The 70,903-nt window shown below is 47.6% G+C and overlaps 2 protein-coding genes across 8 annotated transcripts; one reads left to right on the top strand and one right to left on the bottom strand.

The window, feature by feature from the left end:
- Positions 1-17,611: 17,611 nt before the first annotated feature.
- Positions 17,612-24,402, bottom strand: COPS7A (COP9 signalosome subunit 7A). Its single transcript, XM_084632234.1, has 8 exons — positions 24,284-24,402; positions 23,935-24,121; positions 23,217-23,292; positions 21,440-21,528; positions 21,160-21,362; positions 20,296-20,401; positions 19,244-19,395; positions 17,612-18,928 (listed from the first exon to the last, which is right to left on the bottom strand). The coding sequence occupies exons 2-8, from the start codon at positions 24,094-24,096 to the stop codon at positions 18,889-18,891; spliced, it is 828 nt and encodes a 275-aa protein (XP_084488360.1). The 5' UTR covers positions 24,097-24,121; positions 24,284-24,402; the 3' UTR covers positions 17,612-18,888.
- Positions 24,403-26,033: 1,631 nt separating this feature from the next.
- On the top strand, positions 26,034-65,598 carry PIANP (PILR alpha associated neural protein). 7 transcript variants are annotated; one of them, XM_084620698.1, is made up of 8 exons: positions 26,034-26,115; positions 27,409-27,537; positions 42,590-42,714; positions 57,529-57,597; positions 57,810-58,375; positions 58,560-58,641; positions 58,972-59,199; positions 59,575-65,598. In XM_084620698.1, the coding sequence occupies exons 4-8, from the start codon at positions 57,581-57,583 to the stop codon at positions 59,594-59,596; spliced, it is 915 nt and encodes a 304-aa protein (XP_084476824.1). In that variant the 5' UTR covers positions 26,034-26,115; positions 27,409-27,537; positions 42,590-42,714; positions 57,529-57,580; the 3' UTR covers positions 59,597-65,598. The 7 variants fall into 7 exon arrangements, with proteins under 7 accessions (XP_084476824.1, XP_084476823.1, XP_084476827.1 ...); XM_084620697.1 differs by lacking the exon at positions 26,034-26,115 and having other exon boundaries at positions 26,928-27,537; XM_084620700.1 differs by lacking the exons at positions 26,034-26,115; positions 27,409-27,537 and adding an exon at positions 41,926-42,008.
- The last annotated feature ends 5,305 nt before the right edge of the window (positions 65,599-70,903 follow it).

Here is a 70,903-nt window from a genome sequence, read left to right as displayed (position 1 = left end):
TAATTCGGGTATGGATGCGTAATAACCTCGTCATAGGATGAAACTCCATGCCATATCTCCAAAGGTGACTTCAAAAGGGGTGTCTTCGTTGATAGTGTTCCAGTTGTGCGGGCATTGTATTTCCACTAACCCCACCTCCCAGGCGCCCTGGAGATCCAAGGGCTTAATTAGCCATATTGTAAAGTTCGAGCTGGTGTTTTGGGGAAAAACTGCAGAGCTGGCGTTGCTGGGCAAAGTAATGTAAAACCCGCCGTCGCTCATCTTCTCTGTCTTTTCGGGGAGGAATAACTTTTGTTTGTTTGTGTCTAAATGTCACAGAGTTGAGAAGCTTTCACCCAGCTGTTAAACTTATCAGGCCACCCCAACCATTTTACCAGTAGTTGCTTTTTTCTCCCTTTTCCTTTCTCCGCTAGAACTTCTTCAATCCTGTAAATCCTGTCTCGTTTGGGGTTTACTTTTTGTAATTCTTCAGGGTAAAAAGATTCAGTAACTGTCTCACCCTCATAGTCTTTTAATCGGTATACAGGTCTCTGACCTCTGGTTAAGGCTTCATCCACTATAAATATCTCATCAGTAAACATCTGTTCATAACCTTTTTCAAATGCTCCTTTGGTTTTAGATAGTCTCACATGGCCGCCTTTTCGAAAAGGGGCAACAACCGGTTTTATTTTAAAACCATCTCCATAAACCATTTTCCATACCTTCAGAGAATTTGAAGGGTTAACATCAGCGGGTCTGGTATGTATAGTTCTGTGAAAGCTCCAGTTGTAACTCTTTATAAAGTCAGGTAACACATCAATGTAGCGAAAGGTGTTATTGGCTGTAAAATATCTCCACATCCTAGTTTTTAAAGTTCTGTTAAATCACTCCACCCCTGCTTTGACTTTATTAGTAGTAACAAAATGGTGAACGCCGTGCCGCTTTAACAATCTGCTTAAGGGTTTGTTTAAAAATTCTTTCCCCTGATCGGTTTGTAATTTTTGAGGCACGCGCCCTTCGCTAAAAATAGCTTTAAAGGCCTTGGTTACCTCCCCGCTTGTCTTGTCCCTTAGACCTAAGGCCCAGGCATATTTGGATAGAATGTCTACCACTGTTAAGATGTACTTAAAACTGCTGTTGTGTTTGGAGAACCGGTGCATATCCACCAAATCTGCCTGCCATTGCGCATCCACATCCAAAACAATGGTCTTGTTTCTTTTAAAACGTATTCGAGCCGGTTTGTGTAAAGTATAAGCATCCTGGTCTGAAAGCCAAGCTGTTACTTGTCTTCTATTTAAAGTTTTACTATGCTTTTTGGCCACTTGAAAAAGAGGGTTCACCCCACCAAAGCTCCCAACTTCCCCGGGGGTGTAATATATTTTTTTTAACAGAACTGCCTGTGGAGACATGACTGTTACTGGTACCATCTTTTACTAACACAAGTGTGGGTGGGGGACAACATTCATATTAACACATTTAAATAAGTTTTATTAATCGCCTGGTTTAACACAACCTTTTACAACCACCTGTAAAAATGGACTCCATGACTCCTAACATGAGGGTGTCTGTGCTGGTTCATTCTTCCATTTTGTCGTTTTCCTCTTGAGATCTGCGTCTCACACTTGAGCAAAAACAGCTGATGCATGATACATTTACTCCCACAGGGCTACCGATGTGTATGTTCTCAAAGGCCTCTAGAAAGGCATCATCGAGCTGTCGAGAGATTTTTTCAAAAAAGAAACAGCGTAAGCACCCCACTGCTTGGTTTTTGATTTTCACAATCCCTGGTTCCTAGCCCCATTACACCCCCAACCTCGACCGTCACTTCTTAAACATTCTGAGCCACATCTTTTTCATTCACCTTGTCCGCCCGCAACTCCCCCAAGCCATGATCACCTTCCACCTCTAAGGGGGTGGACAACAAGAGACCATCACGCTCATCGCGGTGCCTCACAAGCAGCCGGGTTTTGGGGTCGGTTTCCGGTGTGTCCATCAACGGCTGGGCCAAAGGGTCCTCCTCAGAACTCTCGCTGATGTAGCCCTTTCTCCACACAAGTCCAAAGGCCCTCGGGGCTAAAACAAAGTCTGAAGTTCTCACAGGGGTGGTGAAGAAGTCCATGTTTCCACGATTTCTAAAACACACGCTCTTGGTAAAAGACAGCCTCTTCTGCCCGACGCTGGGACTTATGGGGTGATGGTGCTGCACTCTGATTGGCAGAGGGGTCACACGCCCCTCTTCTGGGTGGTTCACCCCATCCCAGAACCTGCCCTATTTTGGTCAAATCTGCTCTTGGGGCGGCCTGATTGGTAGAAGTTGGTGGGAGGAGTTGTTAGAGGGGTCACACGAATCATTTCCGGACGGGTCACCCCTGCCCCGGAATTCATCCTGATTGGTCAAATCTCCTCTTGGGGAGGTTCTACAGGGGCGAAACCGCTCTTGATTGGTAGAGGGTTGGGGGCGGAGTCGTTAGAGGGGTCACAAGACCCACTTCTGGACGGGTCACCCCTGCCCTGGAACTCATCCTGATTGGTTAAATCTCCTCTCTGGGTGGTCCTACAGGTGCGAAATCCATCCTGATTGGTAAAGGAAGTGGGAGGAGTTGTTAGAGGGGTCACATTGCTTCCGGTCATGTGGCAGCCTTGACCCCAGAAGTAATACCCCCATGGGACGGGACTTCCGGTGAAGCGGGGCAGGGGTCAAGGGGTGGGGCTAAGGGGCGGGGTTGGGGGGGTCACATGACACACCTTGCTTCCGGTCATGTGGCAGTCTTGACCCCGGAAGTAATACCCCAGATGGGGGCGGGACTTCCGGTCAAGGGGTGGGGTCAAGGGGTCGGGTTAGGGTTTGATTGATGGTAGGGCCCCCTTGAGCTGGGGGCAGGGCTAAGGGGTCAAGAGGCAGGGTCAAGGGGCGGGGTTAGGCTTTGATTGACGATAGGGCCCTTATACTACTGGTGGTTGAGCATTCCAAGTCTGGTAGCATGATCTGATGTAGTCAAAGATCCACTTGGAGAGTCGTTGCTTAGATATAGCATCACCCTTTGATCTCTTGGTAGTGGAGACAAATAGCCTAGGGGATTTATGAAATGGCTTAGTTCTGTTAAGACAGAATGTAATTGCCCTTCGGACATCGAGGGTTAAGACAGAATGTAATTGCCCTTCGGACATCGAGGGTATGTAATGCCGCTTCCTGTGGAGTCTTATGAGGTTTGGGATAGAATGCAGGTAAGGGTATTGGCTGGTTAAGGTGGAAGGTAGACACCACCTTTAGGGAGGAATTTGGGGTGGGGCCACATTGTAACCTTGTCTTTAGAGAAAATTGTGTAGGCAGGGTAGGCCATCAGGGCGCTTATTTCACCGACCCTTGTCGCTGACATTATGGCAAACAAGAAAGCTACTTTCATAGACGTGGAGCAGGGATGAGGTAGCTAGGGGCTTGAAGGGAGGTTTCATGAGACCTCGGAGAACTAGGTTGAGGTTCCAGGAGGGTGCTGGTGGATGAATCTCAGGGTAGAGATTTTGCAAGCCTGTGAGGAAGTGTTTTATGGTGGGGTGGGCAAAAAGTGAATATCTGTCCAGCGGGTCATGGAAGGTGGTGAGGGCCATGAAGTGTACTCTGATAGAACTCAGTGAGAGCCCATCCTGTTTTAGTTTCAAAGGTAGTCTAAGACTACCTTTGAAGGTAGGGAGGGTTGCGGTCTGGGGTGTCAAGCATCTGTGGAAGCACCATACGGAGAAGCGTTTCCACTTTTGCAGGTAAGTCTTACAAGTGGCGTCCCTTCTACTGTGCAGGAGGATGTGCTGGACCTGCTCCGAACAGGCTAATTCATGGGTTTGAAACCATGAAGGAACCACACTGTCAGATGGAGTTACTGGAGCTGCAGGTGGAGAAGCTGACTGTTGTCCTGGGAGAACAGATCTGGTCTGTTGGAGAGAGTCCTTGGAGGATGGATGGACATGCGCAACAGGTAAGGGTACCATGTCTGTCTGGGCCAAGCTGGGGCAATAAGTATGACCCTGGCCTTGTGTGACATTATTGACATGAACTGGGATTGTATAGACAAAGTCCTGTAGTGGCACCAAAAATCTTATATAAAGAGGGTCAAATAAGGTGTCTAAGACAAGGTTATGGTTTGCTGGTTATGATTATGCTATCTGTATGCATGTATCATTTTTGTATTTATAGATTTAAGTATTGGCTCCATACTGTCTGTATTTTAGACTTGTGCTATGATTCTGGGTGACACCCCAGACAAGTTGGTGTCAGCCCTGCCTAGCTTGCTGGATGGCCCATTAAGGACCATCAGCTATACAACTGACCCATTGAGTCACACCTTGTGACTCAGCAAGACACATGCCTATGGACAGAACTCTGAGGTTTTTCCATGCCATGTGATGGACATCTTGTCTTTGGGACAAAGAAAGCAGAGACCCCATGACCAGAGACTATAAAAAGCTGCTGCAGCTCCTCCATCTTGTCTTCAGTCCTGCTTCTTACGTATGGAGGGATTTTGCTATAAAAGGAAGCTCTCTACACAAAGGACTGATGACTGATCCCAGCTGTGGATGTACTCCAGAGGCTAGATTTGAACCTGCAGTTTATTCCATCTCTGCTACAAGCCTGAACCAAGAACTTTGCCATTACTGTATGTAATTGATTCCATTTAACCAATTCTTGCTCTCATCTATGTCTTTTTCCTTTTATGAATAACCCTTTAGATTTTAGATTCTAAAGGATTGGCAACAGCGTGATTTGTGGGTAAGATCTAACTTGTAAATTGACCTTGGTCTGGGGCTTGGTCCTTTGGGATCGAGAGAACCTTTTTTCTTTTATTGGGGTATTGGTTTTCATAACCATTTGTCCCCATAACAAGTGGCACTGGTGGTGATACTGGGAAACTGGAGTGTCTAAGTGAAATGCTTGTGTGACTTGTGGTTAGCCAGTGGGGTAAAACCAAAGTCCTCTCTGTCTGGCTGGTTTGGTTTGCCTTAGAGGTGGAAAAACCCCAGCCTTGGGCTGTAATTGCCCTGCTTTAAGCAATTTGTCCTGCATTGGCACTCTCATTTGGGTCCCGCCAGAACCAGCATCATTACACCTTGTCCTCTCTGATCTTGCGTAGAACCCTGTGTATCAGTGGCATTGGTGGAAAAGCGTACATGAGGGATTTGTTCCACGGAATGAGGAATGCATCCCCTAGAGATGCGGTCCTGAGACCTGCTCTGGAGCAAACTATATGGCATTTGCGGTTCTGAGATGTGGCAAACAGGTCTATCGCTGGGGTGCTCCAGTGGGAGAAGAGCTGTTGGACTATAGTGGGATGCAATTCCCATTCGTATTCCTCAGAGAGGTGTCTGCTGAGTGTGTTGGCGGTAGTGTTGTGACACCCAGGCAGGTAGGAAGTGGTGATTTGTATGTGATGTTATATGCACCAGTTCCATAATCGGATGGCTTCTGTGCATAGGGAGTGCGATCATGCTCCCCCCTGCCTGTTGATGTAGAACATACATGCTATATTGTCAGTCAGGACCCAAATGGATTTGTTCCTTATGATGAGGAGAAAGTGAAGGCAGGCGTACCTGACTACTCTGAGCTCTAGAAGATTTATGTGCAGATGCGTCTCTGATAGGGACCAGCAGCACTGTGCTGTGTGGTCCTCTAAGTGTGCTCCCCAACCTATGAGGGAAGTGTCCGTGGTGAGCATGAGAACTGGGGAGTGTGGATGGAAGGGGATGCCCGTGCATAGGTTCTCTGGTTTTGTCCACCATTGTAGGGAGGCCAATACGTTGGCTGGAGGAGTAAGCGTCATGCAGAAGCTGTGTCTTCTGGGTTTGTAGTTGGAGTTGAGCCAACCCTGAAGGCATCTCATGTGCAGCCTGGAATATTTGACCACGAAGGTGGTGGCTGCCATGTGACCAAGAAGCTGTAGGCAGGTCTGTGCCTATGTTCTGGGGCGAATGGAGAGCCTGCGTATGAGATGTGTAATAGTGAGGAATCTGTTGTATGGGAATGAGGCTGTGGTCCAAATTGAGTCTAGGTGAGCGCCGATGAACTCTATCTGCTGTGTGGGTATCAAGGTGGATTTGGAAGTTTATTTGCAGGCCTAGACTGTGGAAGAGGGAGATGGTAAAACGCGTCGCTTTTAATGTCTCATCATATGAGCCGCCTTTGATAAGGCAGTCATCTAAGTAGGGGAAAAGTATAATTCCGTGTTTGTGGAGGTGGGCCACAACTACGGCTAGGATCTTGGAGAATACTCTTGGTACTGTGGAGAGTCTGAATATATTGAAGCACTCTATATTGGAAGTGGCCATGTCTGAGTGTGAATGGCAGGAAGAGTCTGTGTGCTGGATGAATGGATATGTGAAAATAGGCATCTTGTAGGTCGAGGGCTGTGAACCAGGACCCTCGTACCAGCGCAGGTATTATTGTGCTCAATGTGACCATCTTAAATTTCTGTACACGCACAAACTTGTTCAGTTGGCGTAGGTCCAGTATAGGCCTCCATCCCCTGCCTTTCTTTTGGGTGAGAAAGTAGTGGGAGTAAAACCCTTTTCCCCAATGTTGTGTTGGTGCGGGTTCCACTGCACCTAGCTGGAGAAGATGAGCCACTTCTATGCGAAGTAGGTGCTCGTGAGAGGGGTCCCTGAAGAGGGACGGGAAAGGGGGAAGTGTGGGCGAGCAGGATATGAAAGGGATGGAGTAACCTGACTGAACTATTTCCAGGACACAGACATGGTGGAAAACCTGGAGGCGGTGGCCAAATGGGCAAATAGGCGGTGGAGTCAAGGGGGGAGTCTAGCAGACTCCAGACCAGCACTTCAAAATTGTTGTTTGTTTCCCAATGGATGGGAGGTAGCTGGTTGTGCATGTCTGTGCCTAGGAGGTCTGTTGCGGTTTCTCCCAATATCATACGGTTTGGGCTGGGGCTGGTGATATTGTTGTGCGCAGGGCCTCTGATAAGGTTGATACCATTGTCTCCTGGGAAGGGACAGGTATATGCCCAGTGTGCACAGGGTGGCCCTAGAGTCTTTCATAGTCGATTTTTAGAAAAAAGTTGATCTTTGTCAAAGGGAAGGTCTTTGACTTTGGTCTGCAGATCTTTGGGGATACCGGATGCAGACAGCCAGGAGGAGAGCAGTTGCCCGCCATGTCCTGGACACCAATTGACCTTTGACAAGGACTGACTTAAAGTCTTCTCTCCTGTCCTCTGGGATATCGGAGGCAAAATCAAAGCACTTGTTGTAGTTGTCCTAGTTATAGTTTGCGAGGAGGGTGGAATAATTTGCAATTTGCAATTCTAAATTGTAGAGTGGAGGACGAATAAACCTTGCGGCCCAGGAGGTCAAGGTGTTTGAAGTCCTTGTCTTGTGGAGTGGGCCGATATTGTGGCTGTTTTGTTCTGTGCGTCGCTGCATCCACAAGAGAGTTGGGCTGTGGGTGGAAAAATAAGAAATCTATGTCCTTAGCGGGAACACAATATTTATGTTCAGCCTTCTTGCATGTTGGTAGGATGGAGGCAGGGGTCTGCCAGAAGGTATCAGCTGGTTCTAGGAGGGCTTCGTTGATGGGTAGCATGATCTTTGAGGGCACAGAGGGTTGGAGGATTTTGAGGAGTCTGTGTTGTGTCTCCTGGACTTCCTCCAAAGGGATGTCCTGGCTGAGTGCCACCCTCTTGAAAAGGTCCTGGAATTGCTTAATGTTGTCTGCATTTTGCGGAGGCATGAGGGCTTCATCTGCGGCTGATGGAGAGGCAGTAGCTGGTAAATCCGGGAAGGGTTCATAGCCCACATCTTCAAGAGGGGGCTCAGGAGCTCTAGATCAGTGGTCACCAAAGTGGGGTGCGTGGCAGGAGGAGTGCCGCCGAAGAAGCACCACCGGCACAGCAGCAGCAGCGCTCCTGGACCTTTGATTCTTTGGCGGCATGCCAACGGCACACCGGCGGCAGCTCGGCTCTCCCAGCTCCATCTTCGGCAGCACACCGGCAGCAGCTCGGCTCTCCCAGCTCCATCTTCTTTGCTTCCCTAGAGCTAGCCCTGGGGGTGCGCGATCCAAAAAGTTTGGAGACCACTGCTCTAGATGTTGATGGAGCTGGAGATAGAGGTGCAGAGCAGGTTTGTGGTCTGGTGGAAGGGGCACAAGGAGGAGTGGTGGCAAGAGCCGACCAAGAGTACCACTGAGGCCAGGGCACAGGGTAGGAAAAGTGGGGCCCCGCCCATGCGGGGACAAAGTAGGGAAACTGAGGCTGGTTCTTGTGTGATGCTGTGCCTTGAGGCACATATGGCTCCGGTGGAGGAGGAGAATCAGGCGGGGAGAACTCCGCCTGCTGCTGCATATTGTTCTTGCTGTCATTGAAGGTAGCCAGGTCGGGTGGCGAGAGCGGTTGTTCAAACAGTGAGCGCTCTGTGTTCAGGAGAGGAGAGTCAGGCTCAGGGGCCACGGAGATATCATCCTGATGCAGAAATTGTTGCTGGTCCCTGGGCTGCAGCGCTGAGGAGCGCTGAGTGTGAGCGGCAGCCCGCAGTGACTTTTGTTTAGCTTTAGCAGGAGCTGCAGGACACTTGTAGGCGTCCTGCAGGGGTTCCACGTCTGCTGCGGGGGTAATGAGCAGGCTCGGTACCGATGTTCTTGTTGGCACCAGGGTGGAACGCGCTGCTGGCACCGGGTCCATCGTTGGTGCCGGTGGGACTGGTGCCGAGGAGAGCTTCCTGCTGTGGGAAGTCATGTCCCTGCTCTTGCACCCTGCATGAACCATGGCTGAGGTGCTGGGGCGGTCAGAGGTGCCTGCTCTTGGCGCTGTCAACACTGAGGGTAAAGATCTTGCAGGACACACTTTACCCTTTTGAAGGTCTCTGTGTGGAGACATTGGGGCTTCCTGTCTCTTCGCCTGAGAGGGTGAAGCCGTGCTCCCGGTTGGTTCCGACTTGGCAGGGGAGCGTGAGAGAGAGAGTTTACTGCCCATCTCCAAAGGCAGCTGCAGAGCTTTCTCCATTCGGATCATTTTTAGCGCAAGTCTCTGTCATGACGAGCCCTAGTTTTCAAGTTTGTGCAGTGGAGACACTTGGCAGGGACGTGTGTCTTGCCGAGGCATTTCACACAGAGCGAGTGCCCATCGGACCGTGGCATAGGATCCTTGCAGGAGGCTGCATTTCTTAAAGCCCGGGGACCTCAGCATCATGGAAGTAGGATTGCCCCGGGGGAAGTTTCAAAGGGAGACGAACGTGAGAGAAAAGGGTTTTTTTGTTTTAAACTAACAACTATTCTGAAGGAAGGGAGAGAACTATCTAGCTAACTATTTCTATTTCTTTCTACTTATTTCCTTCAATGACCAGGGAGGAGGTTAGCACTGCCCCTAGTCCCATCTTCAGCTGAGGACGGTTGAGAAGGAACTGAGGGGGATGCGGGGCGCGCGCACGCGCTCAGGCAGACTCTAACAATGGGTGCGTGTGTCCCGACCAGGCACTGCTACCAAAGATCTCCGAACAATGGCGCCGGGACACACCATCACCTGGAGTGGAGCACCCACAGAGACAGCACTTGAAGAAGTAAACTTCTGTTTCACCAAACTGGCTAACAACAAGTCATAAAAGCAGTTTCCTTAGGCATTCCTAAGGATGTGGATAAATTGGAGAGAGTCCAGCGAAGGGCAACAAAAATGATTAGGGGTCTAGAACACATGACTTATGAGGAGAGGCTGAGGGAGCTGGGATTGTTTAGCCTGCAGAAGAGAAGAATGAGGGGGGACTTGATAGCTGCTTTCAACTACCTGAAAGGGGGTTCCAAAGAGGATGGCTCTAGACTGTTCTCAATGGTAGCAGATGACAGAACGAGGAGTAATGGTCTCAAGTTGCAGTGGGGGAGGTTTAGGTTGGATATTAGGAAAAACTTTTTCACTAAGAGGGTGGTGAAACACTGGAATGCGTTACCTAGGGAGGTGGTAGAATCTCCTTCCTTAGAGGTTTTTAAGGTCAGGCTTGACAAAGCCCTGGCTGGGATGATTTAACTGGGAATTGGTCCTGCTTCGAGCAGGGTGTTGGACTAGATGACCTTCTGGGGTCCCTTCCAACCCTGATATTCTATGATTCTATGATTCCAGTTCTTATGTCACCACCAAAAACACTGGATTTAGAGATGAGTGGTTCTTTAAAATCAATTTCTTCAAATAAAATGTTCTTCTGATCCCAAAGACCAGCCACACACCCAGGTCAATGTATAACTTAGATCTTACCCAAAGTCACGCTGATGCCAATCCTTTAGTATCTAAAATCTAAAAGTTTATTTATAAAAAGAACGAAAGGTGAGAGTTAAAATTGGTTAAAGGAATTAAATACATACAACAAATGCAAAGTTCTTGGAATGATGGAGTAAACTGCTGGCTTAAATCAAGTGTCTGGCTGCTTCCAAATAATTGGAAGGTCCTCAGTCCATTGGTTAAAATGCTCCCATTAGTATAGGTTTGGGCAGGAAAGAGGCTGGAGCAGGATAGAGGCAAAATGGAGGTGTTTCCAGGGCCTTTTATATCTTCTGCCACATGGAGAGAATCCCACTGTTCTTACTGTGGAAATGTACAGTAACAAGATGGTGGTTGGAGTCACATGGACAAGTTACATGTCCGATTTTGCGTAGTCATTGCAAGAAACCATTATCTATACTTCAGACAGCATGTTTGCAGGACAGTCCATTCAGTGTAAATGGGTGTCTTCCATGGTCCATTGTGAGTTAAGTGTCCTTTTGATGGGCCACTCAATTTGAATAGTCCCTCCAAGATGTGCTGGCTAACTACCTTGTGGGTGTTACCCCAGGAGCAAACATATTTGAAATACAGATATGGAGCCAATGCTCATAACTTCAAATACAAAAATGATGCATGCACACAAATAGCATAATCATATTCAGCAAATCATAACCTTTTCAGACATCTTACATGTCATGTTTTGTCCAAGAGTTGTTGCAAATATATAATAATGGTTGCAACAATGATCTATATGGTCATATTTTAATCAGATAACATCACACCATGTTTGTGGTCCTGCTCCAGAAATGGCTGTCAGCAGAGAGGGGTTCCACAACTTAGCAGTATAGAATCTCTTTTCCTGGTTTGTCTACTCTGGGTTCCCACACCTGGGTGCCTGGACCTATAGAAACTCTGTAGTGAAACCTAGATGTCTTAAGAGCCTATGTAGTAGTCCTTAAACCTGTGCACCACCTAAGATCATGAGTTCAAGTGCTTTTCTTGGCAGAATTCTGAGAACAGTTGGTGTATGCATTCTTATTCTCAGGTGGAGGGGCTGTTTTTGCATGTTTTTCACCAAGTAAAGGTAGTATTATTGTTCTTATTCAGTGGTGGGCAAACTACAGCCCGGGGGCCACATCCGGCCCTTGAGCTCCCGCTGGGAAGTGGGGTCCGGGGCTTGCGCTGCTGTGGCGCTCCAGCTGGGGAGCAGGGTCAGCCCCACTCCACATGGCTCCCGGAAGCAGCGGCATGTCCCCCCCTCCGGCTCCTATGCATAGGGGCAGCCAGAAGGCTCCACACGCTGCCCCTGCCCCAAGCGCTGCCTCCACAGCTCCCATTGGCCGGGAACTGCAAATAATGGGAGCTGCAGGGGCGGCGCCTGTGGGCAGGGCAGCACGCAGAGCCACCTGGCCGCACCTTCACGTAGGAGCCAGAGGGGGGGCATGCCGCTGTTTCTGGGAGCTGATTGAGGTAAGCGCCGCCTGGAGCCTGCCCCCCTGAACTCCTCCCACACTCCAAACCCCTGCCCCAGCCCTGATTCCCCTCCTGCCCTCTGAACCCTTCGGTCCCAGCCTGGAGCACCCTCCTGCACCTCCAATCCCTTGCCAGCCCCACCCCCGAGCCCACACCCCCAGCAGGAGCCCTTCTGCCCTCCAACCCCCAATTCCATGAGCATTTATGGCCCACCATACAATTTCCATACCCAGATGTGGCCCTCGCGCCAAAAAGGTTGCCCACCCCATTCTTATTAGTGAACCATTTTAAATGTTGAGCAGAGCTTTTTGTTTAAGAGCTGAAATTTCAAAATACTCTCTAAATTCTACACACTTATTCAGATTGTTTTGAAAATTGCTTTGCCTCACCAGGGTTAGGTGCAGAGTTAGTGATGCAAATTTGAAGACAATTGGTCCAGGGAGGGTCCTGAGATTCAGGTCTCCAAAAAGAAACTGCTTTTAATAATCAAATTGCTTTGAAACCCACATGCATAAGGAAATTGTCTTGAAAGCATGTGCATCACAACAAGGGTGAGGCAAACTTTGTGGTGCATGTGTAATGTCATTTGGTCAAGGTTTCATAGAATCACAGGACTGGAAGGGGCTTCAAGAGGTATTCTAGTCCAGTCCCCTGCATTCAAAGGCAGGACTAACTGTTATCCAGACCATCCCTGACAGGTACTTGTCTAACCTGCTCTTAAAAATCTACAATGACAGAGATTCCACAACCTCCCTAAGTGATTTATTCCAGTGCTTAACCACCGTGACAGTTAGGAATTTGTTTCTAATGTCCAGCCTAAACCTCCCTTGCTGCAATTTAAGCCCATTGCTTCTTGTCCTATCATCAGAGGTTAAAGAGAACAATTTTTCTCCCTCCTCCATTTAATAACCTTTTATATACTTGAAAACTGTTATGTCCCCCCTCAGTCTTCTCTTCTCCAGCCTAAACAAACCCGATTTTCTCAATCTTCCCTCACAGGTCATGTTTTCTAGACCTTTAATCTTTTTTGTTGCTCTTCTCTGGACTTTCTCTGAAATGTGGCATCCAGAACTGGTCACACTACTCCATTTGAAGCCGAATCAGTATGGAGTAGCGCAGAAAAGTTACTTCTTGCATCTTGCTTACAACACTCCTGCTAATACATCCCAGAATGATTTTCCCTTTTTTTGCAATAGTGTTACGCTGTTGACTCATATTTAGCTGTGATCCACTATGACCCCCTAAGATCCCTTTCTGCAGTACTCCTTCCTAGACAGTCATTTACCATTTTGTACGTGTGCAACTGATTGTTCCTTCCTAAGTGGAGGACTTTGCATTTGTACTTACTGAATTCCATCCTATTTACTTCAGACCATTGCTCCAGTTTCTTATATATCCCCAGAGTGAGATGCTTTTCAAATTTTCACATTCTTACAACTCTTTTGCACAGAGCAAAGGGAAAAGTATGGCTCTGACCCTCATAAAATTTATATCACTGGATGGCCTGGAGCTCAGCTATTCAGTGGTACCAAGCTCAAGTTTGGAAACCCAGTATTTCAATATTTTTTTGCACTACAAATGATTTAGCACCTCTTCCCAGTTCTACGGACAACTCCCAAACTCTTTTATGTATGACACATCAAGGAGTTGGCTATGCAAGGTAATTCACCGGCACAGCTATTCTGGAATCCATGTGGATAGTCTATTCTGAAATAAAAGTGATTTGGGGAAGTGGAGTAGTTATTCCAGAATAAAATCATATTCTTCCAGAATAGTGTCCCCACACAAGGGAGTTATTCTTGGATAGTTAATTTATACTGTAAGAGCTTCAATGGAATAGTTTATTTCAGAAAAGCTATATCAGTCAATTTTCCCCCATTCCCCCTACTGTGCATTACTGTAGACAAGGCCTCAGTAATGCACTTGCCTGGTGGTTTAGGGGAGCAGGCATTCCAAGTCTAAGGACCAGGAATTTGAATTATTTTCTTGGGAGATTTCTGTGCTATGCCTCACATTTGGTATCCGGGGCCACCAAGGAGTTCTTCTGGGAATGTGATGTGGGTGGGTACAATTTTGAGGAAGTTTGGCACCCCACAAGGTTACCCTTAATGCCACCTACTTGTCTGCCAGAGTCCCTTCCTGCAACAATTTGGTCCATAGTATTGTGACCAGAACATCTGGTACAGTGGTGTGGGGCTAGGCTAATATGGACTTGACTTATTGCTATACTGAAAATGACACAGGAGAGGCTAGTGCATGAGTCCCAGGAAGGACAAATCAGTTCTGTGCTGGGGCAGATTCGCTGAACTGCTGGACAGCACTAGGCATGACAGACTGGGTCTGAGCAAACATGCTGCATGCATCCAACAAGAATACCGCAGTGTGGGGGTGTGGAGAGGTGAACACCCATTGAGATGAATGGGGTAGTTCACTCCTCTGAGGGTACGCTTGCCTGCAGAGATGGCCAGGGTGATTAGCACCTGGTTAGCCTGTCCTGGATATGAGAAGCCACACTGCAAATCCCTACCTGAACTACTGCATCCTGACTGGTGCTGCACTCACTTGCTTGTGATAAGGGACATAATAGCCCAAGGCTCTTTGTGTTGAGATGCTCTCATAGGTACTGACTCTGTGAGTGCTCCAGGGCTGGAGCACCCATGGGGAAAAATTGGTGAGTGCTCTGCACCCACCGGCAGCCAAGCTCCCTGCCCTGCCTCCCCCACCCCAGCTCACCTCTGCCTCTGCCCCTGAGCATGCCACATCCGCACTTCTCCTCCCAGAGCTTGCTGCCGCGAAACAGATGTTTCATAGCTCAACAAGCTGTAGGAGGGAGGGGGGAGGAGTGGTAACAGTGTGCTCAGGGGAGGAGGTGAGGAGGAGGCAGGGCCAGGGTGGGGATTTGGGGAAGAAGTCCAATAGGGGCAGGGAGGGGGCAGAGTTGGGGTGGGGACTTGGGGGGGGGATGTTGGAATGGGGGCAGTGCAGAGGTGGAGTCAGGGCAGGGCCAGGGTGGAGTCGAGCACCCACCAGCACCAGGAAAAGTTGGCACCTATGGATGCTCTATGACTCCTTCCCCGTTAATTGGAGGCTGACTTGTTCGTCCTTAGGAAGAATTAGATTCAAGTCAGTTAACCTGTGTGTTCTCACTGCCATGCGCGTGGGTTCCAGACCAAATTAAATCAAAGTCCGGGCACTAACTCACAACCCCAGCTAAAGCACCTCCAAATCTGTGAAAAAGGTTTTTGGTATAGGGCAGCAGAGGATTAAAACCAGGGTAAGAGCCCAGATTAACTTGTCAGCATAGATATACCCTCAGAGATGGCGTTGGTGAATTCTTCATCACTTATCTTGAAATCACAAGATGGGATGGCTTTCTAAAAAATTATTGGGGAGCCACATTGCTACAGTTTTAAGCTTACAAGTCATGTAACCATTTGAAAGAGGACTTTTCTAAGTACTGTAAAATTGACACATTGAATCAGATTACAAGGGTGCAGGATAAGGCTAGCTGTCCTAATTTGGGGACATCTGAGAAAAGGGTTCCTGTAATACAGCCCCCCGCCCCCCCAACTGTGTTTACAAAAATCACCTGGTTCTTCTAACTTTTTTTGTACACAACTCTGGCTCAAGCTGTATCTCTAATCCTTCCTCTCAAAACTGATAAATCCCCAGCAGGTGCAATCTCAGCTAGTGCAAGGTCCCTGTTGCTCCTTTGGAGAAGTAACATTGAAAAGGTTATTGAGGATTAACTTGGGAGCTTCAGGTTGGCTTGAGATAAATTGGCATGCAGTTTGTGCAGCAAGACGTGGGTTGAGTGGAAAGTCAGAAGGTTTGTACAGAGATTGTTTTCATACTAACTGGGGGGCACAAGGTGATGTGCTGTGGCTGTTGAATCTGAACTACACCCATGTACTATGACTCCAGGCTTTCAAAGAATGTGTTCTGTACATGTTCCTTGCTGCCTGCCTGCCTCCTGCAGGGGCTCCTATTGGAAGATTTGCTCCAAGACCAACATTGTTGGTTTAAGAGAAATATTTCGAAGTGCTCTACTGCACATATGCATATTTTACTTGGGAAGTATTGTCATTAACGACAAGGAAGAAGGAACTGGTTAGGGTAAAGTAATCATGACTCATCTTCTGAACAAGGGAACTCAGTGTGATCAAAAGGATGCAAGTTGGTGGGTCATTGGGTCAAGCAGTTCCTGATACAGAGACCTCCACTTCAATGAGCTGCTCATATTTTCAGATTCTTATAGCTTCCTTTGGTGCAGCACTAGGGTACACGAAGGGAAGCAGGTGATGGAAAGGTGAGGGAATAGATGAGCTTTGCCCCCTTTCCATGCTAGGGTACAGCCCTAGTACAGGGCCAGCATACTCCTTTTAGCAAAAAGGATCAAAATCCCACAACTGAGAAAATATGCTTTAGCCAAACGTAAGTTATTTGACTAACTAGAGGGGTAACTGGGTAAAATCCTATGGCCTGTGATCTACAGGTCAGATCAGATGATCCAAGGGTCCCTGCTGGCCTTGGAATCTATAAATCATCCACACACAATAATCAAAATCCAGTTTGATGATGACTGGTTAGATGAAGAACTGAGTTTCTTAGTTTTTTCCTAAGTTCTCACCAAATAAGAGATAATCCTCAAAAGGGACCTTTGCTCCCTGAGAGCTCAGAAGTGCTGACAGAGCAAAACTGTGGGAGGAAAGGGGGAAGCAGTTGAGTACCTTCCCCTGCAGTGACCAGTGAAAGAACCCAGCCCTGCTCTCCACACCAGGCTCACCCTTCGCCTTGCTGCTGCTGCTGCTTCTAGGGGGAAAGGGGAGGTCAGAACAGTGCAGGTGGGATCATGTGTGGGTGGGTGGGGTTCAGTGCCCCTCCCCCCCAATCCATATCTCCCTGTTTCTGTCCCTCTTCAAAACATGCTCCCCCTGACTCCATGTTAATCCCTGCATCCTCTGTCTGGCTCCCCAAACTTTGGGGAGGAAGGCTGAGCTGGGAGGACCAGGTTGTGCTGAGCACGCAGAGATGGGAGACTAGGATACGATGCTGGGGCAGTGACAAGACTAATGTGCACCCAGTACTTTCTACAGCTGGATTACTCATTACTAGGGAGCCAGAAGCAGTGGAGGGGGAGAGCAGAGTTGTGGTACACAGGGTGCTGACAAATGAAGCAAACCAAAACCCAAGGAAATTCACTGCTGTACAACTTCATTAATGCAGAGTTAAGATTGCCTGCTTATGTCTCGCACGCTTCCAAAACATGGAGTTTGGCTACACTCAAACCTCTGAAAGCCAGGAAACAATCTTAACTGTGCTGTTCTTGTTGGCATGTTGGGGCATCCTTCAATGCACATACTGCCACACTGTCTAGTTTTCTGTAAGGGCACTTTGAGAACAGAGCATGTGGCACTGTAGGAAAACGTCTAACATCTTCTGTTTGCTAAGGCAAAGCTCAGGTTTAGGCCAGGCAGAGCAAACAGGAGCTACCTACCCCTGGCCTACACTCAAACATTGAGCCTACTCCACACAAACCACCCAAGACTTGATAAAAGTTACCAGCTCTTCACCCTTATCCCAAGGACTCCTGAGACATTGCCTTCACTTTCCCCTGTCTAAGGCCTGGAGACCACAGTCATGTAGGGCCATCAGGCCACTGACAATCTCCATGGCAAGTAGGTCCCTGCACATCACTGCTGACAACCTGCAGAACTCAGTGCTGAAATGAGAAATACCTGACCTCTCAAGCCTCATGTAGCACCTCTCCTCATATCACAGTGACAGCTCTGCCAGCGTGCTCCAACTAATCCCTCTGTTATTCAATATGGCTACACCTGGCACAGTAAAGTCAGTTTGTGTACATACAGCTAAATGATGGAGTTCAGGCCATTAGAACACAACATAAACAATGGCACCTTCTCATAGTCCTTCATGGCTGTTTATTATGATACAGGCACACACGCACACACCCTTTCTGAAATATTCCCAGTGGCTATTGCCAGCTCTGCGGCGGGGATAGATATCAGGGACGGTTGCGGAGATGAAGAGTTAAGATACACACTATTTCCTGGTTTTCAAAGGTACGATATGGCTCGACTAGACATTCGGGAAGGGCATATGAGACTGCTGGGAAACTTCAACTGTATGTTAAAGTTTTGGTGAAGTTAATATGGTTTAGCTCCACCAGAAGTTACCGACTTGATGCAGGAATCCTATTTCCTGTTATGCAGGTGAGAATAAATTACTAATCTATTAATCCTTCCCTGTTTCCAAGGTCAGTCTATGGCATCCATGAAAGAGAATGTTCTCTTCCTCATCCTCAGTTATATCTGCAGAAACAGGAGCACTGCTGATTTTACAGCTATGGATGAGTGTGACTCTCACACCCTGCTGAATAAGTGCACTGCACCCTCAGCTGTGGAACAAGAGGCAAGGGCCTCTCTGACACCCTATCCCCACCGCATATCCCCCAAGGCTTTCTAGCCTCTCTCCTTTTCTTGCACTGGATGGAAAACAAATTCCAGTTGGGTCCCTTGACCACCTCCTATTGGCAGAGATGGGGTCTCTCCACTACCATTGGCTGCTTTGGGATTTCAGGCATCTGCATCAAACTTCCCCCAACATCGTGAGACAACACCTCAGGAGGAAAAGTTTATATAGATATGTGCACAGATCTACCTTTTATTGTTTTTTTTTTTATATATATTTTATATTTTATATATAAGATTTATATTTTTAAACAATCCCCCACAAAAACACCGATCCCCACCCAGCAAAACAAAGAACAAAATCAGGATGGCAGCTAAACTTTGGAGCAAAATTGTTCCAGGATCCCACAGAGCCAAAATGGCTGCTGAGCACCAGTGCAAGTTCCTTCCAGGCTTCCATGATATTCTGGCGCTAAGGTGACTGAAACGGAGTTAGTCCTATGGCTCTTTAAATTTACCTGTCAAAGGACAGGGGCAAGAGAGACGAGAAACAGAAGAGCTGAGGTGGTAAGAGATGGCAATGGAGGAGTGGGAGAGATTGCTAGGGGATGGAGGAGAGAGAGATGCACAGAGCAGATGGGAAAGAACAAACGTGCAGAAGAACTAGCTGGACAGACAGATGCTGGGGATGAGCAGAGAAGTGTCACACTCAGGACACCTGCTTTTTAACCCTGCTTTCTCCCTCTCACCCTCCCAGGAGTTCAGAGATCCAGCTAGTTTGATTTAGACCAGATCTTTGCGCTGCCCCGGAGCCTGCAGAGAAAGAAACAAAGTCTCAGAACGGAGCAAGAGGCCCATGGACTCACCCCCACCTCCTTGCCCAAGGCACATGAGAAGTGGCTGTGATTCTCAGCTGGGGATGGGTGCCACCACAAAGGAGGTGTATTGCCTCCAATCGAGGATCTCAGAGATTCACTCCGGATGACTGGGGTGCAGAGCTCCGCTGGCACTAAGCCTGCCATAGTATGCGTGTGAAGGAAGAGTTATCGCCCTGAAACAAAGGCCCCAGAGACTCCCCCCCCAAATACACATGGAGAGGGGTCATGCTCAGCTGCGGCTGCTCCTCACCCTTTGGCCTTAGAAGCTTTCTTGCTGGCCTGGCGCTGGTTGGTGCCAGGAGCTGGCTCCCTAAGCTCTGTCAGATGCTGCTCTGGATCCTGGGATGTGGCTGCTGCAGCTGCTGCTGTCGTCACTTTAATTGTCTTCTTCAGATTTGCCACCTGCCAGGGTTGGAAAGCGAGAACAAAGGACATTCTCAAAGAAAAAGCCATGTTAAACTAGAGTTAAGTTTGCAATACAGGTCAATCTAAAGAGAAATATCATAGCATCCCTTGAGAGCTTTGTATTATGGGGTGGCGTCTCGCTGCACAATGACCCTCCTCAGGCCTGAACTTCCAGAGAGTCCTGATGAAGAGTAAGGCTATGTTTTAGTCACTGGTATTTTTAGTAAAAAAGTCACGGACAGATCACGGGCAGTAAGCAAAAATTCATGGCCTGTGACCTGTCCAAAACTTTTACTATATACCCCGGACTAACACTTCGGGGGTAGGGGTGGGGGGGTGTGCCTAGGGGCACCGTGGGAGGGCGGCCCAGGTGCTAGGAGGTGGGTGGCAGCGAGTGGCCCAGGACCCCTGCTGGCCAATGGGAGCTGCGGGGCAGTGCCTGCAGGAGGAGGTAGCACACAGAGCTGCCTGGCCACTCCTCCACCTAGCAGCAGAGTGAGGGGGATGTCGCTGCTTCCAGGAAGCCCAGGAGGTAAGCACCACCCAGAGCCTGCCTCACCCTGTCCTGTGCCCCAACCCCCTGCCTCCTCCCACACCCAAACTCTGCTACTGCTTGGGTGGGGTGGGGAGGGGGAAGGGTGCAGTGGCCTGAGACTGCCCCAGCAGTGGCCGATGTGACTGCCTGAGCTGCCCCCTGAGCCAGGCACACTGGCAACTGCAGAAGTCACGGAGGTCACAGAAACCGTGACTTCCATGACAAACTTGCAGCCTTAATGAAGGGGTATGGCAGATCAGGGCTGGCTCAGATATGGAATATAAGGCCTTTCATCTGTGAGGCACTGACTCCAATCCAGCCCCAGATCAGGGGAACTGGCTGTTCTGCATCGGCACACTCACCTCACTCTCTATTTGCTGCTTTAGGCCCAGCTGTTGCTCTTTGTGTTGGTTGGCTCGGCTAACCTGCTCCTCAATCCCCGACAGGACAACCTCACAGCCCAGGCACCTGTGGAGGAGAGACCAAGCTGAGCAGGCTGGACAGTTGCATACAAAGGCACTGCAGTGGGGAAATAGGGGGCGGCACAGGTACTCTGCCCCCATGTAGCTACACCTTGGGGACATCAACAAGTGTCTGGGAAGAGATGAATGCACCCACTAAGGAAGGGCATAGGAGCAGTAAGCTCCCAGTAAGGAAAACTGGAGGGAGGAAGGCAGGCTGCAGTGGGAATGATGGCAGGGCTAGGAGGGTTGACAGAATCACTGAAGGGATGTGGGGAGCTCAGGGTTCGAGGGCAGATTTAGCCCAGTAAATTTCAAAGTAAACTGGGAGGAACCTCTTGTCACCAACAGGGGCTTTGAGAAGGTTACAGCCCCCCTGCGCTCTTCCAGCAGCACACAGGAGAACCTGGAAGATTCTCCCCCATATCTGAAGAGGTCTCCTCACTACCTGCGGAAATCAGATATTTTGTGGGCTGCCTGAGACTGTGGTTGTCAGAATTCCTGCAGCATGTGGGCAATGAGGGGTGTTGCAGTGACTCCAGGCGTTTGAAATCTCTTCACTCCTGCAACATGGGGGGGTGTGAGCATCTCATCTGTAACACGTGGGGGGGTTAGAAGATGTTTCCTCATCACTCCTTCAGTGTGTCAGGGTGTGCACCTGCTCACCACTCCGACATCATGCAGAGGGCTTAGGAGAGGCTCATCACCACTCCTATAGTCGGGGGGGGGTATGGAGGGGGCTGGCCTTGGGGGCTTCCTCCTCACCACTCCTGCAATGTGCGGGTGATGGTGCTTAGCTCTTCCCTGCGGATGTCTCGCCCGATGCTGTAATCGACCTCAAGACGCTGATTACGCTGGTCCAGGCTCCCACGCAGCACGTCTGCATACACAGCCTCAATCACCAAGTCCTCCAGCTGCCGCACATTCTTCAGCTGCAACTGTTCCAGCAGCACTGCATAGGGGATGCACTGTGGGGAAAGCACAGGTAGTTAGTATGGGGTGATCCCAACAGGAAGGGGTGTGTATGGGGGAACGAAGCCATTACCTTGATCTTGGCAGCCAGAGTGACCACCGACAGGTGCCTCAGCTTGTTCTTCTGAGCCTTGCTCAATGGCGGGAGGTTTCCAGCTTCGGCTGCTCTCAGGGAAAAGAGCATGATGTTAGAGCTGGAGATGTCCCATCTCACCCTGGCCCAAGGTCCTTTGCCCGACATCCATTCCTCAAAGCTTCTAATGTACCCTTTTCTTGGCAAGGCATCTCCTAAAGTGCTCACACCCCTCAGCATGGAGGAAGTGTTCCTGAACTCCTTCCCCTTGCCTTAGTCCTGCTCCTTACTCCTCTGGTGATCCCTAAATAATCCCCTCTCCTCCACAAGGTCCACACCCCAAACCACCAGCAGATGGTTCTCATAACCACCCCACACACACCCCCACCGCTCCTCACCTCACCACAGCCAGGAAGTCAAATGCAAGGATTGAACTCTTGGAATCTCTGCCCAGAACTCAACCCTGTGTTATTTGTATTCCAGTAGCATCTAGAACCCCGAACAAGATAGGCTCGCATTGTGCGAGCCACTACACACAAACATAGTAAGAGACAGTTTCTGTCACAATGAACTTCCAGTCTAGATAAAGAAGATAAATAAAGAGTAGGAATGGACACAACACAGGAAGAGTGACTTGCCTGAGGTCACACAGCAAGTCCAGTAGCAGAGCCTAGAACAGAATCCCAATCTTCAGAGTTCTAGGCCAATGCTCTATCTACCAGCTATGGTGCTTGCAGGACCCCTTCTGCCCTCTGAGCATTTCTGTAGCTCTGAGCCCTCTCCAATATGTCACTATCTTTCTGAGATTGAAGGGTCCAGTACTGAGGAGTATCCTATGTGGGGTCTTCCCAGAGCTGTAGAGAGAAAAACTATTCCCTCCCTGCTCTGGAATGTGAGGCCTCTGCATATGCATACCCAAAATTGCCCTGAGCTGTTTTGCATTTCTAGCCCACCTGAAGCCCCTGTGCTATTCGCGCCCCCTTTTCCGCTTAGTCTCCAGTCAAAAAGTCTGGCAGCTCCAGTCAAAAAGTCCGGTTGGTGGCGTTGGCAGGCACCCAGGAAGTGGCCAGCATGTCCCTCTGGCTCGTAGGGGGAAGGGTGGCCATGGGTGCTCCGTGCGCTGCCTCAGCCCTGAGCGCCAGCTCCGCAGCTCCCACTGGCTGGGAACTATGCCCAAAGGAGCTGTGGGGGTGGCACCGAGGGGTAGGGACAGCACGCAGAGCCCCCCCGGCCACCGCCCCCCATAGGAGCCAGAGTGACATGTTGCCGCTTGCTGGGAGCCACCTGAGCAGCCTGCATGCCAAACCTCCTCCTGCACCTCAATTCCCTGCCCCAGCCTGGAACTCCCTCCCACACCAAAACTCCCTCCCAGAGGCCACATCCCACATCCCCTCCCGCACTCCAACCCCCTGCCCCAGCCCAGAGCTAACTCCTATACCCCAAGGCCCTCAGCCCCAGCTCAGAGCCCCCTCCTGCACCCCAAACCACTCATCCCCAGCCCCACCCCAGAGCCCACACCCCCTTCTGCACCCCAACCCCCTGAGCCAGCCCAATGAAAATGAGCAAGTGAGCAAGGGTGGGGGAGAGCAAGTGACGGAGGCGGGGGATGGAATGAAGGGGGTGGGTCCTCAAAGAAGGGGTAGGGGTGTAAAGTTTTCTGCAATTAGAAAGCTGGCAATCCTATCCACCTTTCCTGCTTCCTAGGAGACAACTGCAGGTGTTGGCCCACATCCTGGAGCACTAGGCTATGGGGGTTATAAGAGAACGACACACGTACACAAATAATCAGCATACGTCCCGTATGCAAAGAGGGTGAGCAGACGGAAGACGGAGGAGAACTCGTTTTCAGCCAGCTGCAGGGGAGAAAAAGCACTCAATAAAAACAGCATGAAACTTTGCACACTACAACCTAACCCCTATCCCCAGTTCCAGGGCACAGTGGGACGCGTCTAACACAACTCCCATTTCCCTGCTTTTTTCCCACCCAATAGGCCCCAAGTGTTTTTCAATCTAGGTAACGGTGACTGATTCAGCTACCCACCAAAACACAGCTGCACGAGGGGTGGAATGGCAGTTGGGTAACATGCTCCACAGCCCCAAGCACAGAGTTTAGGGAAACTAAACGAACCCCACTAAAGTGGCAGGAGCAGATTTCGGGAAGCAGCTGGGGTGCTGGAACCATCTGCACCGGTAGGGTGCTGAGAGCCATTGAACCAAACCCTGTGTAGGATGGAAACCACTTTCAGCCAGGAGTTCGGCAGGTCCCCCAGCATCCCTAGCTCCAGCACCTATGGCAGCAGGCTGAGCTGCCGTTTCCCGGGATAACACCAGGGATTCCGACCAACCAGCGGCTCACAGTTGTGCTGGGCTGGCAAGAAGCGACCTGACCCAGCTCCGCCTGCACCACTCGAGCCCTGGGGGCCCTCCTCCCGCCGGGCAGCGCACCATGCCCTCGCCAGCCCCTGCAGCACAGCCCCCGCAGAGCCGGCGCTCACCTCTCGGACGTTAGGCAGATCCAGCAGCTCCCCGAAGACGTAGATGCCGGGCGCCTCCAGCACCTGGTGGATGAGGCTGACCAGGGCCGCCCCGCGAGCCGACCGGGCCAGCAACAGGAGCTGCTCCTGGCTCTGCCCCGTCACCTTCACCTCGGCTGCCATGCCGCCCGGCCCGGCCCCACCAGCGCTGTGGGGACAAGCGGGGCAGGGGAGGAGAAAGGGCCGGGGCAGGGCCTTAGCTCGGGGCGGGAGGGCTCTGGACGGAGCAGACGCTCCCGGGCCCCCGCGCTACACGGCCCGCCCCCAGGCTGCAGAGCTGCGCGTGAGCGCCACCCAGTCGGGCTCCTACCTGCCGGCGGGGAGCTCAGACCTCCCCGCACCTAGGGCTGTTTTTCCCCCTCTAGGGTACTCCCCCTCCCAAGACAGGCCACGTCCGGGTTTCTGACGTCATAGAGCCCCAGGCCACGCCCACAACACATTTCTCTTCTCCCTCCCCCCTTCATTGGTTCTGTCCACTGGGGGAGAGGAGGAATCGGGCTCCCTCTCTGGTCCCGCCTCCACCGCTCTGCCATTGGTCGCGTGTCTGTGGCTGGTTGAGTGACACTGGTGCAGTACGGCCGCTGCGGGATGTGCTCCGGCCCGCTGAAGCAGCGCGAGGAGAGACGCGAAGCGCAGTGTGAGCTCAGACCCCTGTTGCAGGGATACGTTCCGCCACCCAAAAGGCTGACGTGCAGGCAGAGCTTTGGCTCTGACAGTCCCCAAAGCGCCGCTGTAGAATGCTGCAGAGTAACAAAATGGAGGGAAATGTCTATGATCTTAGAGCACCTGATTCCTCCAGGACTCAGACAAAACACTGCTGTACCCAGAGGTGCTGGAACTAGGGGTGTCGGCTTGAAGTGGTTTCCATCCTGTACAGGGTTTACAGTTTGGTTCAATGGCTCTCAGCACCTGCACTAGCACCGTACACTGAGCCAGAGCTGGAGGGCATAGCCTGGACGGGTGACAATATAACCACATGGAAGCTGAGGAAAGGCCCCACATGTGAATGTGGGGAGCCTAGACAAACATTTAAATGCTGCCTAATGCAGTGCCCTCCGTCAACAGCCTGTACTCCTGAGGAGCTATTTGCGATAAGTGATAACACCAGCTCTGGGCTGTGGTTTGGGGAGCGATTAGCTATGATGATGATGGCATTGCTTACTTTCTATATTATTGATATCAGGAAAAACTTCCTATAGACAAGGCTGCCTCTCAGGTACAAAACACCAGGACATCAGGGATGATCCTGAGCCCACAAAATTGGCCAGCTGGCAGTGTTTACTGAGCACCTTTACTGATTTCCCAGGCCACCTACTTCAAAAAAGGGACGATCCTGTGAAAACCTGGGCAGGTGGCAACCTTACCCACAGAGCCAAGATCTTTAGTCTAAACTAAACCAATGTAATGAACCCCCATTCACCAAAACTCCTCTCCCGAACAACAGAGACAGATATCAACCCACTCCCAGAGTAGGAAATAGAACTCAGGCGTCCTGACACCTAGTCATGGAGTCACAAAGGTTAGGGCCAGAAGGGCCCACCAGATCATCTTCTGTATATCACAGGTCACCAACACCACCCAGCACCTGCAGACTAAACTAAATAACCAAAATTAGACAAAAATATTACAGTCCACAGGAGAGCAGACTATTTTTGCCACAGGCAGAGATTAGGAGGGAGTGGGACCAAGGTGCACAACTGCCTGGTTTCTCTGCAGTGTCAGGGAAATGATTAAATGGCACATGCCCAGGTAATTCTGGCAAGTGACCTGCACACAGGGCCGTCTTTAGGCATTCGCAGAATATGCAGCTGCGTAGGGCACCACGTAATTTGGGGCACCAAATTTCTTGGTGCCCTAGGCAGCTGCATACTGCATATACGGCGCTGGCTCCAGCGGCCAGCCTCATCCCCCAGCCAGCCCCCCTGCTCCGCACCCACCCTGTCCCCACTCGACCTCTTCCCCCAAGTCCCCTCCCCCGAGCGATGCCGCCGCCGGGATTAGCGGGGGTACTGGAACCCGTAGGAGGGGTCAGACCCGCCCCTGCACTCGGCGGCGGCGGCAGGAAGCAGAGCGACCCGGTTCCAGTCCGCACCGCTTTGCCAGCTCCCAGTCGCATTGCTCCGCTTCCCGCCGCCGCCGCTGGTGAGTGTGGGGGCGGGTCTCTGACCCCTTCCTCCAAGCTCCCTCCTCTAGCGACAGGGGTGGGAGCTGGGGGAGCGAAGCAGGCTGGGTCTGGGTCACTCTGCTTCCCGCTGCCACCGGTGACTGGGGGGCGGGCCCAACTCTTGCTGCTAGCGCTAGGCCCCCCGCTAAACCCCCGTGCTGCCCTGGGCCTCCCTGCCCCCCACAACTCCTGCTGCTGGGGCCCTGCAGCCCTTAAACGCAGCCTCTCCGCCCCGCGGAGGGGACGGCCCCCCAGCAGAGCGGCCGGTCTGTCCACGGGGGGGTGCAGGTGCTGGGGCTGCGGTAGGGCACCACCATTGGTAGGGACAGCCCTGCCTGAACTGCACACACGCCACAGAGGAAGGCAAAAACAAAAAACCCCAAGGTCACTGCCAATCTGACCTGGGGGAAAATTCCTTCCTGTGTAAGGCTGAGGTCTTTTCCTGCAGCCATATTAGGAGAGCAGTAGCCATGAGCCAAGAAGCACTAAGTCACATCCTCACATTCCATCTAAATTACATTAAAACAATGTAATATTGGGCTGTTAAGAAGGCGATCCTGTCCTAATAGCAACCACCATCACCAAATAAAGAAACAGATCTTAAGAAGAAAAGGAGTACTTGTGGCGCCTTAGAGACTAACAAATTTATTTGAGCATAAGCTTTTGTGAGCTACATCTGATGAACTGAGCTGTAGCTCACGAAAGTTTATGCTCAAATAAATTTGTTAGTCTCTAAGGTGCCACAAGTACTCCTTTTCTTTCTGCGGATACAGATTAACGCGGCTGCTACTCTGAAACAGATCATAAGAAGGTTAATTCTATGATTCTAAGGAAAACTTTGATAGCATTCTGTAGCAAGAAATCACTTATAGAATATCAGGGTTGGAAGGGACCTCAGGAGGTCATCTAGTCCAACCCCCTGCTCAAAGCAGGACCAATCCCCAACTAAATCATCATCAACAGTGGTGGTTGCAAAATCCCAACTTCTTTATTGTTTTGTCTTTATGGTCCCCACTTCTCTATTGTCTGTATGATCTCTATCTGGTTCTTTGATTGTTTCTTTCTGTTACATAACTAATTTTGCTAGGTATAAATCAACTATGGCAGTGGGGTATCATTGGTTAAAGAATTGTTTTACAATATGTTAGGATTGGTTGGAAATTTGTTTAGTAATATTTAATAAAATGATTGGTTAAGATATAGCTAAGCAGGACTCAAATTTCACTGTATAAACTGAGGTCCAAAAGGAAGTTCTTTGGAACCAACTCCAGGGCACAGCCCCAGGATCAGAGCTGCCAGACCTCAACATCCTGCCAATCACACTATGCAGAAGCTGGAGTCCCCGGATGACCTGATCCTGACTGGCCAGCAGGAAAAGTTCATCCGCCTTATTGGGAGTGGTGAGCATTGTATGCTTAGCGTGTGTGTTCTGCTTTGGTGACTGTTAATAAATAGAGGTTAAGGATATTCCTGTGTAAGGCTCTTTCACTGGTAAAAGACCCCCTATACTCGTAGAGCCCTAAGTCCACAGGGAATTGGTGTTATACCCTGTACCCACGGAGAGGTAGATCCCGGAGCCCATGGAGGGGTAAAGTTGGGTGCCTTATACCAGGAGCCCTAGGAACTGGGAAAAGGTTAGGGTGCCTAAATTAACTGGGTTATGCCTTGAGCCCACGGAAGGGTAAAGGTGAGTGCCCTAGAGTGTGTGTAACAGAGAGTTTTGTGCGGGTAACACCTGACCCCACAATATGATGATCATTTAGACCCTGAGCATGTGAGGAAGAACCAGGGAATCAAGCATTTGAGAGAGAGGAATGCTTGGTACCACCTCAAAGCCCTGACCACCTGCCAAATGTCCCATCTTAGCCATGACTATCCCTGATGCTTTGGAAGAAAGAGATTAAAAAAAATCCATCCCAGAAAACATGAGAGGGAGGGTCAATCTCTTCCTGACCCTGCCAGTGGCCAGTTAAAATCCTGAAGCAGGAGTTTTAGGGCGATAAGAGAGAAATCAGACGTGAGCCCTAGGGATGTTGAGACTCCTTCCCTCCCCCCATTACAAGTAATGCCATCATATGATCACATTCTTAATTTGTCCATCACTCTCTTAAACTGATTAAGAAAAGGAGTACTTGTGGCACCTTAGAGACTAACCAATTTATTTGAGCATGAGCTTTCGTGAGCTACAGCTCACTTCATCGGATCCGATGAAGTGAGCTGTAGCTCACGAAGCTCATGCTCAAATAAATTGGTTAGTCTCTAAGGTGCCACAAGTACTCCTTTTCTTTTTGCGAATACAGACTAACACAGCTGTTACTCTGAAACCTGTCATTAAACTGATTAAGTTGTTTACTCCTAAAACTCCTGTTGGGAGGCTACATTTGTAACGGTTAGACCCCTCCATCCACAAGGTCATAGAATAGTAGAATACCAGGATTGGAAGGGACCTCAGAAGATCATCTAGTCCAACCCCCTGCTCAAAGCAGGACCAATCCCCAATTTTTGCCCCCAGATCCCTAAATGGCCTCCTCAAGGATTGAACTCACAACCCTGGGTTTAGCAGGTCAATGCTCAACCACTGAGCTATCCCTCTCATAACATCAGGAACGCATTACTGGCTCCCAGTCATAGGTATAACTATTTAGGTTTAGGTTTGGTTTATAAAAGCCATAGTATGGACACAGTTACACTGGTATAAAGATGATTTATATCTGTAATAGTTATTTCCCTTTTTGTATAGTATAAAGCAACTCTATACTAAGGGTATGTCTACACTGCCCTCATTACTGCAAGGCAGCACTATGACATCGGGAGTGTAGATATGCTTTATCGCCGGGGGACAGCTCTCCTGGTGATAAAAAACCCCCACTCCGAACAAATCACTGTCTATACTGGTGCTTTTCAGCACTAAAACTTTTGTCACTTGGGGGGTGTTTTTTCACACCCCTGAACGACTAAAGTTTTAGCGCTGAAAGTGGCAATGTAGACACAGCCTAATGTAACTGCATGCACAGTAAAAGGGTTGTACAACTTTAGCAATACTGGTACGTAGTTAAATTGGTACAACTTTCTAATGTTGAAAGGCTCAAGTTCCCTCTGATCTGGCTCACTAGATCCTACTCCCTATAGTAAAATATATTTACTTGCAGTATGAAAAGGAGTACTTGTGGCACCTTAGAGACTAACCAATTTATTTGAGCATGAGCTTTTGTGAGCTACAGCTCACTTCATCAGATGCATGCCGTGGAAACTGCAGCAGACTTTATATATACACAGAGAATATGAAAAAATACCTCCTCCCACCCCATTGTCCAGCTGGTAATAGCTTATCTAAAGTGATCATCAGGTGGGCCATTTCCAGCACAAATCCAGGTTTTCTCACCCTCCACCCCCCCACACAAATTCACTCTCCTGCTGGTGATAGCCCATCCAAAGTGACCATTCTCCCTACAATGTGCATAATTAAGGTGGGCCATTTCCAGCACAAATCCAGGTTTTCTCACATCCTCCCCACCCCCATACACACACAAACTCACTCTCCTGCTGGTAATAGCTCATCCAAACTGACCACTCTCCAAGTTTAAATCCAAGTTAAACCAGAACATCTGGGGGGGGGGGGGTAGGAAAAACAAGAGGAAATAGGCTACCTTGCATAATGACTTAGCCACTCCCAGTCTCTATTTAAGCCTAAATTAATAGTATCCAATTTGCAAATGAATTCCAATTCAGCAGTTTCTCGCTGGAGTCTGGATTTGAAGTTTTTTTGTTTTAAGATAGCGACCTTCATGTCTGTGATTGCGTGACCAGAGAGATTGAAGTGTTCTCCGACTGGTTTATGAATGTTATAATTCTTGACATCTGATTTGTGTCCATTTATTCTTTTACGTAGAGACTGTCCAGTTTGACCAATGTACATGGCAGAGGGGCATTGCTGGCACATGATGGCATATATCACATTGGTGGGTGTGCAGGTATACGAGCCTCTGATAGTTTGGCTGATGTTATTAGGCCCTGTGATGGTGTCCCCTGAATAGATATGTGGGCACAATTGGCAATGGGCTTTGTTGCAAGGATAAGTTCCTGGGTTAGTGGTTCTGTTGTGTGGTATGTGGTTGTTGGTGAGTATTTGCTTCAGGTTGCGGGGCTGTCTGTAGGCAAGGACTGGCCTGTCTCCCAAGATTTGTGAGAGTGTTGGGTCATCCTTTAGGATAGGTTGTAGGTCCTTAATAATGCGTTGGAGGGGTTTTAGTTGGGGGCTGAAGGTGACGGCTAGTGGCGTTCTGTTATTTTCTTTGTTAGGCCTGTCCTGTAGTAGGTAACTTCTGGGAACTCTTCTGGCTCTATCAATCTGTTTCTTTACTTCTGCAGGTGGGTATTGTAGTTGTAAGAAAGCTTGACAGAGATCTTGTAGGTGTTTGTCTCTGTCTGAGGGGTTGGAGCAAATGCGGTTGTATCGCAGAACTTGGCTGTAGACGATGGATCGTGTGGTGTGGTCAGGGTGAAAGCTGGAGGCATGCAGGTAGGAATAGCGGTCAGTAGGTTTCCGGTATAGGGTGGTGTTTATGTGACCATTGTTTATTAGCACTGTAGTGTCCAGGAAGTGGATCTCTTGTGTGGACTGGACCAGGCTGAGGTTGGTGGTGGGATGGAAATTGTTGAAATCATGGTGGAATTCCTCAAGGGCTTCTTTTCCATGGGTCCAGATGATGAAGATGTCATCAATATAGCGCAAGTAGAGTAGGGGCTTTAGGGGACGAGAGCTGAGGAAGCGTTGTTCTAAATCAGCCATAAAAATGTTGGCATACTGTGGGGCCATGCGGGTACCCATAGCAGTGCCGCTGATCTGAAGGTATACATTGTCCCCAAATGTGAAATAGTTATGGGTAAGGACAAAGTCACAAAGTTCAGCCACCAGGTTAGCCGTGACATTATCGGGGATAGTGTTCCTGACGGCTTGTAGTCCATCTTTGTGTGGAATGTTGGTGTAGAGGGCTTCTACATCCATAGTGGCCAGGATGGTGTTATCAGGAAGATCACCGATGGATTGAAGTTTCCTTAGGAAGTCAGTGGTGTCTCGAAGGTAGCTGGGAGTGCTGGTAGCGTAGGGCCTGAGGAGGGAGTCTACATAGCCAGACAATCCTGCTGTCAGGGTGCCAATGCCTGAGATGATGGGGCGCCCAGGATTTCCAGGTTTATGGATCTTGGGTAGTAGATAGAATATCCCAGGTCGGGGTTCCAGGGGTGTGTCTGTGCGGATTTGATCTTGTGCTTTTTCAGGAAGTTTCTTGAGCAAATGCTGTAGTTGCTTTTGGTAACTCTCAGTGGGATCATAGGGTAATGGCTTGTAGAAACTCGTGTTGGAGAGCTGCCGAGCAGCCTCTTGTTCATATTCCGACCTATTCATGATGACAACAGCACCTCCTTTGTCAGCCTTTTTGATTATGATGTCAGAGTTGTTTCTGAGGCTGTGGATGGCATTGTGTTCTGCACGGCTGAGGTTATGGGGCAAGTGATGCTGCTTTTCCACAATTTCAGCCCGTGCACGTCGGCGGAAGCACTCTATGTAGAAGTCCAGTCTGCTGTTTCGACCTTCAGGAGGAGTCCACCTAGAATCCCTCTTTCTGTAGTGTTGGTAGGGAGGTCTCTGTGGATTAGTATGTTGTTCAGAGGTATTTTGGAAATATTCCTTGAGTCGGAGACGTCGACTGGACACTACAGTGCTCATAAACAATGGTCACATAAACACCACCCTATACCGGAAACCTACTGACCGCTATTCCTACCTGCATGCCTCCAGCTTTCACCCTGACCACACCACACGATCCATCGTCTACAGCCAAGCTCTGCGATACAACCGCATTTGCTCCAACCCCTCAGACAGAGACAAACACCTACAAGATCTCTGTCAAGCTTTCTTACAACTACAATACCCACCTGCAGAAGTAAAGAAACAGATTGATAGAGCCAGAAGAGTTCCCAGAAGTTACCTACTACAGGACAGGCCTAACAAAGAAAATAACAGAACGCCACTAGCCGTCACCTTCAGCCCCCAACTAAAACCCCTCCAACGCATTATTAAGGATCTACAACCTATCCTAAAGGATGACCCAACACTCTCACAAATCTTGGGAGACAGGCCAGTCCTTGCCTACAGATAGCCCCGCAACCTGAAGCAAATACTCACCAACAACCACATACCACACAACAGAACCACTAACCCAGGAACTTATCCTTGTAACAAAGCCCATTGCCAATTGTGCCCACATATCTATTCAGGGGACACCATCACAGGGCCTAATAACATCAGCCACACTATCAGAGGCTCGTTCACCTGCACATCCACCAATGTGATATATGCCATCATGTGCCAGCAATGCCCCTCTGCCATGTACATTGGTCAAACTGGACAGTCTCTACGTAAAAGAATAAATGGACACAAATCAGATGTCAAGAATTATAACATTCATAAACCAGTCGGAGAACACTTCAATCTCTCTGGTCACGCAATCACAGACATGAAGGTCGCTATCTTAAAACAAAAAAACTTCAAATCCAGACTCCAGCGAGAAACTGCTGAATTGGAATTCATTTGCAAATTGGATACTATTAATTTAGGCTTAAATAGAGACTGGGAGTGGCTAAGTCATTATGCAAGGTAGCCTATTTCCTCTTGTTTTTCCTACCCCCCCCCCCCAGATGTTCTGGTTTAGCTTGGATTTAAACTTGGAGAGTGGTCAGTTTGGATGAGCTATTACCAGCAGGAGAGTGAGTTTGTGTGTGTATGGGGGTGGGGAGGATGTGAGAAAACCTGGATTTGTGCTGGAAATGGCCCACCTTAATTATGCACATTGTAGGGAGAATGGTCACTGTGGATGAGCTATTACCAGCAGGATAGTGAGTTTGTGTGTGTGGTTTTTGGGAGGGGGGTGAGGGGGTGAGAGAACCTGGATTTGTGCAGGAAATGGCCCAACTTTATTATCATGCACATTGTGTAAAGAGTTGTCATTTTGGATGGGCTATCACCAGCAGGAGAGTGAATTTGTGTGGGGGGGTGGAGGGTGAGAAAACCTGGATTTGTGCTGGAAATGGCCCATCTGATGATCACTTTAGATAAGCTATTACCAGCTGGACAATGGGGTGGGAGGAGGTATTTTTTCATATTCTCTGTGTATATATAAAGTCTGCTGCAGTTTCCACGGCATGCATCTGATGAAGTGAGCTGTAGCTCACGAAAGCTCATGCTCAAATAAATTGGTTAGTCTCTAAGGTGCCACAAGTACTCCTTTTCTTTTTGCGAATACAGACTAACACGGCTGTTACTCTGATACTTGCAGTATATTATTCAGCCACTAGATGTCTCTGTGTGCTGTATACAGTTCCAGAAAGGGAGCAGTCCTGGTAAATAAGGGAGACAAAGTTGGGACTGAAATTAATATACAAGCCCGTTTGTGTCTGTAGTTGTTTTCTTTACAAAATACCTCCTTTTGAAAAAGGATTGTGATTCCATATATTATGATACACCCTGCCCACAGGTGGGAACGGAACTCACTTGGAGCTCCTCACCCCCAGGGAATGCCTACACTAGATTTTTACATCAAATTAATTGATTGCCAGTTATATTGAGGTAATTAACACATTTGTAAGGGCTAATCTGGACACTCTACAAATGTACCTTCAAGGACAAAAATATTTGTGGTTTAATTTAGGATATGGGCAAAAATAGTGTTTTTCTATTGTGTTAGCTCAATTGAGTTAGCTTAACATGATTAACATGTTGCATCCGATGAAGTGAGCAGTAGCTCATGAAAGCTTACGCTCAAATAAATTGGTTAGTCTCTAAGGTGCCACTAGGACTCCTTTTTTTTTTGCGAATACAGACTAACACGGCTGCTACTCTGAAACTTAACATGATTAGAAAGCCCAGTTAAGGGCTTTCACTAGGCCATGTCTGTGATAGAAAAAAGGTGTGTTTTTACAATGAACAAGCTAATGGACATAGCTATCTCACTGTAAACTCCTAATGTAGACAAGGCAAGTGAGTGGGGCTCTTTTGAGCATCACACTGGACTCATGCTGGGCCAGTTTATTGGGGAAAGGCTGTGAATCTGTGGTACTGGAGTTAACAGTTTCCTGACACTCTCCCCACAGTAGTGTGGAATATAGAGAGAACAGGGTTTCTAGGAAGACAGAAAGGGATGGGGAAGGGCTGTCAGTGGTCAGATTACAAGGCAGAATTAACAAGAGATCTCTGTCTCTTATTTCTGTTTCTGTATTTGGGCCTAATTCACCATTGCTTTACATCTTGTGCAGTCCCTTCCACCAACACAAAGTGAATACATAGCGGGTATAGAATGTAGGATTTGCAACATTTTATAACTCTCTCCCCTACCCCATCTCCTGCTCCTTCCATCTCAGGTTTTATCTCTCTATTGATCCGTTTCTCTCACACTCTCTGATACGCTTGCTGCCTTTCATTATTAGTCAGATAAAGCCAGGAAGCTCCATCATCCTAGCTACGTGATCCTGTCTCTATCCTAGCTCTGCATCCCTACCCCTCACTCATTTCATCTGCTAGATTGTACTGCTGCCTTTCTGCTTCGATTTCATGCAGCTGTGAGCCTAAAACAAGGAAGAGGCCTGTGGAAGTCTCCTGTGTAATCCAGACTCTGAGATGCCCTCGAGCTGAGGTTCCCACTGTCTCCCCAAAAACACTCATTCTAATCTCTCACAAAAACTCTCCCACAACCTCACCATAGCACAATAAAGCATAGCTTTCCTCTACCTTTAGGCCTTAATCTAGTGTGGTCAAGTTTTGTGATATTTGGTGTTTTTCTTAAAGCCCCAGCTCCTGGAGCGGTGAGAAATTCAGCTTTCATTTTCTGAAAAAGTAAGTTTCTACCCTCATGGCTACTGAGGAAAGCTGGAAATATGATTTCAGTGTAATCTAAAACTGGAAGGCAAAGAAAAGGAATCCAAAATTTATTATTTTAAAAAAATCTCTCATATTCTAGGTCATATTCTAGGTCAATCTCATTATTTTGGGTCCTGACTCATGATTTTTGAATGCTGGGGGCTGACAAATGCTTCCAGCCCTAGCTCTAAAACCCATCCCCTCACTGCGCCCTAACCATAGCCCCCCACCCAGGAAACCCCACTCCCCTCTCCCCCTAACTTCATCCTGTCTTATGCTAAACCCATTAGGGTGTATCTATATTATTACAACGTGTTACTCTGTTTGAATGCAGTTGTGAAGAAATGAGATAGCTGGCATGGTATTCATCATGATTTGCCTTGCTCCATACTGACTGGTCACAGTATCATGTAATTCTTCACAATTGTATTCAAGCATGGAAGTATTCATAGATTCATACATTTTAAGGCCAGGGAATTATGATCATTCATTCTGACCTCCTTTATATCATAGGCTATCAAATTTCAGCTAGTTGCCCCTGTGTTAAGCCCAATAATTTGTATATTACTAAAGCATATCTTTCATGCAGGCATCCACTCCTGATATGAATACTCCAAGAGATAGAAAATCCATCACTTCCCTTAGTAGTTGTTCCACCCTCATTGTTAAACATGTGTGCCTTATTTCTAATTTGAATTTGTCTGGCTTCAGCTTCCAGCCATTGGTTCTTGTTATGTCTTTCTCTGTATACTGAAGATCCCTTTAGTACCCAGTATTTTCTCCCATGAAGGTACTTATACATTGTAATCAAGTCATCTCTCAGTCTCCTTTTAGATCAGCTAAACAGATGGAGCTCTTTAAGTCTCTCACTGTAAGGAATTTGTTCCAGTTTTCAAATAATTTGTGTGGCTCTCCTCGGCACACTCTCCAATTTTCCAACATCCTTTTAAAGATGTGGACACTAGAACTGGATGCAGAATTCAGATATTGGTCCCATCAGTGCTGTAATCAGCAGTAAAATCACCTTCCTGTTTCTACATCCAAGGATCACAGTCACCCTTTTTGCCACAGTGGGAGTTCATATTGTTTACCCAATATGACCCCTAAATCCTTTTCAGAGTCAGTGCTTACCAGGATACAGTCCCTCGTTCTTTAGGTGTAGCTCAGCATTCCTTTTTCCTCGATATATAACTTTGCATTTGCCTGTATTAAAACACATATTGTTTGAATGGGCCCAGTTTACTAACCAATCCAGATCACTCTTTATGACTGCCCTGGTCTCATCACTATTCACCCCTCTGCTAATCTTTGTATCACATGCAAAGTTTATCAAGAGTGATTGAATATTTACTTCCAGATCATTGATGAAAATGTTGAATAGTTGTGCATTTAGTACTGGTCCATGCAGAACAACACTAGAGACACTCCCATTTGATGATGAATCCCCATTGCTGCTACTTTTGGGGGAATGGTAAGTAATGAAGTGACAAGTCACTGATACAGAGTGATCTGGATGACTTGGTAAACTGGGGGCAAGCAAACAATATGTGTTTTAATATGGCTAAATGTAAATGTATACATCTAGGAACAAAGAATGTAGGCCATACTTATATGATAGAGGACTCTATCCTGGGAAGTAGTGACTCTGAAAAAGACCTCAGGGTCATGGTGGATAATCAGCTGAACATGAGCTGCCAGGGTGACACTGTCCAAAAGAATTAATGTGCTCTTGGGGTTCATAAACAGAGGAATCCTGAGTAGGAGTAGAGACGTTATTTCACCTCTTTATTTGGCACTGGTGCAACTGCTGCTGGAATACTGTGTCCAATTCTGATGTCCACAATTCAAGAAGGATGTTGATAAGAGAGGGTGCAGAGAAGAGCCACAAAAATGATTAAAGGATTAGAAAACATGCCTTCTAATGATAGTCTCCAGGAGTTCAATCTAGTTAGCTTAACAAAGAAATGGTTAAAGGGTGACTTGATTACAGTCTATAAGCACCTACATGGGGAACAAATCTTTAACAATAGGCTCTTCAATCTAGAAGAGACACGTATAGCATGATGATGGCTAGAAGCTGAAGCTAGAAAAATTCAGACTAGAAATAAAGAGTAAAATTTTAACAGTTAGACCAACCATTGAAACAACTTATCAAGAATCATGTGGATTCTCCATCCCTAACAATTTTTATTCAAGATTGGTTGTTTGTCTAAAAGATCTGCTCTAGGAATTATTTTGGGGAAGTTCTATGGGCTGTGTTCTACAGGAGGTCAGACTAGATCAGGAGTGGGCAAATTATGGCCCCTGAGCTGGATCCAGGCCATCAGGGCTTTGGATCCGGCCCGTGGGAATTGCCACCCCCATGGCGTTGTGGGGCCCACGCCACTCCCAGAAGCAGCCGGCACCATGTCCCTGTGGCCCCTGGAGGAGGGGGCCAGAGGGCTCTGTGCGCTGCCCTTGCCTGCAGGCACCGCCCCCTGCAGCTCCCATTGGCTGGGAACAGGGAACCGTGGCCAATGGGAGGTTCAGGGGAGGTACCCACAGGCGAGGGCAGCATGCGGAGCCCTCTGCTCCCCCTCCCCCAGGGGCCGCAGGGACGTGGTGCTTGCTGATTCTCAGAGCGGCCCGGGGCCAGGGCAAGCAGGGAGCCTGCCCTGGCCCCGGTGCGTGCCGCTGACACCCTGGAGCCGCTCCAGGTAAGCTGGCGCCTGCATCTCAAACCCCTCGTGTACCCTGCACCCCAACTCCCTGCCCTGAGCCCCCGGCTTCACCTTGCACTCCTGCCTGTACCCCAACCCCCTGCTCTGAGCCCCCTCACGCAACCCTCCCTGCACCCCAACCCTCTGTCTTGAGCTCCCCACGCACCCCTCCGTGCACCTGAGTCCTTAGCTCCCTCCCGCACTCCCTTCTGCACCCCAACCCCCTTCCCTGAGCTCCCGCGTACACTCCACACCCCTCCTCTGCCCCAACCCCTTTCCCTGAGCCCCTTCCTGCACATTGCACCCCCTCCAACACCCCACACTCCCTCCCACACCCCAACCCCCTGCCCTGCCCTACATTCATGGCCCTGCATGCAATTTCCCCACCCAGATGTGGCCCTCGGGCCAAAAAGTTTGCCCAGCCCTGGATGAGCTGATCACAATCATCCCTTCTCGCCTTGGAATCTATAAATATAGTGTATAGTGCCAATTTTTTAACCAGAATGTCATGAAATACTAAGTCAAACACCTTACAAAACTCCAAGTCTATTACATCTACACAGTTACCTTTGTAAACCAAACCTATAATCTTATCAAACACTGAAATCAGGTTAGTTTGATAAGACCTATTCTTCATAAACCATGTTGACTGGTATTAATTATATTCCTATCCTTTCATTTTTTATCAGTTGAATCCTGTACCAGATTTTTCATTGTTTTATCCAGGATTGATGTCAGGCTAACTAGCCTTTGGTTATTCAGGTCATCTTGCTTGCCCTTTCTGAGTACTGGCACAATATTAGCACTCTTCCAGTCATATGGAATTTTGCCAGTATTATTTATCAAACATTAACATCAGCGGGCCAGAGATCTCCTCAGCTAACTCTTTTAGGACTCTTGGGTGCAAGTTATCTGGGTGCTAATTTTAAAATGTTTATCCCTGGTAGATGCTGTTTAACATCCTCCTTAGTTACTAATGGACTGGAAAGCAGTTAATCTATTCCTCAATTGATATGAGTACATCATCCTGCTCCTTTCCAAATACAAAATAGATTTAGAAGTATTTATTAACACTTCTGCATTTTCTGCATCATTATTAACGGTTTTACCATCTCCAGCTAGAAATGTGTCTATATCACTGCTAGGGTTTTGGTTTTTGTTTGTGTTTTTATTGGGAGGAGGGAGGGAGTGGTTAGGATATATAATTGCCGTAACAGATAAGGCATGAGCCTGACCTCACAGTACCACTATCACCCTAATCAATACCTTAAGCTCACTCTGATCCTTTAACCTTTACACTATCCTAAGTTTAACCCCTTCCAAATAATACCCTGTGTATAATGTCACCCTATCCGCCTCCTCTAAACCTTTAGTCCTTAATACCTCATCCCAACCCCTTCATCCAAACTTTACAGTAACAAGCCTCTTCACCAATCTCACCCTAATCCCTTACTCCATTGTCACTATAACCTTCTCACCCTAATCACACCACAACCCCCTCACCCAAAGCACTCCCTAACCTCACAGTGACCTGCCCATCCTACCCCTTTAAAATAAAAAGTCCCTTAACCAGTGCCCATCCCCTAAATTCGTCATAACCCCTTCAGGCTAATCTCACCCAGATATCAGCCTAGCACCTTCCCGTCCTTTCCGCCTACCCCCTTCATCTGTCTATCTCTCTCCTTTTCTTAACAACCTTGCATTATCTTCACCCCAGGCGTGTGGGGGGCAGGGGGGACGACTTGCTCTGTATCTCCCATTTCTCTGACTTCTTCCTCCTGTGTTTTTGCTCTTGGGGAGATTTTCAGGCTTTGCATCATTTGGATCTTCGCCCTTTAACTGACCTTTTTCCTGATTGAATTTCCTCCTCTCTTTTGTGCTTCCCAATTATAATAAATGCATTCACCAGAATTTGAAAAGGTCAGCAGGAGCCTGAGTGGCTAGTTTAGCCCCTTCTGGAGCCTCATACCCCTTAGTTAACTCGTAGGTCAGGAAAAGGGAAGGAGGGAGTGGGAGAGAGGGAGAAAGCCAGGAGAAGACTGCATGCTAACATGCACAGGATTAAGATGTCTGATTTTGGGAGAAGTGGTGGCACTATGTACCCCACCCACAGTGTGGTGTCTCTGGTCCTCTATATATCACTGGCTGCATAAAGTGAGTGTGGTGAGGATTAGCAGAGTGAGGTTTCTACAAATCATTTGCACAAGTCCCAGGAGGGCTAGAGGTGAAAAGGCTGGAGAATGGGAGAGTAGCCTGGATAATACCCCCACATAAAATCATGGGGATGGAGAAGAGGTGAGGTTCTGAGGCACACATACATAGACCTCTCTCCAGATACACACACGCTAAAATTCTCCCAATGCAAACACAAATCCTGACCTCCCCACCACAACATACACACTGACATCCCTCCAAACACACAAGATCTCACCATCAACCTCATGCACAACCACACATGCATGCTGATGCCCCCAGACACACACACACTCAACTGATTCTCTAGACACAAGAAACACACACTGACTCTCCTAGACAGGCATGTGAAAACACACACAAGAAGCACACACTGACCACATATACACACATGAAATAGACATACGGACACCCTCAAACAACTGACTATGATTTATTGGCATGACAATCTATAGAAGTGTTGACAAAGTGTAATAGACACAGTCTCCTCATATATCTGTTAAAGGTGGGTATAGTCTGTTCCAGGCTTCACACGGTTCTTGAGGTTTGATCCTGTGTGTCCATTTGTCATCAATGTCCATTCCTAATGTAATGGCAGGTTGCTATATAATGCTATATAGTATATACCTTTTCTGTCTCTCTCCCAAGGTCAGGAACAGTCTTTCCTCATCCATTGGGAGATGAGAATGTGAGGAAATGGCTTTCTTGCTCCCTCATATTTCAGAGTCTGGAATGGAAAATGTCTTTCTGTCTCTCCTCTGTCAACTGTTGGTTGCACAGTTGCTCCCCTCTGGATTTAGACTATGCTTTGTGTTTAGTACTTTGTGGTGAAGGGAATATTTGCATGTTGACCCCATCCGCAACCCTCAGACACACACCCCTAACCCCTCTAGCCTCAAACACACACTCAGAGATTTACTCAAAACAAGCACAGCTATTCCCATACAGAAACAGCCAGGAATGGATCCAAATAACAAATGGACATAGGGAATCAAACACCAAACACAGGGTGAAGTCCTTTCCTAGGCAAATCATACTCCCCTCTGATGGACACCTGTCTCAATACATTTTGGCAACACTTGTATAGCTTGTCATGCCAACAAAGTATTTAAAGTACGATTAAATTGGCACACACAAACACATTCTCATACACTGAAATGTAAACATTTCCACAGACATCCCCAAATACACACAGCAACACATCCAAATACACACTCAGAAGCACATACACATTGACACACAGAGTGTGGACACTGATACGCTCCCCCAAACACATACACTGACACACAGTACATCTGTCACCCAGACACCCTGCCATGCACAAACTCCCCCAGGCATACAAACAGTTCAGTTCACTACTTTAGAAGGATAACAACAGTTGCCTAAGTTTGATCTAGAGGATCACAAATAGATTCTGAAGATCTGAAGTTTGGGGCAAGGGGAGTCTAGTGGGGATATTAGAGAGATGGAGATTCCAGTGGCATCAGGAGAGATCTGAAGTGGGCATCTGGTAGAGGAAGAGGGTAAGGGAAAGGGGCAGTCCTGTTCTGGTGGGGCACTATGCTGAGTGTTGGGTGGGGGGTCTCAAAAGAAGAACTGCTGCATAGAGGAGGGGTCCAGGGTTTTAGAGGCGATTTTGGGGAAGGGGGAGGGTTCCGGGGGTGACTCTTGGGAGGGTAATCACTGGGTAATTTCTGCGTGAGACACGGATCAGAAGATTCCAGAGAAGGGGAATATCCTGGAGGTGGGATATTCTGGGTGGGTGTTGGGGGTCTTTTGGGAGAGAGGAGATTACAGAGGTGAGGTTACAGGATTGGGAAGGGGGAGGAGATTTTGGAAGGTTTATGGGGGAGGGGGCTCGAGGGGGCAGGGATGATGGGGAGGGAGTTTGAGGAAGAAGTGAGTCTAGCGGGAAGATTGTGGAGAGGGGCTTTCCAAGGGGGGCGTGGGGGGGGGGGTGTTCTGCATCACTCCTCCCAAGGACAGACCTTTCTGGCGTCTGACTTCACTGGGTAGCGCTCAAGCCAGAAGTGACGGGTCCCTTGGAGACACCTCTCTCCATAGCAACGTAATCGCTTCCCGTTAAGATCCTAACAATAAGCAGCCAGATGAGCGGGGAAAACAGACAGACAGACAGACTGAGCCGGGGGAGGGGAGGGGAGGGGAGGGGACGGGTCTTGCTGCAGGGAGCAGGAGGGCTCAGCTGCTGGGGGCCAGGTCTGTTGGGGGGCACAAGGCGGGGGGTGGATGGGGTGTGCGGAGGAGAGGGGAGGCTGAGCGGCGGGGGCTCGGGGGCACTGGCGGCTGACCCCGGAGCAGGGGCTGGGCGGGAGCGCTGCGGGGCGGGAAAGGGAGAGCTCCGGGGCTGGGCGGCGGCGGGCAGAGGCAGGACCGAGGCTCTCGGGCGGGGTTAAGGCTCCAGTCGCTCCGAAGCTCTGGGCTGTTCGCGGGGCCCCAGCCTCGGCTCTCCCGCCTCAGGCTGCCCGCCCCCAGCTCTGCCTGCACAGCCAGCCGGGGCTGCGTCTGCTCGGCGGGCGAGACGGCACCCAGGGGGTTAAAGGCAGCCAGCGAGGAGAGACAGAGGCAGGACGGAGCTGGCCCAGCCCTCAGCAGCTGTTTATTTCAAGACAGTCTCTCGGTCTCCTGCAGCCAGGGCTCAGCCCCGCCGAGCCGCCCGCCCGGCCATGCGAGGCACCGGCCGCAGCCGACTTAGCCGGGCCCCCCTAGCCCCGGGCTCCCCCGCTCCGGCTGGCCCTCGGGCGTCTGCCCGCAAGGTGAGTTTGTTCCCTGCCTCCGGGCGCCGCGGACGGTCCCGGGGATGCGGCTGGATGGGCGGGGCTGGGGAGGGGGGCGCATCCTTCCCCACGTCCTTCCTCCCCTGCCCGCCTGGCTCTCGGGGTCCCTGGCCGCTCCCCGCCTCCAGCCGCAGCTGTCTTCCGCGAACACCCCTCACCTGGCTCCGGGGCGGATGCCTCTCGCCCTGTCCAATACTCCCAGCCCTGCGGCCCCAGGAGACCTGTTGTGCTGGAGCTGGCGCTGGAGGAAGCGTGCAGGGGAGACTGGAGAGCCGAGGATTTGGACATAGGGGACTGTGAGGGAAATTGGAGAGGCAGAGAATCAACATACTTGTTACACATGCGGGGGAATCCTCACAACACGGTGCCCGGAATCCGCACCCCCAGAGCGCTACCACAGGGGGTCACACTCGCAATTCCCAAATGCAGATCTACGCCCAGTGTACAAGCACTGACTTCACACCTCTGGCCCGAAGCACAAGGAAATCCATCCCCGAAAGGCACACCCAGAATCGTTCCCCCAGACAGTGGGCACCTGGGATTCACGTGCCCAGTATCTGAGCACACTGGGATCTATGCCCTAGGACACTTGCATTGGGATTCCCATTGCCAGTCACTGAACACTTCAAGATCCTCACCCCAGTGCATTAACATTGGGTTCACACTCCCAGCACTATGGGACCAACACGGTGGGGTATTAGCACGGGATTCACAATTTCAGCTAGCACAGCATCCACAGACATTCATCACCCTGGATTCAAATTCTCAGCCTCCAAACACAGCTACATCCCACAGGATGTGGGATCCCATTTCCCAGCCCCGAGCACAGTGACAATGGGTTAGCCCAAGTGAATTAGTACCATGATTTCAACATCCCCAGGACATTAGCATTTGCAATTCACGCTCCCAGGCTCCTAACCCCACCCAAGTGCAGCAGAATCCACACCTTAGGGCAAATGCCTCCTTTCCCAGTTCTCTAACACTGGGATTCACACTTCCTGCCCTAAAAACCAGAGCAAGTCATACCTTGAGCCACTAGCACCAGGATTTGCGCTCCTACTGATCAAGTATGATGGGATTGGCACCTTGGCACATTAGCCCTGAGATTCACAATGCCCAGGCTTAGTGGAGTCTGCTGCTAAACACTGCCACTGGGATTCACAGTCCCAGACCCCAGTCTATCCAGGTTCGTACACAGATGGCTGCCACCACAGTATGTGAACACTTCTCAGTGACAGACATGATTTCACTCTCTTCCTTGCTGAGTGGTGAGTGGGTCATGCTCAGTTTTGTTTTGGCTTTTTAAATTATTATAAAGAGTAGGAATTTGGTGTGGGTTAGACTGAGCAAAGAGGGAGTTTGCCTTTAGCTCTCAATGAGGTGGAGTTAATGGGCAATGTTGTTTTATCTGGTAGTGAGGTCCATAGTCTTGGCCCAGCTCCTATGAATGTTCTGTTCCTCATAATCATGAGCCACCCCCTTCCCCCAGGTTGACAATTTCATTATTCCAGTGGAAGGTATTTGTCATGTGAGGCAATCATCGCAGAGGGAGAGGTGATTGAGTGCTCATGTCACTGGGGTCAGTCCCATGGAGGGCTTTGAATATCAGGATGGAGACCCTGAATTGGCTCTGTGTTCAATGGGGGCCCTGCGTGGAGTGCAGGGTGATGCATTCCAGAAAAATATGTTGCTGAACAAACAGGCTGATGCATTCTGAATTAGCCAAAGTGCTCTGAAGGTAAAGTGCTTCATTCCTATATAGAGTATTGCAAAAGTCTTATTTAGATGTTACAAATATACAGATCACTATGGCCAGAGCCAAGTCAGATAGAATTAGGTGCAATCTTTAAACCATCCCTGGCTACCTTCTTCCCACTAGTATGACCTGTCTTGTACGTATTCAGCTTTAATCAGTTGCTCATTATTCAGATGTTGTTCACTGCAAGACATCAAGAAAACTCTGAGATTTATAGTTTCCAAGGCCTCAAGGGACCATTGTGATCATCTCATCTGACCTCCTGTATAGCACAGACCATAGAATTTCATCAATTTTATTTCCTTCATCAAGCCCATAACTTCTGGCTGAGCTACAGCATATCTTTTAGAAATATATCCATTTAAAGACAATCCATCACAGTCTGAGGTAAATTATTCTATTGTGGGATCCTTATTGTTAAAAATTTGCCCCTTATTTAAATTTGTCTCACTTCAACTTCCAGCAGTTGGACAGTGCAGATAACAACTGATGCAGAGTTGGCTATTTGCTTATTGCTGGCACCTCAGCCCTTGCAGTCTCCCTATTTCTCTCTACAGTTTTATATTGAATAGGATGGCAGAAAGAATTGAGTGTTCTTGGCTCCCACCTATGAGAGGCATTGGCATGGATCAACAGTTGTCAATAATGAGTTTTTGAATTCCAACTGAATGCAACAGGATCTGCAGTTCAGGACACTAGCAGTGGGAGTCATATACACAGCATCCAAGTGGAGCATCATCTTGGGTTCAGCCTACTAACACAGGAATGCATGCTTCCAGCCCATGAGTGCAGCAGACTGCCCAGGGCATTAGTTCTGAGAGGCATATTGCCAGTCCCTTGGCTCAGTGGTATCCATGCTTTGTGGCATAAGCACCAAGATTCACGCTCCTAGTTTCCAAGAACTGTGGGATCTCTGACACAGGAAACCAGAACCAGTGAGGTGAATGCAGCTGGCTACACAACCCAGAGTAACAGCACTGGGATTCCCGTTCCCAGCCTCCAAGCACAATGAGATCTGCTCCTAGTTAGTACATTAGCTTCAGTATTCACAGTCTAAGTCTGGGTGCATAGTGCGTGTAATGCTGCCTGCAGTGACTCAAGAGCGTGGTACCAACCTCAGGGCAGAGTTTTAGGAACCTGGGCACAAACGCCAAATCAGTTGTGAGTTCTACCCTTAGATTTCAGCAACCAAGTGTCAAGTGAAAACTCCTCAGGTACTTTAACAGCCTTCTCATGGAGTCACAGACAGTCCCCTTGGGTACTCTGATTTATCTTGCCACCTAAGTGAGCCTACCTCTGTGATAGATGGTCTCTTACACCAAGAATCACAGCAGTATTCAAGCTACTCTCAGACCCAAAGGACCAGTTACTTACCCCAGGTCAGTTGCACGTTAGATCTCCCACCAAAAACATTATTTGGAGCCAATCTTACAATAAACTATATACAGATTTATTAAATAGGAAAAGGAAATTAAAGAGTTATTTACAAGGATAAAGCATGTAAACATAGATACACAAATGAGTTACAGTCTTAAATTTCATCAGGTAATAGAAGCTTCTGTAATAAGCAAACTCCATATGTTGGTTAGGGCTAACCCAAGTTAAGCAGCTGGGGATCTCTTGCTTATGCTTAGAAACACCTCCCCACACCCTCCCAAGTCCAAGCTGCATAGAGATCCCAAGTTCCTTTTGTTTGGGGTTTTTATTCTGCTCCTGCCCTATCCTCTGAGTTGCAAACTTAGCTGATGGAAGGAGTCCACTTGATTGACTCTTCTTCACAGGGAGAACGGCAGAATAGTAAAAGTCTTTTATCCTTTTGTTGATGGTACACAGGGAAATTCCAGTCTCAACATCCCATCAATGGACTTTTCCTTTTGGGGAGGCTGTAACACCCTTCTGTTGAAGATCAGCACCTTACACTAATTGATGTCTCTCTCCTGTCTGGGGATTTACACAGTTCAGAGGTTCACAATACAACTGCTCAAATATTGCCTTACAACATGGGTAGGACCCTACCAAATTCCTAGCCATGGAAAAGTGTGTCATGGACTGTGAAATCTGGTCTTTTGTGTGCTTTTACCTTATACAATACAGATTTCACAGGGAAGACCAGCGTCTCTCAAATTGGGGGCCCTGACCCAAAAGGGAGTTGCAAGGGGGTAGCAAGGTTATTTTAGGGGGGGTCATGGTATTGCTAACCTTACTTCTGCACTGCCTTGAGAGCTGGGTGACCAGAGAGTGGCGGCTGTTGGTCAGGTGCCCAGCTCTGAAGGCAGCACCCCACCAGCAGCAGAGCAGAAGTAAGGCTGGCAATACCATACCATGCCACCCTTATTTCTGTGCTACTGCTGGCAGGGGCTCTGCTTTCAGAGCTGGGCTCCCAGCAAGCAGACACCGCTCTCCAGCTGCCCAGCTCTGAAGGCATCACCACCACCCACCACCAGCAGCGCAGAAGTAAGGACAACAGTACTGCAACCCTCCCCCCCCCCCCCCCCCCCAAAAATAAGCATACAAAAACTCCCCCACACTCACCACTCCTTTTTGGGTTAGGATGCCTACAATTACAACACCATGAAATTTCAGATTTAAATAGCAGAAATCAAGAAATGTATGATTTTTTTAAAAATCCTATGACTGTGAAATTGGTAGGGGCCTAAATATGGGATACAGATTATGTGAGATTAATGCATGCAGCAACTCACAAGCATTCAATAGAGACTAAACACATCCTTATAATTCTAATACAGTCAAACCTCGCAATAATGCAAATTCGGATATAACGTGATCATAAGTTGGCTCCCCTTTAAGGCCGTAATACTGTTCGCATTTTACCGGAATACTTTTTTTATGACATTTATAAATAAACCGTGTTCTTCCGGTCTTATAAGATAAAGTGACTCGTGGCCATTGCAGGCCCACTGCACTTAGTTCTTGGGTTGTACGTGTGTATGGTGTTTGCCTATGAACTTATTATTAGTTTCCTATATTTTTTTTAAAAAATATTTTACCATTATGGATATGCCATTCGGAAACGCAAGTCATTTTCTGCCCAAGAGAAATTGTATGCCCTGGATCAACTAAAGAAGGGCAAACAACAAACTCAGCTTGCTAGAGATCTGGGAATTAGCGAGTCCACTCTGCGAGGGTGGAAAAAAGAAGAAAAGCTCTGTAGCCTACCCTGCATTCTTGAAGAGGAAACTGGTTTACAGTGTAAAAAGGTCAAGTTTGCTAATGACGAAAGCCTAGATTCAGCCTTGTACCAATGGTTTGTCCAGGCTCGCTCAGAAGGAGTTCCCGTTTCTGGCCCTATTCTGAAAGTTCAAGTGAGAAATTCAATCGCCTTATCAATGGAAATGAAGCCAAATTTAAGGCGAGTAATGGCTGGCTGGACAGATTTAAGAACTATAAGCCAAGTTCTTGTGTCTGGGGAAATCCATTCAGCTGATAAAGAATCTGCTGATTCCTACCCAGTTGAGCTTAAAATGTTGCTGGAGGAAGGTTGCTACACAGCCGATCAAGTTTACAACTGTGATGAGACTGGTTTATACTTTAAAATATTACCCGATCGCACCCTCGCAACCAGGACTGATAGTCACAAATGAGAAGGCTTTAAGCAGAGGAAGGACCGAGTCACTCTCTTTGTGGCTGTCAGACTTGTTGATGCAAAACAAGTCAGATCTCTGATGATCGGAAAAGCGAGGTCTCCCAGATGTTTTCATCATGTTAATAGGAAGGCCCTTCCCTTTGAATATACCAACAGCAAGAATGCATGGATGAATAGCTCCATATTTGAAGACTGGTTCCATAAAACTTTCGTGCCAGCCATTTGGGCTCCTTTGCAAAAACTCAAGCAGGAGGAAAAAGCTCTCCTCCTGCTGGATAATTGCCCTGCTCACCCCACAGCAGAAAATCTTGTCCGTTGTGATGGCAAGATTAAAATCTCATTTCCCAAAGAACTCTACATCAGAAATCCAACCACTGGACTAAGGCATCATATTGGTATTTAAGCAAAACTATCATAGTGAAATGATTAAGTGGATGGTAGCGGATAACAGCTCCTCCACCGACACATCACTGGCGTCACTCAACTTGAAAGAAGTCTGTCACCTTGGCGGGAAAGCCTGGGATGCTATCTCTGCACGTTGCATTGAACGATGCTGGATAAAGGGTCTTGGTCCAGTTTTTCTGTCATCTACACACGATGACGGTAATGACAACGAGCTTGAATTTACAAGATTCATTGAAGACAACGTATGTTTAGCCCAAGAAGCACTCAGAGAATATGAGCACAGTCATCATGATATCCTCAGCCGGTTTTCAGCAGATGACATCTGCCCCATATATGAACACATCTCAGATGACGAAATTGTTGCAAATGTCAATGGGAAGAATGAAGCTGCACCACCAGAGCCCAAAACCAGTGGCGCTAATGACAATGATGAGGATGATGGCACCTCAACTCCCCCACCAAAAGTGTCCAAGGTAGTAGAGCACTTAGAAGCTAGTTTGAGGGGCTGGAAACTCAAGACGTGGACAGCGTCAAAATCCTCCGACTCGGAAGCATTCTTGACTTTGCTAGAAGCCAACAGCAAATAAGCAGACCACACTAGATAGCTTTTTTTTTTTTAAAGAAGTGATGAAATTTAAAATTATGGAGTCATGCAACCAGATTGACTTTGCACTCTGCGCAATGATTAGTATAGTCCATTTCACATGTTTCTTTCATATACATGTAATTAAATTATTACTTCTGTGTTTAAAACACGCTGGGATAACCGTGGTTTTTAACAAGACTTAAACTGACTGGCTTGAAATGGTAAATTTTTGTAACCCCGCTCAAAAGCGACCCCCATATTTATCGCTATCAAATTTTTTGGACCCCAATTATCGCATTATAGTGGGGTTTTACTGTAGTTATTTTAACAATATTAACACACAGGTGAACCAGACTGATTCCAGTTGTATGTTTGTCGGTCTTCAGTTGAGACAAGGGGACCGTGGCATAAACTAGAACCTGGTCTGCCAGCATCAGAGTGGAATCCCCACCCAAGGGCACCAGAACTCCTGCTTCTAGCCCCGGAGTAAAGCTGGATTCAGACTCCCAGCTCCTGAGCACAGGAAGATCTGCACCTGCAGGTACCAGCCTGGGATTCACACTTCCAGCTGCCAGAGGCAGTGGCATCCACACCCCCAGGACATTAGGGCTGAAATTCACACACTCATGCACACAGGTACTGTGTTGCAGGGTGCTAGCACCAGGATTTGCATTCCCAGATCTTTAACACAGCCTGAGGCACTGACACACACATTCACACTCACAGCCCCTAAGCACAGCAGGATCTGCATTACAGGGCATTAGGACTGTGATTCATGCCACCTGCACCTAAACTCCCAAGTGCTGGGATTCCACTCCCAACATCCCCTCCCAAGTATAGGTGGAACGAAGCTTCAGTTCAGTAGCACAGAGATTTACACTCCCATCCTCCATGTAGGATTCCCACCCCCAGGACAATAGCAGCCAGATTCCTACTCCCAGCCATTGAGTGCAGAAAGATCTGCACCACAGAGCACTACCTCTGGAATTCACATTCCCAGCCCCTAAGCACAGCAGGATCCTTATCCTGGGGCCCTAATGTCTAGTGCAGTCTGGGCAGGTGGTAAGCTGCACCTCGGAGCACTATTGCTAGGATTCGCACACCAACCTTCTGAGCCTGGTGGGATCCACACCCCAGGACACTAGCGCTGGGTTTCACACTGTCATTCCCAAAATACAAAGGGGTCCATGCCCTGGGACAGTAGCATAAGGATTTGCTGCCAGTCTCTCAAGCATGTTTAATCTTCTAGGGCAACATGATGCGTGGGAGGGATAGCTCAGTGGTTTGAGCGTTGGCCTGCTAAACCCAGGGTTGTGAGTTCAATCCTTGAGGGGGCCATTTAGGGATCTGCGGCAAAAACTGGGGATTCGTCCTGCTTTAAGCAGGGGGTTGGACTAGATGATCTCCTGAGGTCCCTTCCAACCCTGATATTCTATGATAATAATCCAGATAACCTAGGTCCTGCTAGGAATCCTTTGGGCTCTGCGGGAACCTCACCCTATCAGGTGTCTTTGGGCTGAGCTGCATTTGAACATCTTCCATGCAAGTTCTAGGTCTCACTCTATCCATCACAGCTTGGGAGTAATGTAACCCCTGCATCAATGGGATGCAGTGGCAAGAGTGGCTACTGATCTCCCCCCATTTTCGTATCCAGGGGAACCCCAGGTTCTCTTCACAGGGTCATCCTGTCACGTGTGGGAGCGGGAGAGGTTGCATTAGCAGATGGATGAGGTTTTTCCCCCTCTGTGAAACTTGTTTAAACATTTAGCAGAAGAGACCTAAAAATATCCCCACTTAACACGTCAGGGAGGACATCTCCCTTGCCCCACAGTTGGTGTGACACTCGTTACCTACCAATAGGAAGGGACTTTCATTTAAAAGGGTGTGGGGAGGGGGGGATTGTTTTTAATTAATGACATGACAGGGGGAGACTAAACAGGAGGGGATGGCAAAAACCTCCAAAGGGCTCTGTGGAGCTTGGGAGTGGAAGTTGTGCAACAGGTTGGCCCTTGAGTCAGCCCTGGCAGGACATTCTCCATGCTCAGTGATTCATGAGTTTCACCCAGACATATGCACACACAGACTGTTTTCCACCCCTCCACTGGGTACCAAGACAGAGCAGCAGGACCTGTCAATGGGTTCCCCGCACATACACGTCCTCATTGACCCTGAGGATAATATTATGTAGCTACCACAAAGAAATTTTCAGAATTTTCAGAATATTCAGAAAATTTTCATATTGATTTTCTGTGTAAAGGTTTTGCTTTATAACGGACTCCCAGTGTCAGGCACCTCCTCACCCCCACATCTTGGAAAAGAGTCTGGGACTCCACTGGGCACTGCTTAGAGGGAGGGGCCTGAGAGATGGAGCATCTCCAGGGCATGAAGGGTAGCAACACCATGCCTCTTAGTGCCATGCTGTTGTACCAATAAAATAAAAACCAGCAGGATCTTATTAAAGGGAAAAAAGGCAAAATACCACATTTATTGTGAATACAGAAAGAATCATAGTAAGCAGTTAGTTATAGTTATAACATTCCATTCAATCTCATATTTATTCACACATTCATTCATACACACACACAGGTTCTGCAAGGTTGTTATCATAGTTACCAGCCTTAGAGTTGCTCATGCCAAGCCACTGGCCAGGTGGCCTGGACATGAGGAGGGAGCAGGGCCTTGTCAGATGCTCATCTCATGCTCCTGGAAGTTGGTTTGCAGAATCAGACCCCCAAGTTCTCACTTTTTAGAGTCTATTTTTATAGGAATTTCTTCCTATGGCAGTCTATGGGAATTGCTTCATCATGCTGTTGCTGAATCAATCAGCAGATAGCACATTCCTGATGGCTCCAAGATGTTATCTTGTTCTTTGGTTCTCCCATTCTTGAGGCTGTTGGGTGGATTCCAGTCTGCCCTCCGGGGGGTCCTCTGGTTATTTCCGCTTGACGCCTTCTTCAGCCGATGGACACTGGATTCTTAGGCTGGCACCTCCCTGATCATTCAGTTATTATCCACACCAAGCATCCATCCACATACATCCTCTATCTCTATTTTAATCACAATGGTTAATACAACAAAAGGGCGGGGAGTCTCTGGGTGCTGTTTCTGTTGTTAGAGTATTGCTTTGAGTCTCTCTCTCTGTGAATTGCTTTGAGAACAGACTCTGTCTTAGAATGTACTAACACAATTAGCAGCTTGCAACTTTCACACATAGAGGGAGAAAAACAGTACCAAAAACCAAGAGATCTCTTAATTAGTAATACCCTGGAATTTAAACTATGGGGAATCAAACTCATTTGTGATTTTAATACAGAACTTCTTTAATATGATCCAACATAATCCCCCTTTTGACACTAAGATTTATAATCGTCAGTGTCACTTTCTATGTAGCCTATTCAAGAGAAAGTACTGTGAGGCAATTTGAGTTTGTGATTCCAATTCATGCCACATACATGATCCCAGTGATGTATCTTTACTACAAGGTTCTGGGGCAACAGGCAAGGTGAGGCACACCCATTTTTGAGGAGTCCATTCGGTACAACCTCTAGTGTCCAATAGCTTCCCTCCCTCCCCAGCGCACTGGCTCAAGGTCCAGGGTAGCCAGAAGGATCCCATGTGTAATATGGGGAGTGGGCGAACCTTCAATACCTTTGCCTCCAGGGACTGTTGGTGTGCAATTTTGACAACAATTTCTCCCATTAACAAGTCTGGTTTACAATACTGGAAACATATTGCATCCATTCATATTGATAAGTGTCAAACAGTGATCTCTTTCTTTTTTAACAAATGCATCAAACCCTTAATATTTCCCAATATGACCCAGAACATTTTGTGTTCCAAAGTAGCTAGTGCAAGTTTCTGCATTTCAGTGCATCCCATAGCTATGGCTGTGTAGTTTCCTATTTCTAATATTTTTTTTTTCTTATGGATAAGCCATGTGGTAGTATTAAGCCATTACTAAAGATTCCATCGGCCTTTTAGGTTACCCAGACCAATTTGGACCAAGTCTACATTGGCATGTACTTGTTTTTGTATCAGGCTGTCCTGTAGCTGGGACAGAAAGCTTAATTTATTTTTAAGTTCCTGCATGTCTTCAGTATTTTTTTTTTTTTTTTTTAAAACACACAACAGTGCTAGCAACAAGACAAAACACAAGACAAAACATAGAACACAGAACACAATTTCTATTGTGATAGTAGATTCATGGTATTGGGTTGCTTTTCAGCTGGCATCAGCTTTTCCTGATTTTCTGAAAGACAAAAAGAACATGTTTCTACCCCTTTTGGGGTGGCAGATTATTGCTTAAAATATTTCTTTTACAAATACCCTTGCTGATTGCAGGCAAAACAGAGGAATTGCCCCCACATTTTCCTGTTTTTGTTCTATAGGCAGGCCAGGTTTCAATGGCTTTTATCTTTTAAGGTTTATGGGGAAATTATCCCACTGTTTAGTCATTAAATCCCTGAGTTTTCCTTCTTATACAAAAAGAAAAGGAGTACTTGTGGCACCTTAGAGACTAACCAATTTATTTGAGCATGAGCTTTCGTGAGCTACAGCTCACTTCATCGGAGCCTTCTTATACAGCAGACCAAGTTTATAATGTTTTTCCTGCTGTGTTAAGCTTTAAGTTTTATTTACAGGTAATAACTGAGAAGCATCATTACCATACTACCTTAAAGGATTTTTCCAAAAATCATACACACTATACGTTGTTACACGGATACTTATGATCATTAAATTTATTAAAATTATCTTGTTATCCCATGCCTTTTATTTAGACAATTTGTTTGCTGACCAGGTATGTCCTTTATCTGCAGCTCCTTTGTGCTGCTAGTTCTTTCCTTCCTTTATCATTTGGGTAATTTGCATTTTCACAGAAACTTCCTGCTTTTGGATTTAAAGCCATCAGCAGCTCAGAGACTCTATCTTAAAAGGGACACAATCAACTTTCACCAGAGTTTTGATTACTTTTAACTTCTGCTTCCAAAACACACAGCAATCTGAAAAAGAAAACCCAACCTATTGTGGCTCCCTTTGGAGCCCTAATAGCATTTTAATTAAGTAGCATGGTATGTTTGCATTTCGTTTGCCCCTTCTACAATATACCCTGCACGTGTTCTGGGGCAAATGCACATTCCTTCCATAGTTTAACTTCTATAACATTATCTAGATCCATTTTTACATAAGGTGTCACTATTTCTTTTTTTGCTTACAGAGTTTTCATGTACCTTTATCAAAGTGACAGTCTGATTACTCAGAGCCATTTTAAGACTCAGTGTTTCTAACATTGCTTCTTTTTGTTTTGTGCACCTCACCCCTGCTGTTGCTTCAGAGAGGCACTGTCTTTTTTTAATTTTTTTTTTTACTACAACTCTCATCTGCTATTTTGTTACAAAAACAAACAAACAAACAAAAAACAAACAAAAAGAATTCAATTTTTTTTTTATATTCTCCTGATTTTGACTGCCCTGCTGCAGCCACAACTTAAAAACATTTTAAATTTTGTAAAGCATTGAGTTACCTTTTAAGGGTTAAATGCCAAATCCCAAAGCCAAACAACACTAATTACCTGTGTCTAGCAAAAAGGTCTGTCAGTTTTGCAACTTTGAATTAAAGAGTCAAATGGATTTTTAGTGGCATTATTTAAAACAAAAACAAAACTAACTGGTCCTTAGAACTTTACATATTTACACACACACAGACAGATACATACACGTTTTCTTTTCCTTAACATCCCTTCCACACTGCTCTGTTTTTTACATCTTACATTCCCTTTATACATTTGAGGCAGTTAAGTTCCAATAGAACCCTCTTATGTTCTTTTATCAAATTTGACTAAATTGTCCAGTCAAATGATTTTAATCAGTTTATTTTTGCCTGGCTAATTTACAGACATTCCTTTGGAAAAGGGCCCATTTTTCTTTCAGAATGACTGCAAAGAAACCAAGAATGCTCTTTCTCTAACACTTTTCCTTTTTAACATTTTCGGTTAAAAGTTGTTTGGGTGAAATACAAAGTTTAACTGCTTAATTCCCTCCAGCCTCTGCAGAGTTAACTTTTTCACTCTTTTTGTATTCCTGGAGTGCCTCTTTCACTATTTTCAGCTGGCTTTGGATATTTGTAGCCAGCACCTTCCAATTGTCTGCTCCCTTTTCCGTTTGTGCCTTTTCCTCTTTACATGAAGACAAGCGGAGGGAAGAATCCTTACATGCCTCCCACAACAACCAAATTGCTGCTGCATCTCTTTTGGCAGCACTAGAAGGTTTGTATATGAGGATATACTGAGCCAATCTATCCTCTAGGTCCGAAATAGTGCAGACATCAGCTAGGGCTTGTTTAGTCTAAGGACTGTGCCCAAATTTTTGAAGGATTTGTTTAAAAGGTGTAATTTCTTTAACAAAAGGTGAGGTTGGAGTTCCTTCTGACTCCATTCCTCCCTCTGGTACTGGCTTACCCTGTTTTCTTTTAAACATCTTAACATGGATATTTCAATCTCTTTGTCACTGCTGGTATTACTTAGCAAGTGACACAGCCTAGATTCTGAAATCATAGCTTAATCTATGCGTTTTTCCCCTGCTACCTTCTCGGAGGCCAGCAGGGCCCCTGCTACCTTCTCGGAGGCCAGCAGGGCCCCTGCTACCTTCTCGGAGGCCAGCAGGGCCCCTGCTACCTTCTCGGAGGCCAGCAGGTCTGGTTAACCTAATAGAAATGCCTAGCTCACTAGAGCTGGCGGTGTGCACACCAATATTTACAATAACTGAGGTTTTTTACCAATATTCCCCCTTTCGCAATTCTCCACCAAAATGTTGTACCAAAAAAATAAAATCCAGCAGGATCTTATTAAAGGGAAAAAAGGCAAAATACCACATTTATTGTGAATACAGAAAGAATCATAGTAAGCAGTTAGTTATAGTTATAACATTCCATTCAATCTCATATTTATTCACACACACACACACACACACACACAGGTTCTGCAAGGTTGTTATCATAGTTACCAGCCTTAGAGTTGCTCATGCCAAGCCACTGGCCAGGTGGCCTGGACATGAGGAGGGAGCAGGGCCTTGTCAGATGCTCATCTCATGCTCCTGGAAGTTGGTTTGCAGAATCAGACCCCCAAGTTCTCACTTTTTAGAGTCTATTTTTATAGGAATTTCTTCCTATGGCAGTCTATGGGAATTGCTTCATCATGCTGTTGCTGAATCAATCAGCAGATAGCACATTCCTGATGGCTCCAAGATGTTATCTTGTTCTTTGGTTCTCCCATTCTTGAGGCTGTTGGGTGGATTCCAGTCTGCCCTCCGGGGGGTCCTCTGGTTATTTCCACTTGACGCCTTCTTCAGCCGATGGACACTGGATTCTTAGGCTGGCACCTCCCTGATCATTCAGTTATTATCTACACCAAGCATCCATCCGCATACATCCTCTATCTCTATTTTAATCACAATTATTAATACAACAAAAGGGCGGGGAGTCTCTGGGTGCTGTTTCTGTTGTTAGAGTATTGCTTTGAGTCTCTCTCTGTGTATTGCTTTGAGAACAGACTCTGTCTTAGAATGTACTAACACAATTAGCAGCTTGCAAGTTTCACACATAGAGGGAGAGAAACAGCACCAAAAACCAAGAGATCTCTTAATTAGTAATACCCTGGAATTTAAACTATGGGGAATCAAACTCATTTGTGATTTTAATACAGAACTCCTTTAATATGATCCAACAATGCTAGAATGTAGGGAGAATGGGCCTGGCCAGACTATAAATCCAATCAACAAAATCAGTCCTTAGTTTACTATTATCTATGCTAGGTAACAATATTTTAATAGAGAAAGTGGGAAAGAGTGGCAGAAAGGAGAGAGAGAGAGAGTGTGAGAGAGAGACCTGGAACAGATGGTATGGAAAAGCTAATTTCATGTTAGCCAATGGGAATGTAAATATTAAATATTTGGTAGGCACATTTTTGCTCTTAAATTCTTTAGGAAGTCTGGACTTTTGCAGATGATTCATTCTCACTTTCATAATTTTCTTTATCACTGTTGTTTTTTCCCATTTTCTCTTTCTGTGACACACAATGGAAGAGTCTCTTTTTTTTAAATAAATGGATTACTCACTCCACACTATAAGCAAACATAAGAATGAAGATTCCAACTTGTTCTAGTGACAAGCAAACAAAGATACTGAATTTCTCTCTTGACCTTCAGACGCAGCAGTCCCCGGGGAAATTGTGTGCGCATATGCATGAGTGTTTGTGTGACTATGTGAGTCTGCAGCTTGTGTGTATATTCAAGATGGGTGTCTGTAGACTGAGGGGCCTCAGCAGAGCTGTTTGTTGGGGCCCAGGCCATGAATAGCCAGGGATGATTGAAGGCTGCACATCAGTACTGAGGGACACCAGGAGTGGTGGAGATGATGTGCACTGGACCTCCTTTTTTTTTTGTCTCTTAGTGAAGAATATGAGACGAGGTGGTTGCTGAGTGAAGAAACTGTTGCATCTGCTATGGAGTCAGGTACCTGGTAAGTTCACAACTTTCAAAGTTAACTGATAATGTAGAAGGCACAACGCAGAATGGGAAAGGAACACTGGCTAGCTCCCCACTTAGCCAGTGCTCCTTGCAAGAGCCACCGTAGGAAGGGGGATAGGAATGCTGTGGTGGGAGCTCTCAGCTACTCCAGTCCTGGCATCTCCCAGCAGGAGGTACTCTTCTGATAACTCTCTCTCCCCACAGTGTAATGCTCCCACTAGTTTCCTGCCTCCACTCGCTGCAGCTCTGGACTGTCCTGCTTCTGGCCTTAGCAGTCTCTTCACATGGCGTCTGGTCTCTTCGCTCCCGGAGTCCCCTTGCTCCCCGGCCACTCTGTGCCCGTCGCAGTCCCTCAGCTGCCAGGCCTGTTTGCATTTGGGACAAGATCTCACCGTCAGAGAGAGACTCTCGCTTCATCACACTGCGCCAGCGATCTCTGACACCACGGGATGGGGAGCTGCGTCATGTGATGCGGCTGAGGCGCCAGGCCCCAGGGGCCCGGCCTGCCACCCCCTCTGGGTTTGAGGAAGGGCTACCTTCATCCCAGTACCCCTGGGCCATTGTATGGGGCCCCACAGTGTCAGATGAGGATGGAGGTGATCCCAACTCAGCCAATCCAGGCTTCCCACCTCTGGGTTACACCTTTGTTTCACCACACGGGATGGCAACGGCACAACCCAACTCCCACTCGCTGCTGCACAATGCGGGCCTCAACCTGCGGGAGACCCCCGCCACGCTGAGGCCCTTCTTGTTTGGGCCCCGGGGGGAAGGTAAATCTGCTCTACATCTCTTTCACCCTGTTCCTTATGGCACCCCCTGCTGTGAAAGGCCAGGAGTGCACTCTTGGGTGGGAGGGGAGGGACTCCCCACACCAAGCCCTCCTGCCCCTTTCCCTGCAGTGCCTTTGGCCGGGTGTCAGATGTGGCTCTCACACACTTACTCTGTCTCTCTCAGGTGTGGATCCTCAGCTGTATGTTACTATCACAATCTCCATCATTATTGTCCTAGTTGCCACTGGGATAATATTCAAGTTCTGGTGAGTGGGGTTTAAGGGTGTGGATGTCTTCCTGCTTGGGCATCTGCAAGGCTGCTCTGGGAGTGAGTGGACTCCACTCGTTCTGGGGGCTCATAGTGCCAGAGACACTGCTTGGACTTGGTGGGGTGCACTTGGAAGGGGTTTTGGGGACAAGAATCTCACTGTGCTCAGGGTGCTGTGTGCATGAGGGAGGTTTGGACGTGGACCCCACTGTTCTCACGGTGCTGGGTGTATCAGAGGCTTAGGGGCACAGACCCCACTGTTCTCAAGGTTCTGGGTACCTTAGGGGTTGAGGCCTCCCCTAGTTTCAGTGACCCTCTCTCACTGCAGCTGGGACCGTAGTCAGAAGCGTCGTCGTCACTCTGGCCAGCAGAGTGGGGTGCGGCAGCAGGAGAGTCAGCAGCCACTCACAGACCTGTCGCCCACCACAGTCAGCATCCTCGGACCCTATGGAGACCCAATGGTCCCGTCACCTGAGACGGAGGAGCCCAGGCAGGTCCAGGAGGGTGTAGAGAAACTGGGGGGCCAGGGGAAGAGCAGGACCTTCCAGCTCAACCGGTGAGTGACAGAAAGGAGGATAGTAAGATGGGGTTAGGAACTGGGGAAGAGAGAGAGGATGAAAAGAATGCTGGAACAAGAAGAGACAGACAGAGGGAGGGAGAGAATGAAATTCTCTGATGAATGTCTTTGAAGCCCAGGGCAAAGCGGGATTGTTTAGTGTGGGAACCAAGTGGGGAGGGGAGCTCAGGAGCTGTCCTCCAGTGCTGAGGGGTCTGTGAGCCTGGGTTGTCCTCTCTCTAAGGGAAGGCCCTGTTGCTTGAGATGCTAGGCACTAGAAGCCTTGGGGAGAGGGTAGGGATGGGGAGCAGTCCTAGCCAAGAAGGGAGAGGCATCTTCCATCTGATTTTTATTTCACTCCCTTTTTTCCCCCAGGATCCCACTGGTAAACCTGTGAGAGCAGCAGAGCTGGCTTCTACAACCCTTCTTGTCACATCCAGGGAGTGTTCTGTTGCCTCTGCTACACCAGAAACAAGTTGCTTGTGCCACAACTTTCCACCACCATCATTAACTTAACCATCCCAGGATGTGCTTGGGCAATGGACAGACTGGGCCTCACTGGTCCCATGCTGGGGGAGAGAAAGCATGGGGATAACCCACAAGATGGGGTGACAAGGGAGTGGGGGGCACAAGAGCAGTTGGTGTTGTGAAATCTAAACCTCCTGACCCTCCCCCAACATACACAATGCACTTTGATCTCTGAGAATAACCCACCAGTGCATGCCTAAGATGGGGGTACGGGAGGTGGAGAGGCAAGGTCCTACCCCCAGTCCCAACCCCTCTGTTTGTTCCTTCCTGTGTCGTGTGCTTTGAAGTGTCTTCCGAATAGCTGGAGCTCCATGGGTGCAGAATTCCCAGCCTCAGGCAGGGATTCTGATGGGGTGGGGGTGTCTCTTCTGCTAAGGCCTTGACCTCTCCTAAAGAACCCAGGTACTGGCAGCAGCTACTGGTGGGTGTTGGGAAGACCTCACTCAGCACCTGCCCCCACCCCTTGCCTCTCCCTCTGTCAGTCCTGTCTCTTTGTGTTCTCTTTCTCCCACTGCTCCTCCTCCTCTCTGTCTCTTCCTCTATCACCTGGACATCATCGTCTTTTCTCTCTCACTGGGAAAGGCTGCAGAATAGTTTCCATACTCGCCCTGCTTCCAGGCACTCAGATCTTTTGGACCCCACCTGTCAGGGTTCCCTCCTCACTCTGAACTCCAGGATACAGATGTGGGGACCCACATGAAAGACCCCCTAAGCTTATTTCTACCAGCTTAGGTTAAAACTTCCCCAAGGCACAAATCTCTATTTGTCCTTGGACTGAGGTATGCTGCCACCACCAAGTGATTTAGACAAAGAATCAGGGAAAGGACCACTTGGAGTTCCTATTCCCCCAAAATATCCCCCTAAGCCTACACCCTCCTTTCCTGGGGAGGCTTGAAAAATAAACAAGGTGAGCACAAACCAGACCCTTGGGTTTGTAGGACACTAAAAACCCAATCAGATTCTTAAAAAACTTAAAGAACTTTATTATACAGAAAAAAAGAGTAAAAGAAGCACCTCTGTAAAATTAGGATGGAAGGTAATTTTACAGGACAATCAGATTCAAAACACAGAGGATTTCCCTCTAGGCAAAACTTAAAAGTTACAAAAAAACAGGGCTAAACCTCCCTCCAGCACAGGGAAAATTCACGAGCTAAAACAAAAGATAAACTAACGCATTTCCTTGCTTTGCTTACAATTTTTGTAATCTAGATGCTTAGTTCAAGTAGGGCTTTGGGAGATGTATTTTCCCTGTCCTGATTCCTTGCTGACCCAGAGAGAACCAACAAAGAGAACAAAGCAAAAACCATCCCCCACAGATTTGAAAGTATCTTCTCCCCTTATTGGTCCTTTTGGTCAGGTGCCAACCAGGTTACCTGAGCTTCTTAACACTTTACAGGTAAGGAGGGATTTTATGATACGCCCCGCAAATCATAGACCGTGCTGGACAGCCTGCTTCACACTGGCTGTGATTTCTTCCTGGAGCTCTAGGAGAAAACAGAATAAATAAGACACATACACCTTTAGATATACTACTGATTATATAAAAATTCACAATATTTTTCACATTTCAAGGACAATTTTAACCAGTTGATTCTGGGAAACTTTCACAGGAGAGTGCATCAGCCACTTTGTTAGAAGTTCCTGAAATGTGTTGTATTTCAAAATCAAAATCCTGAAGAGCTAAACTCCACCGAAGAAGTTTTTTGTTATTGTCCTTGACGATACAAAGCCACTGTACCGCAGCATGGTCAGTTTGCAGGTGGAAACACTATCCCCAAAGGTATGGGCATAGCTTCTCCAGAGTGTAGACAATGGCGTAACATTCCTTTTTGCTGATTGACCAGTGGCTTTCCCTCTCGGACAGTTTTTTTTTGCTGAGAAATACAACAGGATGGAATTTTTGATCCAGTCTTTCCTGCATTAAAACTGTTCCTACACCACGCTCGGATGCATCTGTAGTGACCAGGAAAGGTTTGTCAAAGTCTGGACCCCTTAGCACAGGGTCAGAGATGAGTGTCACTTTAAGCTGGTGAAAGGCGTTCTGAGAGACTTCAGTCCACTGAACTGCATTTGGCTGTTTGTTTTTGGTTAAATCTGTCAGTGGGGCGGCAATTTGGCTGTAGTGTGGTACAAATCGCCTGTAATATCCAGCCAAGCCTAAGAAGGATTGGACCTGTTTCTTTGACTTTGGGACAGGCCACTTTTGGATAGCATTCACTTTGGCCTGTAGGGGGTTGATAGTTCCTTGACCCACCTGGTGTCCAAGGTAAGTCACTCTGTTTAGGCCTATTTGATGCTTTTTAGCCTTAATGATTAGTCCTGCCTGCCTTATGCAGACTTTTTGCAGATGCTCCAGGTGTTCTGCCCATGAATCGGAAAAGATGGCCACATAGTCAAGGTAGGCGACTGCAGATTCTCCTAATCCTGCTAGGAGACTATCTACAAGCTTCTGGAAAGTAGCAGGTGCATTTTGCAGGCCAAAAGGGAGCATATTAAAATTCATACAGCCCTACATGGGTGATGAAGGCTGACCTTTCCTTGGCGGCTTCATCCAGCGGTACTTGCCAGCACCCCTTGGTTAAGTCTAAGGTAGAGATGAACTGGGCCCGCCCCAGTTTCTCCAATAGCTCATCTTTGAGTGGCATTGGATAGTTGTCTGGGTGAGTTACAGCATTTAGCTTCTAGTAGTCCACGCAAAAACTTATCTCCCCATCTGGTTTGGGAACTAGAACCATTGGAGACAACCATGCACTGTTAGAGGGGTGGATTACACCCATTTGTAGCATGTTCTGGATCTCCTGTTCTATAGCAGTTTTGGCTTGAAGAGACACCTGGTAAGGTTGGTCTCTAATTGGGCGAGCATTACCTGTGTCAATGGAGTGGTATGCCCTTTTGGTCGATCCTGGGGTGGCTAAGATCGTCGGTGTGAAGCTAGTGCACAGCTCCTTGATCTGCTATCGCTGCATATGACCAAGGGTCATGGAGTGGTTCACCTCTTCCACACCACTGTCACTTTTTCTTTCGTAGTAGACCCCTTCGGGCCACTCAGCGTCATCTCATCCATGGGCTGTAAACTGACAAACCTTTAATTCCCTGGAATAAAAGGGCTTTAGAGAATTAAAATGCTTTAAAAAGCTTTAGGCTTTTGGTTTGAGGTGGGGAATGCTATGAGATAGTTAACAGCACCCAAGCGCTCTTGGACCATGAATGTCCCTTCCTATGACGCTTCCATCTTATGGGTCTTGAAAGCCTTCAAGACCATAACCTCGTCCCCTGCTTTGAAGGAACGCTCTCTGGCATGGTTATCATATCAGGCTTTTTGCTCTTCCTGAGCATCTTTTAGGTTTTCTCTAGCAAGGGCTAAAGAGGTTCAGAGGGTATTTTGTAGGTTAGTTACAAAGTCCAGAATGTTAGTTCCTGGAGAAGGTATAAACCCCTCCCATTGCTGCTTCACCAACTGTAATGGTCCCTTAACCTCACGGCCATACACAAGTTCAAATGGTGCAAACCTAAACTGGGGTGTGGTACAGCTCGGTAGGCAAAGAGCAACTGCTGCAACACTAGGTCCAATAATTGGAGTGCTCATTTATGAATTTATGTATCATGGCCCCCAAAATTCCATTAATTTCTCCACCACGCCATTTGTTTGATAGTGGTAAGGGGTGGCAACCAAGTAGTTCACCCCATGAGCTTTCCACAGGCTTTTCATGGTCCCTGCCAGGAAATTTAGTTTCTGAATCCATAAGGATGTCGGAGGGCCAACCTACCCTGGCAAAAATGTCTGTTAATGCCTAGCACACACTTTTAGCCCTGGTGTTGCTTAGAGCTACTGCTTCCGGCCATCGGGTGGCAAAATCCATGAAAGCCAGTATGTACTGCTTTCCTCTGGGTGTCTTTTTTGGAAAAGGACCCAGAATATCCACAGCTACTCACTGAAAGGGAACCTCAGTGATGGGGAGTGGCTGAAGAGGGGCTTTGACCTGATCTTGAGATTTTCCCACTCTTTGGCATGCCTCACAAGACGGGACATAGGTTGAAACATCCTTGCCCATTCCCTCCCAGTGGAAGGACTTCCTCAAACAGTCTTTGGTTCTGTTCACCCCAGGATGGCCACTAGGATGATCATGGGCTAAGCTAAAGAGCTTTACCCGGTACTTAGTTGGAACTACCAGCTGTCTCTTTCTACAACAAACCGGGATTGATTAGAAGAGCTGAGAGGCAGTTTGGTCTCCTCTCCAAGGTGATGTTTTCAGAAAGCTTGAGGCAAAATCCTCTGGCCATTTTGTAGTTCAGGAAGTATGGAAAAACAATCCTGAGCAAGGTAACTGCCCTGCATACAATTCTGAGCAAGTCTTTTATAGGGCTACTGCAAAAGCAGCTGAAGCATAACGCATGGAGACGGCTGGCTGGACAGAACTCTTACTGGGAACTGGGGCTTTGGCTAGGTGTTTGGTGGGGAAGTGGCTTGGATTTAACAAAGGTCTGATGATGGTTTCAGCTGAGCCTTCTATCAGGACCCAAGCGTCCCAAATGGGGTAAGGAAAGGGCAGCGGAGGCAGTGAGGGATTGATGCCATGGGACAGGCAAAGAGGGGACCCACCCTGTCCATGTTGCAAAAGGAAGCAGTTCAGAGGCCACACATGGGAATGTTTTGAGGGTGCTATATACCATTCAGTTACTCCTGGACTGCTCCCAGTCCACCAGACAGCACTTGTGAGAGACAGAAAGACAGAGGTGGGATATTCATAGGCAATTAGGATGGGGCCAAATGCCTAGGACACAACGGTTATGTCCTCACTGCCAGAAAAGGTGTGTTTGTACAATCCTAGTGGAGACAAAGCTCTGGAGTCTCTGCCATGATGCAGCTAGTTGAGGTCAACTATTGACCTCATCTACCTATCTTGCAGTAATAAGTGCCTGTGCCTTGTCCCCACTAGGATTTTACAGTGAGCTAGCCAACATGAGATAGTCATCTCAGCGTAAAGAAACCACTTTGTTTGTGAAGACATAGCCGAAGAGCAAAGACTCCACAGCACAGAGGCCTTCAGTAGATAAACCACAGGAGCAAGAAAAACCCTGGTCCTGCCCAATAGCCCAGCTGTGCAAAGCAATTCACTGGATCTTAGCAGGAGAAGGTCATCATTTCAAGCTTTGCCACCACTAAATTGATTTGTGTTTCAAATGTTAAATTCTCCAGGGTTACTTGGGTCCCACAAGAAACACCATTGTCTCCCTTTATTCTCCTCTTAATGCCTGTCCAGATAGAACCATCTCTTCCTGGTGGAGGGGGAAAGAGACCAAATGGTTTGATGTATTTTCTATTTAATTCACTGACAAGGCTATTGATAGGGACATGAAAGAGTTACCTGTAATTACCTTTATAAAACACAACAAACAAACAATAGACATTTGGAAATGCTGATGTTTAAGTAAAATTACAGGCTTATTTTTTTTAAAACTAGATTGATTTATAACTACGAACTGTTTCCTTATCTAGGATCCATTTTAAACTGTGTCTGTAGCAGGAAATTTGTGGTAGTTTAATCACATCAGTTTACAATGTAATCACTTCAACTGGTTTAACTCTTGCTTAAATTGGTTTGTTTTGTGTTGGTAAATTACCAAATTAAGCTAAACTCATTTAAATGAGGTTTAAACTGATTTAAGCACATCTACATTAGAGATTTTTCACTAGTTTAACTAGATGTTTTTAAAATCAATTTAATTAAATCAGTGCAACTTTTCCAGTATAGATGAGGCTTAAATTTAGGTTCTCAGATCTTCAGTCCATTCACCTGATGAGTTAGGGATGACTGTTCTGCCTTTCCATTTGCAGCAAGAAATATCATAAAAACGTTTGTGGCACATGCAGCTAGTTCAGTGCATGCTGATTGTTTTAGGGAATTTACAAGCTCTGCTGGCAAGAGGTGTGTTAGTAGCTCTGAGTGAAATGTTTTTGGCAAACAGTAATTTCAGCAAAAATGAATTTTTTCAGAGCATGAAAATGATTTGCAAATTCAGTTTGAATTTAATTTTGGCTGAAAAAAGTCAAAGTTTAATCATTTTGAAATGTTTTGTTTTGACTTTTCAAAATGGCATTCCATTTTCAAATTTGGCCAATTTGTGAAGGGTGAAAACATTCTGAAATGGCCAGATAAAAAGGAAATCCCTTCCCCTCCACGCAAGTATTTCATTTTGAGTTGACAACATTTTTTTTCAGATTTTCAATTTGACAATATTTTTTTTAAAAATTGGTTTCAGTCTGATTCAAACTGAATATTTTTTCTGGTTTGGCCTCCCAAACTGAAAAATCTGGTTTTTGCTCACTTTTGTTTGTAAGCTCTGCAAGCTTGTCTGCAAGCTCTCAGTATATTCGCAAAAAAGAAAAGGAGTACTTGTGGCACCTTAGAGACTAACTAGTCTCTAAGGTGCCACAAGTACTCCTTTTCTTTTTGCAAATACAGACTAACACGGCTGCTACTCTGAAACCTCTCAGTATATTGATTTCCTTTATTTAAAAGAAAAGAAACAAACCTAGGAAATGAAATGCAAAAACTTTGTGAATACAGTTTTAAGTTTGCACAAAAAAAAATCAGTAAATGCAGAAGAGAAGTCTCCTGTAGCAACATTACCTCGAATATATTGCACATGTAAAATGCTTTCTTAGTCCAATTTTTCTAACTAAATATTAAGCTAATATGCTACCATTAGCATCATTCATTATCTCACCTGAAACATACAGGATGTGCTATACAATCTGCTGCATTTTCTGACTTTACAATCAAAAAATGTCTTACTAAAACTTCTTGCGTTGGGTAAATAATCTCACTAAGCCTGATTCATCCCTGCCTGGAGCCTTAGGAAGTAATCATTTTCAGCTGTGTACAGTGAGGCTGAAACACTCCCACATCAAATTGTCCACTTGTTCATGCCCAGTTTGCACAGGTGTCAGTGACAACACAAGATACAAGGCTAGGAGAACCAGGCCTTCTGTCTCTCCTTTTCTCTCTGGATCTAGCAGTTTCCCCCTTCCCCACAGATGAGTTGAGTCCTGCAGTAGGAAGTCCTGACTGGACACCTGGGCTAAGCTCCAGATCCCCTAGCACACCCCAGTCAATGTTTCCTTGCAGCCTCAACCCTGCCTCAGGCAGGAGGGGTCAGAGAGATAGCAACAGGCCACCTTCTTTCACTGCCTGCCAGTCCCCACTTCCTTGGCCTGCTGTTTTTCTTACCCACCTTTTCCCCTCTTTCCACTCTCACTTCATGCTCCTGCCCCACGCATCTCTTCCCTCCTGCTGTTTCAGTCTCCCCCTTCTTTTCTTGTTCTCTCTCTCTTTCTCCTGCTCTGTCTTGTTCTGTTTCTTCCCACACCCATTTCTCTCTGTTCTTCCCTTTGTGCCTCCCCCCTTGACTTGCTCTCTCCCTCCCCCACCCCTGTGCGCTGTGATATATATTTTTGTAGGATTCTCTTTTCCTTGTGGTGAAATATTCAGTTCTTGTGGGATGTAAGTTTCAACATTTTTAAATAAATCTTTTCAAAATACTGAAAACAAAACTGCTGCTGTGTATGGTGTCATGGCAGGGAGCCCAAGAGGGCCGTCACCCCAGGGAGACAGGGATGGGGGCATCACACATACAATCCTCTGTCCTGGGCCATAGAGGAGGCAGAATTCAACCCCATTCAATCCTGGGCTTCAGCCCTCTCCTCTAACACACATGCATTACTCCCTGCTCTTGTGGGACCCCCTGCCTTCCATGCAAAGTGTCCTCTCTCTGCCACGGGATGCAGGCTCCAGATTCAGACCCAGGGTGGTGGTTTTGCCTGTTTACATGCAATTTCCAAGCTACAGTCATGGACTCTTCATTGCATGATGATTTCTGATTGAAGCAGAGTGGCAGTAAGAGGAGAGACAGAAACGCTGAAAGAATGGGAGGAAGATGGAGATATGCTGTGAGCAGAAAACTCGCTTGCTCCGTTCCCCTCAGCTGCCTCCGCGATTTCTATTTACAGCATTGCTGCCTCCCCTCCTGGCCACGCTGCTGCTGTTGCTGGTTTCTAGGGCTGCTCTGTAATTAAGCATCCTTGTATCCTTTTACTCCTGCACTTTATTAACTCTGGCAGTGATCACTGGAGGAGTGGCAGAAGCATGTGGGGGAAGGGGAAGGCTGCAAACTACAGCAACATATTGTGGCAGATTTAGATGGTTAGGTTCCCTGGCTACTGTCCTAGGGCCTCTACCCATTGGAGATAGGACCCAGGCTCCCAGTTACTGTCCCAGGGCCCCTTCCTACTGGGGATGGGACACAACCCCCACCATTACTGTCCTGGGACGCTGTCCGACTGGGGATGGACCTAGGCCATTCAGGGGCCTCCATCTGCTGGAGAGGGGAACCTGGATCCCCCAGTTACTGTCGCCACGGCCCCTTCCTGCTGCAGATAAGACCCAGGCTCCCCAGTTACTGTCCCACAGCCTTAACCCACTGGAAATAGGACTCAGGCTGCCCTAGTTACTTTCCCAAGGTTCTACCCACTGGAGATAGTAACTGGGGAACTTGTGTCCTGTCCCGAGTCCTGTACCTGTTCGAGATGGAATGTTAGCTTCGGAGCCTACTCCTGCCCTAAGGTTCTGTATGCTGGTTTAGGAGCAGAAGTTTACTCGCTCCATGACTCTTCAGCCTCTCTCTCAAATCCCTTTCCCTCTAATCAAACACATATTAAGAGCCAGGAGCTGGGGATGCCTGAGGGGGTCCCATTGAAGGTGTTCTAGATTCTCTCTCTCTCCTGAAAGAGCCTCCCAAACTCAACTGTAAGTCAGGATGGCTGAAAAAAAAAAAAACCCAGCTGCCACCATCACTGCTTCAGCTCTGCCTTCTCGGGCATCAGATAATTTTTTCCCTGCTGTCCTCTCAGCTGGAGCTAACCTGCAGGGACTTGGTGAAATATTCCTCTACTCCATTAGGGCCTGTTCTCCACAAAACACAATGTTCCTGGTGCTGCCCTTTCGGCACTCTGCCTCATTCACTGGCTTATGGCTGTTCCCTCATGAGTCCTTGCCATACCCCATCTGCGTTCCTGCTTCCCCACACCTCAATTCCTACACCACCTCCTCTCCCACTCCCTTTCTTCTTCCAACTAGGAACTAGAAGAGGAAACATCTTAAAGTTAGAGGAAAAAAAGGGAAGAAATAATTCTGAACATTGCACGTAAAAAGCACACCTAAAAATCCAACCCCCAAACCTCTGCTAAATTGATAAGAAGCTAAACGTGCACAGGGTGTGTTAGGATGGTGTCAGAATGGGTCAGCTCATGGTAGCTCAGGCAGCCAGTACTTTCTGTGCTGGGTGCTTTTTATGCCTCACAATCTGAACTTCAATTTACAATGATACAAATATTTTCCAGAAGTGGCCACTGATCTGGGTGGCTCAAAATGGGGCCTGGTTTTCAGAGATGAGCAGTTTCAGCTCCCACTGACTTCAGCGTGGAATATGGGTGTTTCTAAAACTCCCCCAAACGGGGACACCCAGGAGTGAAAGTAACTTAAAGTACTTACTGGTATGCTGGAGTCCTGGGAGTGGCCTCATCTGGAAGAGGCAGGGCCTTTAAATCAAGATTTAAATCAAGATTTAAAGGCCCCGGAGCTCTGGCTGTGGCTGGGAGCCCCAGGGCCTTTAAATCACCCCAGAACTACCAGCTGCAGAGGCGGCTGAGAGCCCCAGGGCTCAGGGGTGAATTAAAGGGCCCGGGGCTCCGGCCGCCATGGAGCTCTGGGCCCTTTAAATCACTGCGGGAGCCCTGCCGCCGCTACCCCGGCAGCAGGGCTTGGGCAGTGCTTTAAAGGCCCCGGGCTCCCCGCAGTGGCAGGAGCACCGGGCCCTTTAAATCCCAGCCCAAGCCCAGCTGCCAGAGCCCCAGGGTAACGGCGGCAGGGCTCCGCCAGTGATTTAAAGGGCCCGGTGCACCTGCCACTGTGATGAGCCCCGGGGCCTTTAAAGTGCTGCCCGAGCCCTGCTGCCAGAGCTCCGGTGGTGGCTTTAAAGGGCCTGAGGCTCCCCGCAATGGCCAGAGCCTTTAAATCACCACCAGGGAAGCTGGTCCAATCTGGCACGGTGTATCTTACCAGCTTACTTTCACCTCTGGGGACACCCCATTTGGACTGACTCTAGCCCTAAGTTGCAAAGAAAAGCTTCAGCGTGTAACTAAGTCTGCAGAAAGCCTGAGGTTATGGCTTCACTGCAGAGTTCACTTGAGTGTCTGGACTTACTTTAGTTCTCTCAAGTTAGCCTACCTCAAGCAACAACTGCCAGACCATGAAATAACACTTCACTACTGAGTCCACAATGGCGCTGCAATCGCTCATGGTTGGCACTTAAAGGTAAGTCAACACTGTCATGGCTTTGCTGCTCTAGTACCTGCGATAGCTATGTTATAGCCCATGATTGCAGTGTAGAGAACTGAGGCACATCCCATGTTCATTAACAGTCATGTAATAAGCAGAGTCACACTATTAATTCTTTCACTGTGGAAGAAGGCACTGGAAAACTAGTGATACGTGCTGCATCCACATTGCAGCATGGGTATGTTAGCAGCCGACAAACTTGGCTCACGTGAGCTTTAGCCTAAATCCGCCTGGCCAGCCAACTTGAGTTCAAAGCACCATCACACTTGAGTTTTTGTGTGCAGACTGGAGTCAAGTTTAGGGTTGCCAACCCTCCAGGAGCGTGCTGGAGTCTCCAGGAATTAAAGATTAATCTTTAATTAAAACTGTCATGTGATGAAACCTTGAGGAATAGTCAAGTTAGGAGCAACACACAACTTATAACTCAGGTTGGTGAACTTTGCAGTGAACATGAGCCCTAAAACAAGCCTTGTAGTATCTCAAATAATAGATCTTGCGTAAGTACCATCATTCCATTTCCAATCTGGTCCTTGAGGGCAGGACTGCATCTGCTCAGTGGCTGCTCAGTGTGAAGCTGGAAGGCTGTACAATGTTTGGGTTTTCTCTCCCTTTTTTTGCTTCTCTTATCTAAAGTGCTAGTGTCTCTGCTGCCAAAACCAGGAATGGAACGAATCTGCCAGCTTAGTCCTAGCTACCAGCAGCCAAACCTGACGAACCCAGCTATGGCTAATTAAAAGTCAAAGATGCAGGAATTCCTAACAAGCAGAACCTGAAGAAAC

This window comes from Lepidochelys olivacea (genome assembly GCF_965140295.1).
Source record: "Lepidochelys olivacea isolate rLepOli2 genome assembly, chromosome: 1".
NCBI lineage: Eukaryota > Metazoa > Chordata > Testudines > Cheloniidae > Lepidochelys > Lepidochelys olivacea.
Note: the sequence above shows the minus strand (reverse complement) of the source record. Positions and strands in the feature narration are given on the sequence as shown.

Excerpts from the sequence above, each read along its gene's own strand:
- COPS7A (XM_084632234.1), bottom strand. The coding sequence starts at position 24,096 with ATGGCAGCCGAGGTGAAGGTGACGGGGCAGAGCCAGGAGCAGCTCCTG. Across the intron at positions 23,293-23,934 it reads ATCTGCCTAACGTCCGAGAG|CTGGCTGAAAACGAGTTCTC; the intron begins GTGAGCGCCGGC and ends TCTCCCCTGCAG. Across the intron at positions 20,402-21,159 it reads ACCCGCACATTGCAGGAGTG|GTGCCTGGGCTGTGAGGTTG; the intron begins GTGAGGAGGAAG and ends TCTCCTCCACAG.
- PIANP (XM_084620698.1), top strand. Across the intron at positions 58,642-58,971 it reads GGGATAATATTCAAGTTCTG|CTGGGACCGTAGTCAGAAGC; the intron begins GTGAGTGGGGTT and ends CTCTCACTGCAG. Across the intron at positions 59,200-59,574 it reads AGGACCTTCCAGCTCAACCG|GATCCCACTGGTAAACCTGT; the intron begins GTGAGTGACAGA and ends TTTTTCCCCCAG.